The sequence below is a fragment of the Bombus bifarius genome, unplaced genomic scaffold (assembly GCF_011952205.1).
Source record: "Bombus bifarius isolate JDL3187 unplaced genomic scaffold, Bbif_JDL3187 scf7180000008058, whole genome shotgun sequence".
Taxonomy (NCBI): Eukaryota; Metazoa; Arthropoda; class Insecta; order Hymenoptera; family Apidae; genus Bombus; species Bombus bifarius.
In genome coordinates this window covers 2,613,640-2,685,728 of record NW_022884422.1, presented here as the reverse complement: position 1 = coordinate 2,685,728, position 72,089 = coordinate 2,613,640, and the positions used below count along the sequence as shown (strand labels likewise).

The following is a 72,089-nucleotide window of genomic DNA, read 5'->3' as shown; positions in this document are numbered from 1 at the left end:
GCCTCGCACACGGCCTGTGTAGCCTGGTGAACACGCGTCTTACCTGTGTGTCCATTTCGTGCTGTTGCACGTGTCCGTGTACGTCGTTCGCGACCAGCCACGCAAACAGAAACTACGGGAAAGAGTATGTGATGTATGCATGTGTACGAGCACGACCACCACCAAGCCACCGAACCCTGTCATCGAATTATTACCATGCGAATAGATATGTATGTATGTATGTATGTACGTACGTACATATGTATAGGGTATATAGTCTGTATCGCAGCTACAACGTGGACGGCATTTCAGTCGGTCGACTGGCTCGAAACCTCCCTCCGTGCTTTTCCTCCGGTTCCCCGGACTCTCAGTGGGGGCCGGAGTAGCCACGGGGACGAGGAAACCTGGACACCGGCAGGTTGCGTCACCGCTTGAGGAGGGGAAGGGTTACTATCCGGAAATTAGGTCGTTCAAGTTTGATAGACTTTTAATCGACCGACTATCTACTTCTTGCTTCTAAAGGTTCGACTTGTTGTCTAGGATCTTTAACCTGGCCTTGTAATGGGAAGCTGCCTGGTGCACGCACTGATGTTTGAATATTTCTGGATAGAATATTACGTTCCTGCTTAAAACTTGTAGGATGTTCTTCTATTTTTAATATAACTTTGATATTTTGTTGTGTATTGTAAATTTTAAATTACGCGTATATTTTAAGTTGTTATATTTAAAGTTATTTATGTAGGTATTAATATAGTTTCTTTATCATATTTACGCCACTCCTCGATGTCTTTACGATGCATGTGACTAGGCTGTTTTACATTATGTAATTTATATTATGTACGCGTTATTTTTTTTAATTTTGAAACTGGTTTTAACTGATATAATAAAAAACATTTGAGTAGGGCTACGTTGCCGGTTATAGCTACTAGGACATTGCGCTTATATAGCAGATTAATTAATTGCTTGAAACTAAAGATCACCCCAAAATATGCGTTCCATAATAAAATCAACTGGATAGAGCTAATCTTCGCGTGTTTGGAAGATGAACATACTTCAACGTTACTTTCAGTTTCCATAGCGGACCGATCAATTGCTCGAAACCGAGCTTCGTTTCAAAATACGTATTCAACGATCAAAGTAACCAGATAGATCACTCCTAAGTATTTGACGAAAGAATATCCACATGTCGATTAACTGATTATAAATAAAAATTGTTCAGAAAGATGATTCCATAAAGATCGTTATGTAATTCGACGCACCAGCGAGTAATAATCTTTGGGACGTTAGTACCTGTTGATTAATGACGATAGTAACAGAAAATCGGTATGAAATCGGCACGTGGGATCGAAAGTACTGGCCACACGCACGTCGTATGCTGATAGTCGACGCAATCGCGCCAATGCGGGGCATATGCACTCGGTGACCGAGGTGAAAAGTGAACAACCCGGAGGGAAATTCTGCGAGCGCACCGGTGAAATGGAAAACGCCAGACTCTCTCATCTGTAAGTCGTATCGTTTACGTCATTCGCCGTTAATTTCTCGTCGACTCCAGACGATGTCCAGTTACGTCCTACTAGTTCCCGATTCTTTCCGCGACACCCATCGATCGCGGTTATTCGCGCTATTTTTCTTCGTGCCTCTGATGCACGTACTGAGAACGATACGCATTCGCGAGAATTCAATTCGCGCGAATGTTTCTTTCGTTTCAACGAAGGGAGATGATTTCATTAGGTAAATATGTGAGCGAAAATTCTTGCACTTCAGATATGCTAATCGTTCGATACGAAGAATCTAGAATATTTAGATATAATAATATGATTCAGAATTGATGAAAGATGGAGGATGTGGTCCATATGTAAAAATTGTAGAACGATAACTAGTAAGTAGTCTGCGAATCAATTTGACTTATGCCTATTCGTTATGTTGTGAATATTTTTTATATTCTAAAAAATGTCAGTCCCTTACATTGCATTAAATTACTTGAATAATGCGAGAAAATAGAGAATCGTTAGGAGGCGAAAGAGCGTAACATGTTCGAGCATCAAAAATAAGGCGTTCAAGGTTACGTAATCGAAGCAAAGTTGTTCTGACTCGATTATATGTCGATCGTTTCTACAGTCCAAACATAGATTCTTGGCTTAGGAATTTCGAACTCACTAATCTCACGCATAAAAGCATAACTAATAACAGTATCAATAAAAGTAGAATACATAGAGCAAAATAATTGCATCGCAGTTTCTTAATAACGTTACCTGTTGCATAAAAAGGACAAAAAAAAGGGAATGGAAATATGGGTTTTCTAAACGAAAAGGTCTCAAAGATATAGCTTTTTTAATGAGGAGGATGCGAAATGAAAAGCAAGTCCGACAGGACATGGAGGAAGAGAGAAAAGATAAAACACAGTGGAGGTAGAATACAGTTATCTCAGTCTTGGTAAGTTCTTGATACAATCGCGTTGCTTGCTCTTCTTTTCATCTTTCCTGCTATTATCTCCATCCTTGCTTGCACATTAATTAGCTTCACTTCGAATGAGAATTCTCGGTGCCTATAAAAATCCTCTTTCATGCGAACAAACACGAGCTTAGTTCGTAACGGAATACATGGAAAAAAGTAACGAAGACGCTTTGGTCTACGTTTTACGATTCTTTGGTAGACGAGAAACAACTAAAACGTCCACACAAAGACAATACAAAGACAATAAAATGACAAAGATGATTCATATTCGAGTTGTTAACCTCGAAAACGTGCATCGTTGAATAAACGTATGTATAAAAGGAGATATAAAACGAGAGGATAAAAGAAGAAAATGACGAACCAAGCGAGGAAAGGTATAAATTGTGTAGTTTAAATTGTGAGTAACCCTGTTTCGATACCATATACTCGAGAAGGATGTGAACTTGGAGATAGGAGAGAAAAGACAAGGAAAACAAAGTCGCTAAAATGAATACGATGGACACGTAAGAATTGCGTCATCTAACAAGTGCACAGGTAAGGATAAAGAAGACGAACAAGGAAAAAACGATCATCAATGGTGGGGACAAAGCGAGACAGAAGATACGCAGAAAGAAGAAGAGAAAAAGGATGCGTATAGGTAACCATGTATGCACGTAGGAAGATCGATTCCCGAGCAATCGAGCGAGTGCGTGGGGACCAGTGTGCGCCCCCGTTGACTCGTTGACTCACTGACTCTTGACGGACTTACCGTTAACCAGCAAAAGTGAACCAAGTAAGTCGTGTCTCTGGAACTTGCGGTACCGATTGTACAGTATACTACGTGTGGGACGATTTAAAGCTCGCTATTGTCGCCGGCCGAATATACGAAAGGGCTCGCGAAAGAAAGTGCGAGCGAACATCTACCAGCCGTTCTTTAAACCAAGACTTTTACTACCAATAACACGATCCTTCGAGAAGCCTTGTTTCGATCTAACTGCACTGTAGACGCCACTCCCTGAAGCAGGTATATCGCATATGTGTAACCATACAAATGGGAAATTGAATATCGAAGGCGTCAGTTGCGCAATATCTCTGATCGTAGATTCCGATTTTTCGAGTGTTTCGTTCGATAAACATTTACGGTAGCCTTTTCAATTTAAAAAGGGTTCCACCATATGGAAGACGAGGGTGAAAGATTTTCAGAAGTTAATCGACCGTTTCATCTCGGACGGGGGTAATTAGAAGGGAAGCTAATCAAGTTGGCAATCTCCAAGAAAAAAAAAAGAAAAGAAAAGAGGAAGGTTCCCTCACGATGAATCTGCTTGTTAGATAAATTCCAAGGAGAAAAAAATATGTATTCTCATAGGTTTTGATTTCCGGGTTATAAATCGATTCTTTGCAGGTTCACGAAACATGGCGGTAACATATGTGCGGTGCAGATGCTCGATCAACTTCTTTCAAAACACTCCTCCTTACGTTCTAAATCGAGCCTGCTCTTCACGATGATCCTACCTTTTGATTCGAACAATTCTACTAATAGCAACAGTCTTTTGTGCTAACTATATTTCATACACTATAATAAAATTGTACAGATGCTTTAAATATGTGACTGTATAAAAACCGCGACTAACAGATAGAGGAATTAGCAATAACGTTGCATTTATTATACATAACTATTATATAACTGTTTTATAACTATATATTTATATATTTATACATTTATACGTAAATATTATATTATGTAATATACAGGGTGGTTGATAACTGGTGGTACAAGCGGAAAGAGGGTGATTCTACGCGAAAAAAGAAGTCGAAAATATAGAATAAAAATTTTTTTTTTTTTTTTAATTTTTTCATCAAGACAACGATCTACACTGAGATCCGTTATAACGAGACGTGATAAAGTACACGCGTACCGAGCGAAAGTTCAAAGTCGATTTTCTCGAAAACAAAGCCTCAAACGAAAAATGTTTATTCTATATTTTCGACTTCTTTTTTCGCATAGTATCACCTCCTTTCCGCTAGTACCACCAGTTACCAACCCTGTATATTATATATTACTTGTACGTATAATTTCATTACTTTCTTAAGATCCTATAAATATATTTGATGTTAAGTTTCATTGGTACGTCTTTTTTGCAAAAGAATTTCTCGTAGTGAAGTATCACGAATTAGACGCGAAATTGGAATACGTGGTCTTATTGTAAATTACACGTTTAAGAGAATGAAAAATGAAAGAATCGTGGAAACGACGCAGGGAAACTATGTCATAGGAAAGGACAGAAGGACAGAAGGACAGAAGGGGCGTCCTTCGCGGTAAGGCGTGTCGATTACCGTAGTTAAATTGCGTGACAGATCGACACCATTGAGAAGAACTGGCGGACCTTGACAGTGTCGGGCTCCTTGATGGTACAGCGGTGTCAGTGAACTGGCCTACAGGACGATGAACGAGTGGCAACTATCAAGGATACATTCTGTACCGTCTAGCATGATCACGCCGTTTGCGGTGTTTCTTTTGAAACCGTTCATTTTTAACTTTAATTCTACCGTCTGGTATTCTATTAAATTTTCTTGCGTAATCCTCGACATTCATATTTAAATAGAGAATTTTGAATTGGATTCGGATGTTGATGAATCTGTTGAATCTATCAATGATTGATTACTTGCTTTTCAAAAAATTAGTATTCAGTCCAAAATCCATTGATCATCGAGTTTATCGTAACGATACTTATATTTCTGATATACATTAATGATTTGGATTTAGTGTTTCTACAGCATTTTGATGTTTGAAGCGCGTATTTTCAATGCACACTCGCGGGTCGATTTGGCGGTTTTAAATTGCTCCCACTATTAGTGGAATCCTTTCACAATCGTACTGTCTCTTCCGGGATATCTTACAATTAGGTTTTCATAGCAAAATGTGACCGGTACAATTGACCGTCTAATGGGACAAATGACGCTACTTGCATATCGTCTATGCTGCATTAATGATCAATTATTATTCCAACAAAGACAGTATTATATCGACGACATCCTTTCATGCTTCATTGCACTTCGTCGAAGACAAGCTTATTATTTCTTCGCAATCGTTTAGGAATAAATTATTATTCAATGGCCTTAAGAAATGATAATTCAGTGCATATCGTTATGAAAATTCATTGAAGAACAAACAATCAAATTTGTAGCTGGACATTTATGTGTCGATTTAAAAAAAAGCCCACCTGTTAATCGTAGGTCAAATCAATGCGTAACAATTTTATTTGCTTTATTTGCTTTGTTATTTATTTCTGAAAATCGGAATGCTTCAACAAGGCCAAAATATCTTTGGAAAAAAGATCTTAGAGAAGAACTATATATAAACTATATATAAAAACTTTATATAACGATATATAAAGCAATTACGTATTACAATTACGTGTTACGTTACGTGTTTGTTCATTTTCACTTACGACTGTTTTATGATATTTGAAGAATTATTGGCCTTTAAAATATTTGCGAAATTTACTGAATGTTTCCGGGTTTTCTGTTAGTTCTCGAGTTTCACTCTAGCCAAAAAAAAAAAAAAAAAAAGAAAAAGGAAAGGGTGAAAGCCATGGGTCACAAATTCGACAGAGTAATTCACAGTTTTTTGCACTTAACCCTTCGAACACGTCGTAAACATCCCTCGACGAATTGTCGGCACAAGATAATCCTTTAGTTATACATAGTGTCAGCTTCTTCTGCCATTTCTTCAATCTATTCGTAAACATGACATAACCATCCATCATTACTAACTACGCTTTTTCGAAATCTTTTTCTGCCGTTTAGATCAAAGCTTATCATGAGGAATCCGTTTTTGCGCTACGAAGAAACCAAAAGTTAAACGCATCATAAGCGAAGTTACTTTTTTTGTTTAAATCTTCCAAATTCTGCTGGTTTCTTAATAAAATTTTAACCCTTTCCGTGAATTCCAGGTGGTGAATGGATTTTTTACATGCGTTGTAAAACAACGTCGAAACTAAGATTTTGGAGATTAAAACCTTGGAAGTTAAAATTGATTCAGTTAATCATCTATCTATCCCATTAAGGCATTTGAAAATGGACCAACACAATGGGTATGTAATGTAATAATTAACACAAATGGGTACCGTTTAACTCGTTACGTTATCATTATAGTGGATCTACTCTAGCGTGTCCTATTCGTGTATCGGAACGCCACTACGAATATTAATCGAGCTAACTAACCCCGTTGTTCATTAGTGGATTTTCGAGACTTCGATGACGCTATTGATAATACTGCTCCTAATAATATACTATAAAATATAGCAGGATTCAAGTATACAAGCACGAATCATGCAAAACAATGCAAAATAAACTGTTAATAAATTTCAGATTAACAAAACACGCCGATTTCCTGGATATTCAATAACTTAATTTTCTTAAAAAGGAGAGTTCCAGTGATTTTGTAGTTTTCCACCTGACTGCACATCGCATGCCTACGATAAGTATATTTAGATATCGAACACCTAAGTATATTTAGATAAATCACCTAATGCGTTTCTCTACGTAAAAATTCAGCTTCTGTCATTTACTTTCTTACAAAATTATCAACGACTAGTTAGTACACATACAGTTGTATGATGTATAAAATTAACTGCACCACTTCATATTTTAAGCTTCGTTGTTATGCAGATATATAGTAACTATTCGAATATTAAAATGCCCAAATGGTTTATACGACGCTTACAATGTATGCATAAAAGTTTTCTATGGATAGTACTCAAATATTTTCGTGACGCTCTATCAACAAGAAGCTCAATTTTTTTTTGCATTAGAGAGAACTTGAAGAAAACATCCCACCGACCTCACTAAAGAAGTAAAATAGACAAACTACAATCCCGCTGGGGGTAGCCATCCACATGTTACTTAGTAATGAAGTTAAAAAGATTTACCAAATGTCCAGTTGGACAAATTGTAAAACACAAATTAAAAATAAAAAAAAAAATTAGAGAGAACTCAGCTGGAAGAAGCAATGGTGATCGTCGAATTTCTCGGGCAAACGATGCGGATCAAGAATTTAGAAAACGCATTTTAGGTTTTTTCGTGTTGTAACTAAAGAGGTGGAGGATCTTCCGTAAATTCGACGACGCTTAAAAAGAAGGAAAGCAACGCGTTGTAACGTTGAACTTAAGCCTGTTACTGCAGATGTTTGACCGGTCCCTGGTACAACCAAGCACATGAATCGTGCAATAAAGTTCCGGAATTACGGCAATATTCTTTCAGCCAACTTTGGTTACTAGAAAATGTCGGCCCTCGTAAAAAGAGGACTTGCGATTAGCCAACTGAAGAATTTCCCGGCTATAGAAAAATATTGTAGAAAAAAACCACCAATTCCGTTAGGGATAGTAGGCAAGGATTAAAGCTGTTTGACCGCCAGATCTTTTTAAATTTTTTCTAGACCTCTTCGTATGGGGCTTTTTTAAAAAATACTTCGTTTATGACCCTCGTATATACTGGAAGGTTGCCGACTACGCTAACAAACTCAGCAGGTACGCATACCTGGGAAAACTAAGTGAAAATTAGAACAATTGTAGAAAATGAGGTATGATCTTATTATTTATTACCCGTGTCTTTGGAATTCTGTTTATGGTTTATTGGGAGTTGGAAATAGAATACAAATATAGGCATTTTGCACATATATTAATACATACTATATATATACTATATACGTTAATCTTTGCACGAAAATATAATGTTTTTACAAATGATAATCTGTAATTAATTCTAAATTTTAATTTTTATCTACCAAATGTGTCTATTAAAATTCAACTTGGTAATCCAATGAAGAATAATATCCATGATATTTTCAATATCTATTCCCGTTTTGGACGTTCTATATTTAAAAAAAAAATATTTGATCACTCAAGAGACGTTACTGGATATTTTATTTCATGGACAAGGTACAACAGTCTGCCACCCTTCGTTTTGTTCTGGTAAACAAAATTTCGTGTCAAAGTATAATCTTACACTCGACAGAGAACTATTCACTTTTCATTCTCCAAGTTATATTAGCAAATTCATAGAAGAAATAATATCGCTCATCGATATAATTCAAGTCAATAAAGTTCAAAATCCCGAAGCTAAATTTAAATAAGAAAAAAATGCGCGTATCCCTCGTATATGAAGGTAAGAAAAATTCTCATAAGAAGCTTCCCGATCGAAATTCAGTCGATTCCGCCTGAACAGGGGCAAAGAAGAAGCGACTTCCTTCCTTCTTTGTCCTAGAGTAATGGAAAAGAAAGGACGCAGGTGGGGAAGCGGTCTAGGAGATCTATTTTTCGCTTCCCCTGCTCAACATTTCGTATTAGAAACCATCCATCCATCCATCGGTCCATAGGATCGCATAGAAGCGTGGGAGACAGGGACAGGTGGTTCGAGCTATCTTTCTGTATCCTGCGCTCTTCAGTAGCACCTTACCGTATATTCGATATTTCTGTTCCATATCCCGTGGGCACACCTTGTGGGAAAGCTTCCTCGTCAATCGATCACCATACGTTGAAGAAGCATCGTGATCGATCTCGAACTCACCTACGAAAAACGGAAGGAAATTTGCATATGGATTCGAGGGTTGTTTTTCTAGTGGGTTGAATAAAGTAGATCGAATCGTAATGCGAAGCGAACAAATCTCTGATGTATATTATAAAAAAGAACCCGTTATAAGGTTGAACTTGTTTCTTCCAAACTTGTTTTTTTATTAATAGACGATGTTTGTACTGTATAGTCCACACTATAGTTCTAGTGTTTCTTTATATAGATTTTTCATTGAATTAGATAGCACATGGAAAAATTCCACTTTTGGATGTCTAAAGCAATTGCTTATTCAACTTTTGGTACTCGTCCTGCAGATGGAATATGCATCAATGGCACGCTTCGGTTACAGTAGCGTTTATTCCTGTCGAATGTGCAAATAAATCTTCCGTTTCTTCGAATAATATGCGATCTTGCCTTCGCAATTATCCTCGACCATTTACCGTCATCTTTATTCGTTCATTAAGCCGAACACTTCATCTCACTGAATGATTAACAGGCAATATTTAATGCTCATTGTCATCAACAATTCAGCGACGTTAGTAACAAATGCTTCGTTCTGATAAAGAGGTTATTCGCAATTATCCTTTGTTACTTCGTGAAACATCGATTCTCCTCGCTTGGTAGGCAATCATCTTTTCAAATGATTTTACAAGCCTCGCAAAAGCAGCAACTGCTATCACGGAGTTTACGACTTTAATTTACTACGTTTCGTGCACGATACGTTTAATTGTGCCCGTCTTTTGGCGAAACAGGGAATTATTCGATCAAATGGAGAAGCGTGAAGAGGATTCACCTGCGCTGGCAATGTCCACGGCAAGATAATCGTAGCCGCGTTTCTAAAAATAAACTCAACACATACAGCCGACCACGGGATCCTGAATGACGAAATCAAGTTCCGTTATAAATTCCTGGAACGTACCTTCTGGTACCTGGATGTGACGTAATTTTACTGAATTATCGTGCAACTTCCCGACATGATTTTATGATAAGCAACGAGATTCTGCATTATCCGACTGGAAAACCTGTCATTACCCTTATCGAAAGAAAACTGGCATAAATTTCTCATCTAAGCAACGAACATATATCGAGAGATCTTAGGTTATAACTTTACCGATGATTGACCTGCTTAAATTGCGCATCAGCTTACTGGGGCAATAAATCAGGATTTAAAGGGTTAAGTACTTAAGCAAAGACTCGGAGCAGAATGATTCTTAATTGACTTGCATTTTTGTATTGTATTTGGGTATTTATCAGGCTTCCTTGTGAATTTGAGTCGTAAACTATTCAGCCTCACTTGATGTCTGTCATCGTTATTAGGGGTTCATTCAGTAACTAGCTTGGACTAGCTTGGTTAACAACATCGTAATCTGGCCGTTTTGCTCCTGATCATATTTCTATTTTACCATGTTCGATGTCCAACTTTGGGTTGACAACCCAAGTCGCTATTATAAGTCTGACGATCCTGAAATTATGCACTGACTACTGCTATTTATTCAACATCTCCAAGATATACCTAACGTGGTCTAAGGAACTTTAGCTTTAAATGCAATCACTTATTGTAGCTTTTAAAAGGAAAACGCTGTCGTACAAATAAGGAAAGCAATTCGGCGACGATTCGAAGACTTGTAAAAAGATCCGGTGTTTTCATGCTGGCAAAGAATTTTCTTTCTCACGAAACTGATCTGGTCCTCGTATAACGTCACTCCAGTACGCCGGCCCCATTGAAAACTCGATGGAACGATTCATAGAAAACGAACCCATTCAATATTCACGATGCCCCTTTTTCAGCCCTAGAAATGAGCTTCTGAAAGAAACCCCTTTCGACCAATTCCTGGCGTGAACAGCGTTATTATGATGACCCAGATTTTCCTCTTCACGAAAGAACACCGCATATGGCGCGAAAAGTCTTGGAAACAGGAATCGATTAACCACAAACATTCAGCACGTTGAAAAAAGCAAGTCCAACGCTTGATTCGTGACTTGCAAGAAAATCTCTAATCTAAACTTTTCTCCATTCTTTTTTTTTTTTATTTGTATTTAAACTTACAAAAGTTGCACAAATACAGAGTCTCGAAGTTATTGGGATTGTTATTACCTAAGACAGGTACCATTCAATTTTCTTAGATTTCAATGGACTTCCTGGTCATTCGTCATGATATTATTCCACGTGGTGCGAATCGAGCTTCGTAATGAATGGCAAAAAACGTGGACGATATGAAAAACATGAAAACGGAAATGCGTGAGACACGAACGAATGGCGGCCACGAAATCCGCGTAACCCTCTGCATCGGTCTTCTTCCCATGACCCGAATGTATTGTGCAAACGCATTCGCGTTCACGTTTCGTCCATTCTTTCCGATATATACGACACGTAGAAGCACATGTTACTTTTGCAAATTACAGAGTACACATTCAGGGGCATGCCTCTGTTGACATTCCTCATTCTCCACTCGGAATTAGTCGTAGAACTTCGAGTCGATACGCAGGTACTATTTGTATTGCATAGAAGGATATTCCGCACATTTTGTATGCAGTATATTATTATTTTTATCATCGTTTATTTTTAGATTTAATGGAGGTCATTTGATAAATTTTTTTTCCTTTTAAATGTGTATAGGAGAATGAGCTTTCGATGGAAAAAATTCCAAGTTCACGTAGAACGGAAGAATGCTTCTCAATAAACAGTTAGTTTGCAGTTTGGTCAGCTGACGCTTGCTCGGTGTTGAACGGAAAACAGCATGTGCATCGTCAGGACGGGTTTTTTCTTCGTTCGAAATGATTTCGCGTTGAAGAAAGCTATGTACTCAAGAAGTCACTTACGAGGTCTAAACTTTTTACGCTTACAAAATGCAGTGGAACTAACTCTTCTCTTATGAACTGAATAAATAATTCTATCTATAATTACAAAGCGCCTACTGATAATTGATTGATCGCAACATGTAAAAGGCTATGGTTACAGGCTACAGTGTACGTGCGCAATCAAATATACAAAGATCGCAGGAGAAAAACATGACAAATACATTTTTATCGTTTTATTTCTTTAGGACTTTAATATGACATAATGAAAAATGAAAACAACCTTTCAGATCCAAAGATGTAAGAGTTTTAAAAATATCTAATAAATTAACGAAGTTTCATGAAAGTCAAAAACCAAAGGTATAATTATTAAGAGAAGTAATACTTTCGTGTCTTGTGCTATTGTAACGAGCAACATTTTGAACATTTTCAAAGGAACGATTAAACATATCTGTAGTTCCTGTACCAAGTATACAAATAATTTTGGTAATATGGGACTGCTTAACAATGTAATGAATCTTAAAGTTTCTATTACCAGAAATATGACTTATCACGTTCTTTCCCTATATTCTTCGTACAGTTTCCTGTAAATATTACATTTCGTTCTTCAAATCGTTCAAATATCGTTCGTTGGAATACGCATCCACTGTAACCATCTTACTAGTAACGAAACTCAAAAAATCCTTATTGCAACATACTCAAAGCACGAAAGATTTCACACCTACATCATGTCCGAAACGTTCAAATCCGAACAGTTGCCGCGTTATTCTTTTCGCCAGGGATCTTGAGTCGCATTCTCGAGCAATCTCTGAACTCGATTTCGCGCCAAGATACATACGTGATCTACGGTGTACCCGGTCTAAAATGATAAACTTCCAAAGCCGATTAATGAAGTCGTCCCTGAAATAGCTCTTGTCAGTAAGTTTTTTCGAAAGGGACAGAACAACGATAGGAATGAAGAGAAGGGAGAAAGAGAAAGAGAGAACGAAAAAGAAGGTAGAAGAGAAAAAGAGAAGGAGATCGCGAGGCGTCGGAGCGGCTGTCCTTGGATGCTCGCGGATCGGTGGCCACCGGCAGTCAATGACCTAACAACGCTCTTGTATCCACGTCGCTTCGCTCGGTTCGTTCGGTTCGCTTCGCCTCGTCTTAGCTCGGCTTGGTTGGCCCTGCGCTGCAAGCTCACCTTCGCTTGCCTCCAGAGACTCTGGTTTTCTACCGAGTCTGGAAGGGCTCCGCCGCGGCTCATTACCTTTCCTTACCGATATTTCTGGCCGATTGTCTTTCGATTCCATTTTCTTTACTTTTTCACCATCAAATACTCCCTCTCTTGCATTTCTTTATTCTTCACTCGATTCGAATTTATTTCCATTCCTTCTTGCTTTTACGCTTAAGTTTGTTCCCCGAGGTTTTGAGATGATTAACGTTACAGTTCAGATTTTAAACATTTAATTTCGAACGAACCGTTCTCCGCCCGTAGACTCAGCAAGTTATTCCCTAAGAATTTCTGCGCTCCACGTTTGCAGCTCTTCGCGCTCGAGCCACGCATCGTCGCGTTTATGTCCTCGATCCCTGCTCGCGGAATTCTTAGGTATAGCGATGTATTTCGAATGTAGATGGTGTTCTAGTTCGCAATTTTCGTTTCTAAAATTCATCAGATTTAGGATTCCAAAATTTCTTTATCCAGGTATTTGGGCAGAAATATTCCGATATCGAGAGATCGTGATATTAAAGAACCGAACGTGACTAACAGAGAAATCTTAAATCCCATTGTGGAATTAATTTGGCGTCATGGGTTGGATCCCGGAGATAATGATCGATGGAGTTTGAGTTTTAGTACGTCTAGCTTACGCACAGCCCCTAGTAGTAGTAGTAGTACAATAAGACAACAGCCCCTAGTAATCCATAAAATTGCAATATGAACTTAACCGAGACTTTTCAATTTCTTTGTCCTCGTCTCTTCTGTCTTTCTACTAATGAAACGGAATGAAATGGATTTATGGGTCTCTTTACTGTTCCCAGATGAATAGTAGTTTAGTTTCGCGAATGTTTCAAACAAAGAGGGAAGGTTGAGGCTTTGTGTCTTATTAATAAATACTTTTCCTCGAAGGATAAGCTCATTCGAAATATTTCTGCTAATACAATGTTACTTATGAACTGATTAAGTGTAATTTGTCGACAGGTAAATGTCAAAAGTAAATTACAGAAACTTTTACAAACATATCGTAAAACCGTATCGTTCCGAGCAATCGGCATGTAATAGTTTGGCTGAAAGAATGGTTTAGAAGACTGAAGTTGTGGTGTGCGAGACAAAAAGCCTTTCAGGAGTTCGGTATTACTTTCCTTCTCAAAATTCCTTTACCTTTTGTTTACAATTTATAATACATGACTTGGACATTCGTTTAATCCTGCAAAATATAATCGCACATATTTTTTGCACTGACCAGAATGGTAATATCTGCTCGAAAGCACATCAACAATGCGACATAAGATACATTCATAAATAGTATGCTTCCTGACGAAACATTAAGCCGTCTCATTAAAGGGAACCCCCATCGACGAATTTATTGCAGGCAAATTGTGCGTCCGAAACATAATAGTTGTTAGACATTGAACAGAAATCTTTGAAAAAGGTAGCTTTCTATCCAATGTTTAATGTTTGAACTTTTACACTTTCACATTCGTATTGCGTATACGTAACATTGTATTTTAATATTGTAAGTTACAAATGATTTAAAACGATAAATGTATTTGTATATTTTCTAAAGCTGACTTCGAACCTTAGTATATTAAAAATCTTTTCTACAAAATCAGCGTGTTTCTATGCCCGTCAGAAAATCTCTGTGTCTCGTAATTAAGAACAAAAAAGTTTAGTTGTAATACTAAAAGCTCCAAGTTTCAATTTACACCTAGAAACTAAAATGATTTTAGAATTCCTATTGTTGATGAGTCTCCGTGTGTTAAAGATTCTCACGACTGTCGATCGCAAATATACGATTAATTTTTTTGTAAAGAAAATCATCATTTTGACGATCGCTTGACCATGGTTATTCCAACAGTTAACAAACGCATAAGTGACAATTACACAAGTGACGATTATGAAACAGGGCTAGGAGCGATAAAGCGGTTCGCAAATCGAATTTGTCCGGCAAGTACGCGAATTTACCGTAATAACGCAACCTGGCCGTGCAGGGATGAGCGCGTGCTTTTTTGCAAGACCACCCCCGACGGTTGTTTCCATTAGCAGATACCGTGCTCGTTTCTTGAACTAAAGTCAACTCGCGAAGGTCGAGCCTAGCTATGGAGATTGGAAAACACACCGGTCACTACCTACTGCTGCTGCTGCTGCTGTTGCTGCTTTCTAGCGCTCTGTCCGCAGAGCATCTACACGTACGATGGCCTTGACCGTTTTCTCCGTGTGTGACACCAACAGTTACACGCGCTTATACATAAGGTGTTCGCGTTTCATCTGGTCAAACTTATCATTGAAACGATACGAACAATTTCTTAATGTGTTAGGTGATTCATATTACGTTTATAACGTCTTTCATTAAAATAACTGCGATTATTAATGTTCCTGTATTCCATGAAGAAATTAAATTTCCATCGACGTATGGTAATATAATATTTAACGTTCCAAACAACTACTACGGAAAAATGTATTTTTAACAAAACGTGACAAATTGTTTAAAACGATTAGTTTAAAGTTGGAACGAATTTCGCGAACACCGTGTATAGTTGGAAACGTACGACGAGTGAGCGTCCAACCGCACGTACTCGTGATCAAGATCACCGTTCTCTGTCGTTTTGATACCAAGTGCGAATCGGTTCGTGTAAATTCGCACCAGAACTTTGATCGTTCGGGAAAGAGGAAGGTAACGCGAGCAGAGTGACTCATTACAAGATAAATAAAAGGTTCAAGATCGGCGAGCCAGAAAAATTTGCCCAAATAAGATCCTCCTCCGTATTTAATTATTTCTTACAGACAATCTCTCGTTCGATAAAAGAAACAATGAATCGCGCTCATTTGTAGAGGCAGAGTACCGTGTTTCAGAGAGGAAGCTAATGTCGGCGTCACTATCAGACGGAAGTGTTTCACCTTGCACAGCGAAAGCCGGTGCAGGTCCTCGGGGAATGTGTGGTGTTCGCTATTGCGGCGCGGTACGGAATGCGAAATGCATTTCGGGGTGTGGCACGCGTAGCTAATGCCTTACTGACTCACATGCGTGGCTTGGATCGAGCCGCTCGATTTATCCAAATTGCTCTTCATACGTGCATCTACACGTGCTTCTATCTATAGTTCTATCAACTTCTCGCATGCACACATAAATAACAAATTGTCCTTAATTGTACAGGTTATTATGTAGATGATCATGTATGCATATGTATACAGCAATTATATAGGATTTATTAATGTCTTAATTCATTACAGTTCTAAGTGCCGCGATTTATTGCGTATTTGTTGTACTACAACCTTGTTGCATTAGAATATTCGAAAGATTCAGAAAGATAGATAACAATTGTGACTTTTCTTCGAGTTATCTCGTTCTGCAAATAGAAATAGTCGTGTTATGAAAGGAGTTAAATAAAACGTTCGTGATTCAATTAAAATATTATATGACCTATATGATGACAAAACGTTATTCTAGACACCGATTACTAATGATTCACCCTGTACACACGACATTAACAATTTCACGCGACCGTAGTTACACACATCTATGTATGCACCGTCGCTAACCTAGATTGTTTTCTTATGCAGCAATCATGCGAGGCCTTGATCCTGAAGGGGCGAAACAAGCAGGAAAGACGCTAGAAAGAGAGAGAAGGGGGAGGGAAGAGAGGGAAAGAGAGAGAAAGAGAGGAAAGCGACAGAGATCACCTTTACGTAAAGTAATCGGGAGTATTAGAGACGCGAAATTACACTCTCATGAACCGATCCACGTGTCTCTACAAGTCTGCGGCCGTCTTTTTATCAAAATCGCAATGAATATGCAAAAGAAAGGAGTCATAATTACTTATTCGCTACTGATGCAATCTCGGTTCTGATTTATCGGTCTTTTTTGGTCGATAACAGATTGTAATTAGGCTAATGCAATATTTCATGTAAACCTGACATAACTTTGAATAAACTTGTACACTGGTAAACATCTACTACTGGTGTATAAGATGTAATTTTTGACGTAAGATTAGCGAATACTGTTATCACGTAATGATCATACTTTCCACGAAAGCAAATTAACTTCTTAATTTAGAATATAATTATCTCTTTATCCTCAAGATTTCCTGCGTGTCTAATGTTTTATAAAAGTTACATACTTTCCGAGCATTTCACATGAGATAGATATTAACAATTGAGTTACATACGATGATATAACATATAAAGCTATATTTCACGACTTCGCCAAATCTGTATGGAACTTCGCTATTAAAAAGGGTCAGCAATTACTAATGTACAATATCGATAATAGTAATAATAATGAAAACTAAACGCTGTACATCTTTGCGAGCAGGCAGGCGCGTTCATTAAAATATCGATCTGTATAAATTGGCGCGTAAGTTTATAACACGAGTACCTTTGTACGAGCATCGCGACTCTACGTACGTTAAAGGCCATGGCGACAGAACGTCGGAACAAGATGAGAAAGGTGGAACTGGTCGAGCGGCCAAGGCACTTGTTTACTCGAACGATCGTGGCCTCCTTTTCGGTCGTACACCTTCGCTAATTCACTTCACTTCCTCTGTCCCCTTCGTTCTTCTCTTCGTTCTTTCCCTTGTCGTTCTTTCTTAGCTACTGCTCCTCTCTATCTCCTTCTATCTATCCACCCCACGATGTATCTCTACCTGTTTCTTCTGTCTTTTCTTCGACAGATTCTATTCGCGCAACGCTCTCATAGGACATCGTAATCATTGGGATCCGTCATTCGGTTCTCGATGATCCTCATTCGTTCCTCCTTCGCTTTATAAATCTCCTCTTACAATTATTACCTTTCGAAATGATACCGACGTATCAGCAGACACCGGTACAAAACATTGAAAATTAATCGTTGGTCGATTATTTTCATTTTCATTCTTTCTGTTCACTGCACGGTCGCAACGAAGCGACGCGACGATCCGCTCGTACACGAGGAAATTGAAATTTTTTGTCTACGTTAATTATAATCCCGAGGCATCACACTATCTATATACTGCCGTGTTAAGTCAAAAGGGCGTATCTGCAATTTTCGTAAAAGTCATTGCTGTCAGGTGGCACGAAAGTACTTTATCTATGTGTATATTAAATAAGAGAGCTATATCTGCAATAAAACTGAAGATATAACAGTTTTATATTATATTTCTAGTAATACAGACAGTAATTACATTATATCATTAACAGACGTATGCAAAATCGATATCTGGTTGTTAAATATTAAAAGTCATTTTTCTCAAAACCATCTTTTGACCGAATGTGCCTATTTGAATTAGCATGACAACATGCACAGAGAATGATCAATCGAAGCGTTATCTAATTAAATCGGTTTTACGGCCGAGCTTATACTTCGCTCGATTTTTATTTGCTATTATAGATATCGATATTTATGGAGGGATTAAAAGAGATATATAACTAACGTTCTGTCTGATTTTTTCATTTTTACGTAGTGTGCCATCGAGTCGTTTAATGGATCGAAAAGTTCGAGCTGACTCCGGCGAGCCAGTTGAGAATCTTGCAACGAGAACTGGACATTCCTGCTCGCTAACAGGATAAAGGATAAATGTGTCCTTGAGTATGACTGCCATCTTTGGCGGCGACTTTGCGGTATGAGCGGTAACGAAGCGTACCGTAGGGTTGTTTTCGCGCTCGAAATGCAATGAAATATCCAAGCGTAACATCCTACGTATAATGTCATGCATACTTTAAATAGACGAAGTGGATATCCCTAACCAAGAAACTATTCTACTTCGATCTTAATACGATCGTAATACAGAGATGGAATCTGACGCGACTTCTAACAAATATCTCGATCGAATCTCACATTTATATCTATGACTCGAGTAGAAACTTTATATCGACGGAAAATGGGCGAAGCCAGACACGAATGGCAGACCAAGCATGCTATCAAAGAATTTCAATGGCTACTCGTGTAGATACAAGCTGCAAGAAAGCACGAACGCAAATATGAAGTTGGTAGCAGGATGATAGTAGCGATGGGGTCGAGCCAGAGGTAGCTTGTAATTTCCGAGCGGTTCGATACAGCTCGATCGTTTATTTCATGAAATTGTAGAGAACTGAAACAATAAGATATTTTAGTTCGTGTACGATTAGCAACGGACAAGGATTGCCGGTAATTTCCGAACATTTTGGTGATTTCTAAGTGGTCGGTAACGTAGAATCGAACGGCTAACCAGAGACACGCCGCAATGAACGTAGCAATCTTTGTACGAATCAACAGGCTCGCGTTCTCGAGGGACAACACCAATATCAAGGAACAAGTATCTCCTCTGGTTGCACGCGAAACCGAGTCGGAACGGAGGAAGATGGAAATAATTCTGGTCGAGCAAGCGATAATTATTCGCTGGCTATATCGTGTGCAGTTGAAGACGGAGCTACATATATCCAAAAGGAAGCTACATCCTGTTCGTCTCGATCTCGTCTCAATTGCTTCATTAACAAAAGCGTCGATGCTTAATTCCGAGATAAAGATCGTGTCGTTGGAACAAAAACCTCGGCTCCCACAGTCCCAGCTCGAATCAATGGTATCGTGAGTAATTAATTACGGGACGCGTATTGCGACCGCGCACTGATTATGCATGCGGCGCGGAGTTCAAAGTCTCGCTTCCAATATTCCAGAAAACACGTGTACTCGACTAGCGTTGAGTTAAGCTAGACGTATATCGTCCCATTCGACTTTTCTTTACCACTGTCGTAACAACCGCCATCGTCATTGCCATTGCCATTGGCGCGGGATGGATGCATCACGTACACGCGCGCGCAATCGCGACAGTGTATTGGTTGCATCGCTAGACGGCGAACGCGAAACATGATTGTGTGAGCAAGCGGAACGTGTCCTTGACTGCACAAGTCCGCTATGTCCTACACACCCACCTACCGGACATCGTGAGTCGAAGCGGACCGAAGAAGAACGCACCGCGCACCGCTCCTGCCCGCGGGATCCGTATGCGTTCAGCGAGCTCGATCAAAAACGAGCAACAGAAAACGAGAAAAGGAGAAAAGAGAGGACAGAAAGAGAGAGAAAGGGACAGTCGAGGCGAGCCGAGTCAAGCCTGAGAAGGAACATAGCCACGATGGTAGTAGAATGATCTTAACGAGACGAGCGGCAAGAGAGAAGGAGCGAATCTGCTTCTTCGAGCTCCGACCTTCCGATCCCGTTTTCTTCCCTTCGAAAGTCCTTGTTGAATATCTGCTCTCTCGTACCAATCACCCCCGAAACCAATCCAACGACGCTACACAACCTTCTCGATTCAGCTGGATCGTTCGCCTAAAACATTGCTCGTTGTTTCCCCTAACCGATCGTGCAATTGTTTTTCAAAGAACAGAACTATATGCCACGCGTTCTTGTTGCTGGAGATGATAAAAGTCAGTGTTTCCGGTTCGTTGAACTGGAACTGAAACGAAGTATAAGATTCGGTCTACGGAGCTTGATCATAGACGACTGGCTCTTGGTCGAAGATATCCGGATTGCAGGAAGCTTCGGAAATACCGAGTACGCGATTATTTCTACGATTAATTAACGAGATCGTACTGATCAGCAGCTAATGGGAAATATAGTTTTTCAAATAATTAATACATTTCAAATAGCATATGACAGCGAACGAAAGTGCAAAGCTTTGAGTATTGAGTCTTTTTAATATGAGGTTTAGAAACATCGTTGCTGTATAACACTTTAAATCGTTATCGCCTTCCGACAATTGCGTTTGTCACACTACCATTCGCCGTGATAGTCATACTAAACATCGTTGTTCCTTTATTCGGCCACCGAGCGGAAATAAAACTTAAACGGAAATCAGACCGCCGTTTCGTCATCGAGGAAGACGTATGAATACATAATGATGTTCTTCGTAATCTTTAGACACAATTTAAGGGTTTGAACATAGTTTGCATCCGTTAAATCGCATATTAAAGTACAATTTTTGTAATGTTACAATTGTCACGTGCAATTTGCCCATGGTGAGAAGTACAATAACCTTATACTTATCAAAATTAAAAGAAATTTGAAAGAATTGATTATGATCGATAAACGAAATTCGTCAGAATTGTGTAACACGTGTCTTCGTCCGCGTAAACGACAGTGATTATGCACTTGGCGTGACGTGCACGACACAATTTTCGCAATAAAAATTACATTTAAATATGGATGAGGCGAGTATTTCATCAAGATTGCAGTTCACGCGCGACACACTTGTGATTCATCGGCTGAAACGTCGCACGTTCGAATTCTTTTGGTATCACGAGCGACAACAACGATAATCAATCATTCTCTGCTGCTTAATATAGACGTGTCACCCTTCAGATCTAGCCTGACCAATATCTGGTTCAACCCTATCGCGTGCAAAGTCAACATAAAAACACCAAAACGAAGAAAAAACTACAATCAAATGGGTGTGTTATCAAATGTTGAAAAACAAATATTGTAGCTACTACTTTACGTTGATCTGAAACAAATGCATAAATAAAGTTTGGCCAATTACTTCTAAATATATAAATATATTCATCAGAATATAAATAATAATAAGAAGGAGTTACCGCATCACAAGCAACGAAAAATACTTGGTGTTCGCGTGTAATTAGCAGCCGTAAAGTTTCCTAGTCGCGAGGTGATGGTAGAGGTAGTTCGCGAGGAGAGAAAGGAGGACTCCGCGGAGGAAAGACGGAGCAAGCAACGAGCCAGAGGGGGAGCAAGAAAAGAGAAGCAGGCACAGGAGAGAGGGCCACTGTCACTGCCAGGGCTACGGTGAGGTAATATCAGATTCCATGCCACGAGGCACTCGGCCGCCATCTTGGTGTACGCTGTTCTCCAACGCGACTCCGTCGTTCTTCCACCCAGATTCCTTTCGATTCGTTCACCGTGATTCGAATTACACAATTCCGCCTGAGAAACACCTCGTGCTCTTCAATCCCTTTGCAACAAACTTACCAGGGCGTTGCATTTAAAATATATAAATTCGATATGTTTCTTGTTTATCACGCGAGAAAAAATCTAAATTGCTATAAAAACTCGTTACCAACGACGAGGAAAATGAAGTTGACTATCAACTTTCTGTCAATGCGATTAGATTGATATGACCTATATCATAAGGAGAAATAAACAAATCAGCAACACTGACTATAGAACTCGTTATCACTGCAGCTTAAGTAAATTGAATATTTATGATTGGATTATGATTTGTCTAGCACATTTTTAGCTTAGCAACTAGACGTATAAAAAGCATATCATTTCAATTTCTATTCGCGATGAATATTTATAAACATCAAGCGTTAATGCCCTGAGGAAAAATATGTATGTATTTCAAACGAGAAATTAAACGACTTGTCAGTAGCATGGAATTTTTACAGTCGCCAATATTTTTCGATGACGAATTTAAATCGTACATTAGATGTACATTAGTGTAGGCCATCGACAATTCGTATTGATCTTAATGACAGGTAGCTGAAAATAATTAGATAACGGACTTTGAAACTTGTACGCATCACCGATGGAAATAAGGGCTACGGTAATTCTTTGAAGAGTGAAAAAGAAAATGATCGAAGTCTGAGGAGAAAATCGGTCAGTGCAAATAATACGGAACAAGAGAAATGCTTGGCAGATAAGAAGCAGTGGAGGAGACAAATGTTGGCAGCCGGCAGCACAGGAAAAGGTGGGACAGAAAGCAGTAAATGAGAATTAGGAACGAGGAAACGTAATGGTCGTTGTTTAGCCAAGAGAGGCCGATGACATTTGTCCGAAATGAGGTTCCACGTAGCAAGCTTGTTTGTCCCGGCAACGGATTTGTAGCCTTCGCTAGCTCACTTGGCTGGTATTCGTCTGGTTCAGGCAGAAAGACCGAGAGAAAGAAACAGAAAGACAGACAAAGAAGCACGTCTCAGGGACGAGGAAAGAATCTGATGGTGTGAGAGAGGGAATGAAGAGGAGACGATGCAGAAAGAGAGGAGAAGGGAGGAGGCGTCGCAGGACGTTCACCTTTCCTCTATGGGCTTGCAAGAGCCGACTTCAGCCGCCATTACACAATCGTTGAGTTCGCTTGTCCGCTCCTCGACCACGGCCGCCATGTTGGTACCGGTCGGTACGTCAACTACGGTTCAAGATCTTCACGGTGAAGGTTTCAAGAGTTCCACGGACGGGCACGCTATGCTGTACATATCGTAGAATGTCTCTTTCGTTCTAAGCATCTTCAGCAAACGATCGCATCGATATTACCCATAAATATGTATAACGACCGATCAACGGTTACGATACAGACTGTACTTGCTTCCTTGGATTTTCTCACAGTTGAAACAAATAGTTTTATTAATCGCGTTTCGAAGTAATGGAAACGCTAAAAAAGTATATAGAAAATTCTGCCACGGTTTCGATTCTAAGTAATTACGATCGAGATATCAAACGCGGGTAAGATAACAATACCTAAGTACATCGAAGCCTCGTGGAAAGAAAGAAAAATTAATTATACCGTTGCTATGAAAACAATTGCAGCCTTATAAAGCACGTTCGTAGTTAAGAATCGAGCAAATCGGTGCACGGTAGAATTACACGATTCTGCTTTTAAGCTACCGCGTACGGGATTTGCGAAAATCACTCTCTTGGGTGGTCTATAGTCCTACAGTGTCGTAAAATCGCGATACTTCGACGTGCGTAATTGGAAGAAATTATAAATGTACGTTTCCTGTGCGTTTCTTTTTTTTCAATGTTATCTTTTAGCAATTATCCCGATCCGAGTTTATACTATTTTCTTCAAATGATTGAGTTTTACGATACAAAGAGAAGGCCGCGTGTCTGTCCGACTGAAAATATCGTGGGAGATTCGAACGCGTGGATAGAACGGATAAGCCAGGAGCGCGTAATACGTATGGTCAGGCCACGTACTTACACGTCCACGTCTGCGGAGAACAGTACAAACGACGCGACCGTGTCACGTGGCGGGATTACGAAACGAAAACCTGCTACCGAAATTTAATGCCGACGACGTCGACGAATTTTTCTCTTGGATAAGAATCAGAATGAACTTCGAGCAACGGTCTTAAGCGTTACATCCAAAAAGATAAAAACCGGCAAACTAGACCCGTTTAGTTAAAAACTCTGAAACAAGGTTAAGCAAACGAGGTTCATATCAAAGCAGGAATTGTTGACATTTTCTAGAAAATATCTTAAACTACAATTGATATTATCTAGAAGAATTAATATTAATTTATTTTATAAAATCGATGTCCTATTATAGAGATACCGAAAGCAAAGATATTCGACGAATAAGGCAGGATATATTTTTCATAGAACAGCTTGTTAAAAACCATATAACTAGTTATACCGAAATTCGACTTCTTTGACCGAGTTATCGCGTGTTATAACATTCTTCGAGTATCGATCGCGGACAAGATCTGTTTTACTTAAATCGGTATAAAGAATTGAATTGGTATCCAACGAGCGAATGTAGTTACTTCGCTCTTGTTAGTCGCTACGTTGCCGGTTCTACAAATTGCGAAATTCCTCTGCGTACCTGTCGGCCTTTCTGGATATTCTCCCAAGTATCTCAAGCGAGTCTACGACCGTAAATTTCAACGACTAGGCCAGTGCACTGACCTTGCTATAAAGTTATTTCAAAAAACCAGATATAGCCGTCCTTTCTTTTAAAACCGCAATTCTATCTAGAATCTCATCACAATACGTGGGATTCCAATGTACAGGGTGTTTCGCTTTGTTTCAACACTTTCAATGCTTCTAACGAACTATTGAATTTCTTCGTGAGAAATCACCGTTTCCGAAATACTAAAACTATCGAGACATAAAAATTCAGCTATCGTTAATCTTTTTAGAATGAGATAATAACTATCAACTTTAATAAACCTTCAAACGCTATAAAAAGACATTGTATCTATTTTTGTACGATCTTTCCTTGCGTGTCTTCTGGTAGAAGAATATTACAGTCTGTTCAATTTTTTACATGTCGCCGTAGATCAAGTCGAGCTAGTCGCTACCATGAAAGGCATACGTATAACGTGGCTCAACAAAGAACAGATGTTCGAGTGGTCATAGACGTGTAACTTGTAATACTGTTGGTCGCACTCGACCATTCTAGAAGCTTCGATAAGTTTTGAAATAAAATTTTATAAAAACAAAAGAGAACATTATCTAACGATACGTTATTGAAATGCTATTCGAAGAAATATGAAGGAGTAAAAAGTGAAAATAATTGAAAAAATCGTAGACGATGGAGTCATTCATCCATGGGATATTGACGCTATGGTTGGTTAAAACAGCATGAGTAAATACCGGTAGATAAATGAAACATTCATTTTGCAGTAAGGCTAACGTTGCTTGTCTTGTTGTTCGATTTTGCACGCACAAAGGACCCGGTCCTCGTGCTTATTCCAACCGCGTCTCTTCCTCGTTGGCTTCGGGCCCGTAGCATTCATGCACGTCCGTGAATAAGGAAAATCTAAGGTTAACGTCGACAAACTCAAATATCTCCATAAAAGGTCGCGAAAACACGCGAAGCATGTCCAACGGATCGTCCGGCTTTTTATTTGTATTTCCCATTTGCATACGTTACGAGTTTCGTCTCATCTTAGCGTCGCACTGTGTCAAATTCAGGGACAAAAATCACCTCCATTCACTTCCCATCACGTCGATATTTCAATCTGAACGGTTGCTTCAAAGCTATCTACTATCTCCACTCTATAGCTGGTATAATCATCTACGAGAAGCTAATTATCGAATAATAACGATCATTGTAAATCATCGTTTTATAGACACACGATAAAACGACTGTGTATACGAGAATACTTCTGGGATTGATTCTTTCGTGTTCAATTTTGCGGTATTTAAATCACAGTGATGTCGGGATTGACCTCGAATCTTTGAAATTTGTTTTACCCTCCGTACGGTGGACGGAGTGCATGGCAAGTCCTAAGGCGTTTCTTTGGACAAGACTATGCGTGAACGTTCGTGAACGTGCGTGAACGTGCGTGTAAGTACGTGGACGTGCGTATAAGTACGTGGACGTCCGTGTATAAGTAGGTCGGTCGGTTTGGTTGCCTGTCCCGTTACCAAGGAGGGACACGTGTAATAACAAGACATTACGCACCTCTTCGTATTTTCTTGCTGGTCACACATTTTTTCGTTTGACCGGATACAAGAAACGTCGACGAAGAACCCTTAGCGTTAATGGACTATCAAATTCAATAAAAAAAAATAATTACCAATATTTCAGAAACAACGGAAAGATAATATACCCTCTAAGATAGATAATTAACAACAGACAGAAAATAGTTAAAAAGAAAGCGACATCCACGATTCAGTTATACAGAATATTCAACACCAATCGGCGAAGCAAAACTATTAATTTCAGAGACATATCAGAGAGTTGGATGACAAGTTAAAATGAATTATGTTAGCCATTAAGTTTACATGTTAACTACGTAATAAATGATTTATTTATAACATAACTGACGGTTGGATAATAAACGACAGTAACCGTGTATTCAAAAACCGGATTCGCTGATGAGGAATCGTAATCGCATATTACGATATATCGCGTAACTTTGGTCGGTACTCAAATAATAATATTCAATGCGCCATCGGAAAACCAGACATATTAATTAAAAATAAATCGCTTAATCATCCGTTGCTCGTTCGAAATTCATCTTTTTGATCATTTACGATGGACGGAGAAAATAGAATTTTGTTGTATAATTGCAAATATTCTTGAAAGTGAAAAGCTACTTTTCCACGTGGTTTGTCTCTTCGCCTCTATCAAAGAGGATATCTCTTTCTCTCCTTGGAAAGAGGGACGATTCTTCGACGACCGCATTAATTTCTCGCTTCCGTGGACAGACGACGCGACGGTTCGAAAAGAGAAAGAAGAGTCCCGTCAGCGTGTTACACTGTTCAGCTGTAATAGTCGGTTGAGTAAGAAGAAAGCGGCCTTGCGCTACTTTCCATCGTTAGATAATATCGGTAATACAATTTTCTCTGGCTTTATAACTCTTGATCGTGGAAGAGAAAAGATGATTTTACAGGGTAGATACAGCAGGGTTGGAAATACTGAAAAATTTCTGCTGAATTTACCGATGATGTAAACACAGTAATATACCGTTGGTTATGCAGATGATCAATAAGAACTTCGTTTTTACTTTTAGACACAATTTGTCTTGTTCGAGTCTCGAATAGCAAATAAATTTGTCTTTCTTCTTATGAAAATGAGTAGAATAGTGATAATTTTCTTGGTACGTAATAACAAGTAGCTAATTCCACTATAATGGAATTCTGCAATTTATATATTTGATTTTATCATCGTCGCCTGAATAATTCCAGAAATAGAGAAATCTCCGAATATCGAACGTTTCCTAACGTTGGACGAGAAAAAATGAGATGCCTTTAAATTAGTGAGAACAGATGACAGCTCGATCAGCCAAGAAGCAGGAACAGTTGAGTGACTTCTGACGATGTTCTTCAGTTTCGATCAGGATGACCCAAGGGTCAGCTGTGTCTTTTGAGAAACAGTCGAGAGACTCAGGAAGATTAAGAATCGAGATACCGTGAGTTCAGTAGGTCAAGGTTGTGGTGAGAGTTTGAGAGTAATCTGTCCTGCTCTGTTATGCTCTGGCAACGGTTGACGAAAGAGGAAGAACACGGAGAAAGACGGGCAAAGGAATCATGGCTATGGAGGTATGTGGTGGCCGTGGTAGGGGAACACAGGATGAAGAGGTATTCATTCTACGACCGTAACACTTTTACGGATTACATTTTCGTGTTGCACAACCGCGATTACACAACCGGCATTAGATAATCGCCGAATCGTTTTAGACAAACTCGGGGACCGTTAGACGTTTATAAACGCTAATAAGTTACCTGCAGTAGGTTCCTCGCACGGAAGAGCTCGGTAAACTCTCTCAGCGATCCTTGTCATCTAGGAAGTGAGCTTCCCCGTAAATATTTGCTTGAACGTAGACCGCGTTTTAGTTTTACCCGGAAATTCTTGGAAATATATAACCTCTCAATTTCGAACGAACATGCACAATTTAAGCGTTGTTATGAGAGAAATTAAAGATATACATTGAATTGAATTCTTAAGTATTCGTTCCATAATTAAATCTACAAAATTTCTAATTGTTAAGAAACTCAAACTTCTTCCAATATTGCAATAATTGATGCAATTCATGGAATATTTTCGTCTTATTACTAAATACCTAATCCCATTTTTTAATGTTTTCTGAATATCAGATTTAAGCAAATTACAATTATTGATATCTAAAGCGAATTGGCGACTTTAATGTTAAATATCTAGATCGAGATAGCTTTCGACCTTGTCGTGGCTATTGCAAAAACTATCGCTACTACTATATATTCTCGAATGCATACATGGTATCGTCAAAGTCTCATATACAGAGATTCATTTCTCTTCGAGCCAAACCAGGCACAATCGTTCGCTCTATAATGGCAAATCGAGTCAGTAGGGTCACTCTAACGGGCTAACGGGTCATGTAATGGTGCAGCGTGCATTACGCATTCAGTGACGCAATCCTTTGATCAAGAACCAGCTACTGTCATTCATGATGCGCGAAAGTTCAAACATCTTATTGAATAATTGGAACAGCAGGTTACTGTCATACTGTCTTTCGGCTAAAACCTAATAATTACCCTTTTACCCATGAAAATCACTAAGATACGTTTACTCGCATAAAAGATGAGTCAAACGTAGAAAGAGGAACAGAATGATCATCGACAAGGAAACGAAACGAGATTGATCATTCTTCATGAATGTCGATACACGTGTAACGTCTTTCGATGGTACCATGCATACAATGATGTATTACAGCAAGTAGGCAAACGTAACTGTTTTATTAAACCGTAAGCTGCGTCTTCGTTCGGTCGGTACTTACGTAATCGAAAACACAGAGAGTGAAAATCAAGCGTAATACTACTTTCGTTGACGAGAAGAAGCGCCTCCCGGCACTTTTGCCGTGGCCGTGGATCACCGACTAACGGCCGACCTTCTACCGTTGTGTAAGTCTTCTCGAATATGAGGTCACCGAGATCTACGCACATATATCTAACATAATAACGTAACGAAACCAGACAGCACACGATTCCAAGTAAATGCAAACCAGATATCTAATTGTAAATGCATACATGGATAGATAAACTACAGTCCATAAGTCATAGGACATTTGGTACACTTAGGAATGAATAGATATTATAATTACAAAATGAACTTAATACTTATTAAAATTGTATAGATAGTATAAGGAAAAATAAATTATAGTATTTTTACTATTTTATTAAGCTACTATCTTAAATCAACATGTGTTCTGGTCTCTATGAACTTATGATGACTTGCGGTGACTTATGGTCAAGAATACATAATATATCTGTATTATCTATGAGTATACTGTCGATTGTCAGTGCCAGAACATCTACTGATACTTAATGCGGATTGAATGCTGTCCGCTGCGTTTATTTTATATTTTTTTTATTGTAAACCTATTATTTATTACAGACATGTGTCTTGTATAATGTAATAATACTTATTTATTAATGTGAATAATATTTATTAGATTTTTCCAATAAGTATGAAGAGCTGATGTCTCGATATTTATGGTCAACGGTATAAGTATGAGCCTATCGATTCTCATCAAAAATAAATATAAAATGTTTCTCAACAAATCACTCAATAATAGCTTCTCCAATCGCTCCCTTTATAAACTTATCCTCATCCTGTTACGTGTAGTGGCTTTAAAAACCGAAAACATACGACCTCTTCCTATTTTAGAAGATTATTTCGACGAACATTATAAACGTCAATAGTAGGACGGATACGTTCTTACGTATTGGTTCGTGATACTGGCCTTGATTAAAACTCATTCACCATGAGCTAACGTATAATTTTGAACCGTACCAACTAGAAAAGAATCGGTGAGTTCAACCGAATAAAAAATGGACGTTTTTCTTCCAAGAACGAATCGTGCGTTTCAGACAATCACATTACGTATCGTAATCGTCCATCGATTTCTATCCCCATCAGCTACTTCGATGTACCAAGTGGAGCAGAGTTCGTTCCACGTGGTTATTGTAACGCAATAGTGCTTCGTAAATGATTCGAGAGTACATCGTTTAAAATTCTATTTTCGTCTTTTTGCTCATGTTCTTTTTCTCGTGTAATAGTCAGATCAATTTAATTTATTGCATGCACGTGACATATTGCACATACGTCGATAGAAGCAAGAAACTAAATTTATTCACGAGATTACAACAAAAAGGAGTGAGCAGAAATATTTATTATGATACTGCTTGATTCTCTCTCCCCCCCATCTCTCTCTCTCTCTCTCTCTCTCTCTCTCTCCCTCCCTCAATCATCGTAGAATAGTTTGGATGTAAAACAACATAAACTGTATCTGTATGCAACGTGATTTACACCGTGCTCTTCTTTCAATACTTTCATCGACCGACCACTCACTTTCTCACTTTCGATGATTGCGGTGATGTCTGAGATGCAAAGTTAAAACGGCAAGGATAACGTTAGCGTAAACGGTACACCCGTGAACTGTTATCCTTGCCGAGGTACTGATGAGGGGACCTACTGGCCCAGCGATCAAGCCGACACTCGGTTCGCTTAACAATGTCGCTTCATCGACACTTTCGAAGTTTCTTTCGCATTTGATCATTTTTATACTTTCAAATACTTTTCTCTTCGTTTTGAAAAGCTCGAGTGTCATGATCTTGAACGATCAATTAAAACAAACTAAATTGAAAGAGTCAGTTATTTCGTAAGATCCTCTGTCTATAAGTGTGTGATCGAAATAAAATTTTTAATTTCTCCATCGAGGTCTCGAATTTTCGTGATGGTCAAGTTATGTTCGATAGAATATCCGATCCCTTCGATGGGTACGCTTGATTTAAAATTCTAAAATATCATTCAGACGTTTCGTCAGCGCGTTTCTTGACACGTGTAATTGGTTAGATTTTTGACACGGTTTACAAGGGTAAGCAATATCTAACAGCAGTTTGTGAAACGCTATTAGACTTTCATAACTCATTCGTTGCCTTTGTTCGTGTTTCACTTGTAGAATGAAGCAATTCATGATATTCGAGCGACTCGAACGAGAGAACAAATTAATTTCATCTTACGTTATTAATCCGTTATCGTTGAACTAAAGCTCGAAATTGATATATTTATTTCTAAAGTAAACTGGACACCGAGCATCGTTAAATATTCTACGCGCTTACGTTACGTGTCGTTCTCGACGTGAATTTCCACTTTGAAAAAATGAATTAACGATCGTGTGCAAGATACAAATGAATCGAACCGATCCAGCCTGAATGTACGATAGAATAAAAGGTTTAAACAATGTTGAAGAAAAACAACAACGGCAAAACAAACTCGTTAGAATGTCGTGGATTGTTTTCGGTTGACATTAAGCCAACATGAGGATGCAATGAGACAAGGTGTCCGATACAAGATCCGGTGACGTTGGTAGGCAGTGGAAGATGATGGGACAGAGAGAATGCCGGTGTAACGAACGGCAGAACGAAGCGGGTGAGAGTGGGACAAAGGTAAAAAAGAAGGAACGAGAAGAGAGAGGGAAGGGAAGGAAAAGAGGAAGACGGAGAATAGTAACGCGGAATGCCCGGACAACGCTCCCGCGGAGCTGGGGCCAACTAACGGTCCACGCCACCACCATCACCACCATCGACTTCGATGGTCCTCATCATCCTTCTCCTCCTTCTCTGCCACTTCTTCCGTCTTTGTTTTTCTTTTCTTTTCTGCTTGTATGACGTTTTCGCAACACGCGTTGCGCGCCGCGACAGTGTTCAGTTCAGTTTGAACTTGGAATTTTCTTCTGAAAACGTTGATCGATCGCTCAAACGGGAAAACACGTACAGCGCGCATCGGTCTGATTATAATCAACGATCTCATGACTACCGTTTCGGGAGAATTTCTTCCTTTGTATACGTTTCTTTAATCTCTTATTTCGCTTTTACCATTCGGTCCCTGTTTCTTCTCGCTTGTAAATTCTTCTGCGATCGTTTCATATGTGGTTAAAGTTTCTATTGAAAAGGCAGACAGGCAAATGGATCATGACACCATCTGGTATCAGGCTAATAGCTAAATTGAGTTATTAATGTAATACATCGTTGCAGCCACTTCGCTCCTCATGATCCATCCTCTTTGCTTTGATCCTTCACCTACACCACATTCCTATTTAGTTCTTCGTCCGAGCTCACTCTTCGCAGAGGTTACCCGGATGCGTTCAAATGCATCTTACATTATGTTAAGCTTCAATGTACACGATTGCCATTCAAAAGAAATAGATACCGTTATTAATTTCTGTTTTACCTTTCCTTTTCCGTACCTCGCGATCAATCCTGTATATAACAATCCTTTCGCCAAAATTTCCGACCAGATTGTATAGCGTTCAATGCATAAACTTCTGCCGTAACTACGATCATTTCTTGTAGAATAAATGTTTGTTTAGAATAAGCAACTATGTACTCTCAGGTTTACGTAATCGAACATGAAGAGCGAATTTTATATATATATATAATCTGAACGCGGATACTCGTGTGTTAACAGACGTCGAGTATCCCTAAGAAAGAACAACGATATATACCTACATCCTGCGGTCCATAGCATCCGGGGGATGAATTCAAATAAAGGAGTTCCCCTACACGATCAAAGATTCGAAAAAATCTCAAATTACGAAAGCCTTGGTCCGATCCTCCTACTGTACGTTCTAGCTAATATCAATGTTCATTCTGCGATCTTATTCTTTCCTCCTCCATATCTAAACTAGGTGCAAAAAAATGGTTTTTGTTGAGCCGCAAAAGCACCACAAGACAGTCTCTGAGAGGCTCGGTGAGAATCCTTAGGTCTTCCTGAGGCATTCCACCGGACTTCTTTTCCTATCTCTTTTCCGCCTCGCCTTTCTATCTCATCTCCTTTCGCTTCTTCCTCTTTCTTTCTCTTTCCCCCTTTCGTCCTCTCTCCCTTGTTTTCTCGCCGTTTCTGACAAGTGCGTACAAAGTGTAGCTTATGACTTGTTGCTAGGAGCTGGTTACATAGATGCGGCTCCACGCACGAATCCATGTTTGTCGGAAGTATTGGCGAAGTCTTCATTTTAACTGTTTTTATTCGTGCATAAGCTATGTTAATTCTCCTGAAGAGACAGTTGCTTTTTCACCTCGATAATTTTCTTATGAGAGTGATTCGAAGAAATGATCATATATAATAATAATAATAATAATAATAATGATGATGATGATGATGATGATGATAATAATAATAATAATAATAATAATAGTGAATTAGATCTACATAATTGCGATTTATACGATTCGCGTGTACGACTAAATACTGCGGAACTAAAAGAATATTTTGAGCATTCTTCATACAATTATCGCGCATGTACAATCTGTTAAATGATTTAATAACACGTTTCATCGAAGAATCTGTGCACTTTATCGTGATTGTTACCACGGATAGTTTGATTATTTGCCCATCTCGTAACTGCGCCTGTCTCTGGAAATAAAAACTTGACGATCGGCAGTCTAAAACAAAAGTATTCATTTGTGGCCAGATAATCTCCTGTTTCCGCGTAGTATTGCATGAATAAAGAAATGACCGAGCTGGAAAGAAAGATATTATTTCGTGCGAGAACACGTTTGTTACACTTTTCCATCACGGTCCAGTTTGCTGCTCGCACACAAAGAACCTATCTCAGGGGTGGTGTACAATGAAACGTAAAGAAGAAACAGCGAGGCCGGTTGCCCAGTTGTAAATTACAGGCATCCTTGAAAACTTCCACAGAGATTATCTATGCGAGAGTTCAGCGTTGCTCGCGCTGTAGGTGGTGCACCAATTTGTTCTACCTTCACAATGAAACCGAGACGAGCTATTGATTATGTGGGTCTCACGGTAAGCAGCAAGTATTTGTGCATGCCAAATTATAACGAAAGTATCAGATTACGTTTCCCCAACCACTGATATCTTCCAGAAAAATCGATGAAATTTCCTTCATAAAAATTCTAAATAGATACGAGTGGCGACAAACATAATTTTGATATAAATAAATACTTATAATTAACTTGAGAATATCCTACGTTATCTATACTAAACAAAGATGGATGAGAATCTTAAAGAAATGTTATATTCGAAGGAGAAGCTCTTAAGAAATTATTACGTTTCTTTTTTTAACATTTTTTATCGTGATAAGGCTAGAAGCAATTTAAATGGATCATAAACTTATTCAAGTTTGATCTACCTATCTCTCATTAATCATATACCGTCTTCTATTCATTCACGAATGCTTGATGCTGCAGTGATTCCTTTTTTTACTATAATTTATAATCATGATTTATAAGATTTAGAATAGGAATCGTAAATAATTGCCTATTAGATTACTCTGTATTTTCGATGAAGAAAGACTTTATGCGTAATTACTCACGAATCGAGTCTTTAGTGAATTCTGTTAGCTGCTGTTAATTCAGTAAGGAACTTTCTATACATATATGAAAATTGTATACACTCGACAAGAATTGAAAAATATGAATTCCATGAAATTCGATATCGACAACATTGTACCACGCTGTGCGTGGCATACATTATCTAATGTTTCATATATTCAAGACGAAGAAAAGAGAACAAACTGAAAACGCTCGATCCGTAAAGAACGCCCAGCTGGACTTCGAACAAAGATCGAATCGACAAAGAAATTGAAGGACGGGAAAAGATACGATGGATTTTCAAGGTAATTCACCTTGCGAGTCCCGTGCATGCACATTCACGAAGATACATTCGTACAGCATTATGCATTCAGTGGACGTTTCTTCCGGGAAAAGGCAGAAAAAAATTTTCAGAAGCGGTTTTATTCGTGGCTGACCCGTCCTCGTGGCCCGTTTCACGAGTCTATAGTAGCTACACATACGTGCAGATACTTTGAATTTTCGTATTACGCTCGGTGTCGGATATCCAATTTGAATATACGAAACCTTCGAGGATCGAATGCAGCCGCAGTTCTCCCGCTTGTAAACAAACTTATCCACGCCAGCCAACCAGTAAGATACACCCGTCTGCTCATATCGAATAATTTCAAATTCAAACGCGTATACCGTGTCCTGGCAACCAAGTAATGCTTAATATTATACAATTTTCTTGTTATGATAATCACTTCCGACACGTTAGTTACACGTCAGTACTTAAATCAGCCAGTGGTAACTATACGTTCGAGCTATTTTGCTCGAAACGCTAAATTAATCGAGATTAATTTTATTCAGATAGAGGTTATATTTCGAAAGATTTCATGATGAATCGCGATTATACATTTTTCTGACGCAAAAATTAGACTGACTATAATCTGTCCTATAGAATCAATCTTTAGATATATGAATTAGCTATACGAATACATGAAAAATATAGAGAAACAAAATATAGACATTCCCTTACAATATAGATCGAGATATACTTATTTTAGAAGAATCATAAAAGACGAATATTTAAATAAACTAATTGATATCTTTCAGTGATAGATGTAAAATACGTAATCGATACATAATAGTAAATACTTCTGTATCCGGCTTTAAGCAGTGGATGTATCATATTATAGCTACTCTTCATCAACAATCTTTACAAATATGTTTATTTAAATTAAAAGTAATTCTCGAAATGAATGAGATATATCATGTAGTGATTTGTTTTAGTATGCTTCGTGTTTTCGATTGTTAAGAAGCTATAAATGAATTGTATCAACACAACTAGCATAACAAGATTCGAATCTTGTCAGCCTTTTGGAGATAGAATCAAACGGAAATATCGTACAAACAATTGTTACGCGTACGTACCTCTTTGCTCTCTACTGAACTTCCGCGCGGTTCTTTTGACACAAATAGAATTTGCAATCCAAATTAACAGAGTATGTTAATGATAATGTACATGCGTCAACAATCAAACTTTGAACAAATCAAAAAACGTCACAAGACACTCGTAAACAAAACGTCATCACAGATGGAGGTACAGGATAGATCTATCACTCGATATATTTTTTGTCCAATGCTTGAGAACTCACAGAACTACTTTACCGATTCAGCATAGCATAAGATTATAACCACAGACTACTGTCTGCTGTTATTAATGAAATGTGATCATGGACTTAAATCAGTCTGTGCTCGAATGTAAATAACATTTTTGATAACGCCGAGTTTAATTGTGATGTTTTAATTTTATAGTTTCTAATTGTAATGAATTATAACAATGTCGAAAATAGAATATGAATTTGGTAATTCTCAAGAGACTTATGATTAAGCTGCCCGGGGAAGATATATTATTATAATTTAAGAACACGATTTGGTTTATACCAGAGCAGATAGCAAACATGTACAGTTTCAACGCTATAGGAGATATTCGGTAAAAGAATTTTATTTTTAAGAAAAGTATTAAAGATTTGTTAATCTCAAAGAGCATTCGATTTTACACGCAATACACTTATCATTCATCGATATATGATCTTAATCATTTCAACAGATTAAATTAATAAATACATAAAAATGTATAATAAAAATACATAAATAACATATTAGAGAATATTGGAACTTTATTTCTTTAAATAATTATTATGAACAGAATAAAAAAAAATATATTTCTACAGAAAAATTACAATAATAATAAATTCTCACCTGACATAGATCTATCATTAGTAGAATTATCATCAGAAAATGAAGAAATAGGCGAGAATTATAATGAAAGTAAACAAAGATTTATTAATAAAAAACGCGTTAAGAAAATAATTTATAAGAAAAGAACCTACAAAGATTCCAATAATAACGACAATAAATATTTCGATGATAACAAGAACTATATTCCGATGATAATATCAAAAAAGGACAAGCAATCTCCAACCAAAGATGATAAACCCATTTTTCCTGTGCTAAATATGCAAAATGCTATTCCTGGTTGCCTGCAAGAAGAAAACGTACAAGAAGAAAGAAAGCAGCAAAATCCAGCGCAACAAATGCAACTGAAAGAATCAAAATTGAATGAATCAAAAATTGCTTATGAGATGTACAGTACAAGAACAGTTAATTACGATTTCAAACCAATATTTCTGCCTGAAGCAAAAATTACGAGATTTAGCGATACTAGTACAATTTCATCATCAGGGCAGAATGAAGATGTCAACCTTGTTATTCCGAGTAATTTTCGAAATCCTAATGCAATTTTGCGCGTTAATCTAAGTGAATCAAGTTCGAGTTCTTCTTGTAATTATAGTAGTTGTTTGACGTCGTCTGATACAGATAGCACGTCTACTTCATGTTACTAATATTTCTAAGAAGAAATAAACACAAAATACATATAAAAATATGTATATTTTATATTTTAAGACACAAATAAAAAATTATTTAACACTAATTATATATCTAATACGAAACTTGTTCGTACGTAATAATGTTATTTATTTTTTGTATGTTTTTTCTTAACATTTATAAATATTTTTAACTAAATATTGACGTGATAATAAATATGTATAGTGAATTTTGGAAATTAAATACGTAATTAAATATAGAAGAGAGTGCATCTCACCGATTTCAATCATTTTCAAACATGTTACCAGGAGCATGATTTTGAACAACTTTTTCCTAAACATCTAACTGCCTTTCGGTTTAGTTTCATAAGAGATATTCATAAAACACTTTTGCTACTTTTTATCTTAGCTTGAATTAGATTTGACTTAACTTGAGGTATGGACATGTATTATATACACATGTACGTTCGCAGCTCTCGCGTAGCTGAAGCAAGTAAACTAGTAATAAGTTGAGTTCCTTTCTTATCTTTCTGTGTTTACAAATTGGAACGTGAGACGACTGAAGTTCATATGTACGTATAAAGTATGAATGCATCGCGGCACAAACACATCTATAATATCATCATGTCCGTATACAAAGCTAACTCAAACTTAACCCACACCAAGATAAAAAGTAGTAAAAGTATTTTTATGAATATCTCGGAAACTAAAGTCGTGCAGCAGCTTATATGTATAGAAAACAGTTTTGAAAAAGTTGTTCAGAATGTTAACTTTAACGACATATCTTAAAATTATTAAAGTCGGTGGGGCGTACCATCTTCTATATAATTAGCTGATTTTTAATGTTCGGATTATAAAAAGATTATAAAATATGTATGATATGTAATAAAACTTCTATAATACCATTTTGCATTTTAGTCCCATGACGGTAAAATCGCATGTTAATAAAATGGTGAACTAGCTATGTTTTTTTTTATTAAACTATTGCCATAAAATAAATGCGTTTACGAGTTAACCCTTTGTATGTAACAAACAAAATCACCATATGCATATTTATGAAAATATAATAATATTTTAAAAACAAGCTCACCAAAGTGGAAGTACCAACCGAGGGTATTCTAGAGTACAGATGTAAGATGCAACGGTGTACTTTAAGCCGAATTGGATTATTTCATTTAAAATATGAAATCTACATTCTTATTCAGTTTACTATACTTCTCACAATTCTATCCCATTTGCAGATCTAAAATCGAACGATACATAATAAGCAACAACCCATGGAACTATAAGACGAGTGTGAGCAGAAATGCTTATTAAAATATCTTCGTGGAAATATATATATGATACGATATTTGTCAAACAAAAAAATCTCTCTAATGGAACAAAATGTATGAAAAAATTAGTCAAGAAATAAATTCATATTTGGAAATTTCAATTATTGTTCAAAGAACTAAATATACGTATAACAGATTTAAATAAATATTGTTGCAAACGTAAGTATGACGTCTATTAGATAGCAGAAGAACGAGCTTATATTCTGTTTTTCGATTTCCTTACGGCAGTGATGCCAGCAAAAATCACGGCCGGTTTTCAGCTTGGCATATGGCAGACGTTACCTCGACGCAGCCGGTGTAACGTACTGCGACTATTATCCGTGTTGCCGTTGACGAATTACTACGATCAAAGCAAGTACTACCAAAGGATCAAGCCGGAACTACGATAAAGAACCTTTGCCTCTTTTTCTAGAGGCTTTGATTCCCGAAGAGTAAAAAGTAAAGATTTCTACCACGGTTTGATATATAGTAGTTTTCATACCTGTAACATTATTGATTCTAATTGTACATAAAGTTATTGTTTTAACGTGTCATAGAATTCCTACTTAATATTAAATATAGAATCAACAATGGATACGGAATGAACAAATAGAGAATACTTGTAAATGTTATGCATACAGTATATCAGGACACAGAAAATTGTAAAATATATCTGATCATATAAAATTTAGACGTGAACAATAGAAATATAAATGAGATCCTTACGGTAGTTTGTTTTCCAATATAGTGGATATGGTTAGTGTTATATTACATTATAAATAAAAGATACGAGATCGATAACGAATATGTTAACGTTGAGAAAATAGCAAGGTGAAGAAATACATACAAGGACGTGGTAGCGAAATTATTCGAAGACTTTACGTCCTCATTATTGGCGACGTAATTTTAGTGTGTAACGACTCGAGGGATCCCCGGACATGGCTAGGTAGATAAAGATCGACGCGCTGGCCGTGAACTTTGCACCGTGAGAAGAGTTTTCTTCGCTTAACAAGTCGCACCGAAGTTCCCGCGCTTCCAAACAATGAATCCTTCCACGCGGTGAACAACCGTAGTCGTTTCCAGGATTCATAATAGAATGAGAAGGGAAGTTGGATGGTTTCGCGATCTCTTATTGTACTCTCTACGTGACTTTAGATTTTAACAGCTTGAAAACAATAAAATATAAAACAGATAAAGTGAAGAGAAAAGAGAAAGATAAGTAACTTCTCTAAATCGAATAAATATTTAATATGCATTACTTAAAAATAACATAATGATTAAAGACACTGAATAATTTTTAAACTTTTATTAATAAGCTTCAAAAATATGTTATGAATTGGTAGTTTAGACAGAAACAATTTAAAGAATGTACACTAAATTAGATTTTTATATTACTTGTATCAGTCTCTTAGATTACTTGCATCTCTATTACTTGTATAGACGTACAAATTTTACATGCCTAAGAACATTAATTGATATTACTAAACATAAAATGAAAATTGTTGTACTTGTGATAGAAACAAAAATTTATTAGAAATATTCTAAAAAAAACACTAAAATCTCAATTTAATGATTAATTATTTTTGATATTCGATTAATGAGTTAAAATAGTTGTTAATGAAGTGTACTTAAGTAAAAAAAAATGGTAAAAAAATAGTAGTGACTTTCATTCATTATAACGTGGTTATGACACCTCGAATCCTCGTGATGTGCTTAACCTGTTTTGCTTATAGCGCCAACTTCACAACGATTCATTGTATACACTCATATTTATATATACATACACGTGATAAAGATTCTAACCTTAATATAAAAAAGTAATCATGGGACGCCGTAAAAAGGTAATTTTTTATTTCAATTGGCCCTTGATGAACAGCTTTTTTAATATATGTACAAATAACACAACATATATGTAAATTATAAATTAAATATTAATAAGATACCCATGTAAACATAAATATTCTTTTTAATAAGACGAATTTAGAGTATAGAACCGATAAAAATGATGCAGTTCCTTACTTAACTTTACATAAACATTATGCAGGGTCGTTGTGTAAAGAAAAATAAACAAATTAATACAGAAGAAAATCCAAATGTAACAAAAGCACCTCATTCTTTTGTCATTCATCGTGGTCTACCTGGAGAACACATTGTTGAACTTACTAAAGACTTCCGCAAAATCATGGAACCTTTTACAGCAATGTCTTTAAAAGAAAGAAAAAGAAATACAATCAAAGATTTTGTATCAATAGCTGGTATATTTCATGTTACACACATGTGTATGTTTACAAGAACGGAGCAAGGAATGTATTTCAAACTTTGCAGGTACAGAATTCAATTATAATGTTAAATGTTTATATATTATCATAAATATTATTGAACAATTAAAAAATAAATTTGTAATAGATTACCAAGAGGACCAACGCTCACTTTTAAAATACACAGTTTTTCCTTATCACGTGATGTAATATCTTTATTAAAAAAGCAAATGGTATATGAAGAATTATTTAAAAATTCGCCATTAGTAATTTTAAATAATTTTAGTGGAGAAGGTATGCAACTGAAGCTTATTGCTTCTATGTTTCAAAATATGTTTCCAACAATCAATCTGACTACAGTAAGTTTCCCCTTAGACAGTAATCCTAGTTTATATATGTTAATTGTAGTTTTTCATTAGAATGAATGTTTTTTAATATCTCTATAGGTTAATTTAAGTACAATCCGTAGATGTCTGAGCTTAAACTATAATTCCACATCAAAAACCATTGATCTCAGGCATTATGCTATTAAAGTAGTACCTGTTGATGTATCAAAAGGTATCAAAAAGTTAATTCAAGCTAAGATTCCAAATTTGTCTAAATGTGAAGATTTTTCCGACTTCTTAACAAAAGGAACGGTTTCTGAAAGTGAAGCCGAAGATGATCCTTCAAATCATGTTACATTACCACAAACATTATCCTCGCGTGGTAATCATGCAAATAATAAAAGTGCAATTAGACTCTTTGAATTGGGTCCTAGATTAACACTAGAAGTAAGAAATAATTCTCTTCCTTTAAATAAATTTCGAAGATAATCACTAATTAACATTGTTGTTTAAAATCCTTTTAGCTGATAAAAGTCGAAGATGGACTTTTAGATGGTGAAGTACTTTTCCATGAGTATATTCATAAATCTGAGGAAGAAAAATTATTAATAAAGAAAAAACGAGAAGAAAAAAAGAAATTAAAGGAAAAAAGAAAGAAAGTGCAAGAAGAAAACAAAAAGAAGAAGGAATTGCAAAAACAAGAACATAAAGAAAAATCTTTGAAAGGAATGCAGAAGAAGAAAGAAAATGAAGTGTTACTACAAAAAATAGCAAAAGAATCAATTGAGGAGAACAATGTAGAAGATGATGATGCACAATATTATCGCGATGAAATTGGAGAAGAGCCCGATAAAGGTAACTTTAGTCTCATACGTTTAAAACGATTTAATATATTAACATCCTTAATCTACATCTTGGTCTATCTTCATTCGTAGATTTATTTGAAAGAAAAGTTGGTGCAAAAAGGCCTAGGAGTATGCCTAAATATAAAGTAAAGAAACAAAAACTTGGCAAATTATGAAGCATTGAACATTATGACGAATGTATGATGTAATATAATTTTATATGTATAGAATAAAATATTATTTAATAAACATGAATTTATACAACAATGAAGTTATAAAAATATTTAATTTATTTCTTATAAACTATGTGAATAAAAAATCATTTTGATAAAATCATTAGCTTAAATCACAAATTTAACAATGTAATACATATCATTGTTAATTCGATCGCGATTATTTACAGTCTCATATAAATATATGAACATATAGTACAGGAATTATGAAGTAATAATTTTACTGATATGGAATAAGATACACGGTTATTACATAGTGTCATATATGCATAAAAATGTATGATTAAGGAAGAAATCTAACATTATTTACGGCTTTAAATTTTTTCCAATATCTAAATGCCTGTTGTGTCTTATAATGCTGCTATCCTGTTGATTAGATCTATCTTGCAATGCTTCGTTCGGTCTCAAAGCAAACGAACTTTGTGCTTCTAGTTCTTGTATTCGATCCTGTAATTCCTTTATTTGCCGAGATCGGGACCGACACAAATCTTTCATTAACATTTTCTCTTTTTCTAATTTTTGGATTTTCACATGATCCTGTATAAATATTACAACTTCGTATGTAAATAACAGCATTTACAGAAATTCATTAAAAATTAATATGTATTGATATTTCTGCTTACCTCGACAATTCCACTATTAGTACTACAGAAGCGCACTGTATTATTGGGTATTGTTTGGCAAGCTTGATCCTTTCTGTTTACGCGCCATCGCCTACAGACATCACATTCCCATGCGTTAACGTCATTTAGAGTTCTGCGTAGTTTTCTTACTTCATTGTTCAATTCTGCATTCTGTATATAAAACATTTGAACATTTATAGTAATTATTACGATTTGAGCCTTTTGATTCGATGAGCTATACACTCAGAACCAATTTTTTATCATTTTTATAATTTATAACATACCTTATTACGAAACGCGAGGACAAGTTCTTCCAGTTCTTTACATTTCTTCTGATATGGGAAACTCTCACTTTGAATTTGTATTTCTAAAGTTGCAATTTTTCCATTTTTCGATACTAACTGCAATTCTAATTCATGAATCTTTTTTTTCAATTGTTCATATTTATCCTCGTATTCATCTCTATCAGATGTCACAGTTCTATTTTGTTTTCTTGTACTACTTTTAAGTATACTTTCATCATGTGCTTCTATTCTTAATCTCATATGAAACTCTTTAATTTCATTTTTGAGCTTTTTATTTTCTATTATGAAAAAGTCTAACTTTTGTCTTATATTACTATCTGATTCATTTTGTGTTGACTGTGAACCCAAATTAACTTTTAAGTTTGAAATTTCAGCATCACGATTGCGAATAGTTCTTACATATTCTTCTAATTCATTATTGAGTTCCCTATTTTTCATTGTTAAATCTCGTAGTTTATTTATACACTCCTTAAGTTCTTTATCCTTCTGATTTAACAATAATTTATGAGCTTCTAATTCCTTTATTATTTTATTCTTTTCTTCAAGTTCTTTAACAGAATTACTTGACTCTTCTAAGTTATTCTCTAATCTCTTATCCAAATTTTTTAATTGATTCGTGCGTATTTCTTTAGATTCAATACCATCTATCTGTATTTTATAAGAATTTATTTTCGCTTGTAATTCCAAATTTTCCTTTTTCAAGACGCGAATAATGCTTTCATTTTGGAGTTCAATGTCTTTCTCTACATCCATTTGCAATCTCATTTTAAGTGCTTCTACCTGATCGCGAAGTTTCTCATTTTCTTCATTGAGGTTCTTTAACTTTTCTTCTGCTTCATTAACAAGTACATTTTCTGACAAACGGGAATATATCTTGTCTTCTAATTTTGAAATTTCAATGTCCCGTTCTCGAATTATTGCCGCATACTCCTCTAATTCATCATCCAGTTCCTTGTTTCTATCAGTTAATTCTTGTACTTGACTGATGTATTCTTTAACTTCTTTATCTTTTTGACTCAGTGTTATCTTTTTATCTTCTACCTCTAATGCAATTTTATTCTTTTCTAGAAGAAGTGCATCGTATTTGCCTTCGTCTATTAATGAACTTGAATTCGAGTGTTTCGACTTATATAATGAAAGTGTTCTTTTCAGTTCGTCATTTTCTTGCACTAGAAATTCGTATTTACCTTTTACATCAACTAAGTCTTTTAAAGTCTGGTTTCTAATTTCTTGAAATTCTACCACACGATTACTTGCACCCTCCAGATTATTTTGTAGCCTTTTATTCAATTCCTTCAGCTCCTCTATTTCCGCTTCTGCTTTAATTTTGCTTGTACTATTTCTAATTTTTCTTTCTAGTTTTGCATTTTCTCCTTGAAGTTCTTCATATTTTTCTTTCAAACTATTCAATTCATCTATTAGAGTAACGTTTTTGTTGTTCAATTCATTTAATTGTTTACTTAATCCAAAATTTTTTATTTCTTCCGAGTTTAACTTATCTTTAATAATTTCCAATTGTTCTTCCCTTTCTCTTCTCAGCATGTCTATTTCTTCTTTACATTGTGCTATAGTCAATTTTTGATCTTTGACATGCTCCTTTAGCATTTCACATTCAGGCACAATTGTCTCAAATTTTATTTTATATTCAGACAATATATCACATTTACTTTTTAGAACTGTAGTGATTTCTTCGATATGTAAATTCTTTTGCTCCACCTCTTGATTTACTTCATTATAAGCCTGTGTAAGTTGTTCAAGTTCTGTATTTATTTTTTTTACATTTTGACTGTATTTTTTTATTTCAGTCAAATTCACTTCTATGGTATTTTTCAATTGTCTTTCATTTGCTTCAAGGCCTTCAATCGTATTATTTAATTCCAAATTTCTGGTTTTGTGAAACTCTAGGGTTTGAATTAGATTATCTATTTTCTTTTCATACATTTCTTTCTCCAATTTATGTTTTGACTGTAATTCTGTTTCTTTGGTTTTAAACATTTCATGTACTTCTTTTTCTTTCTTCTGAGCAACAAGAATTGCTTCTTCTTGCTGATTATCAACCTTGCATTGTTTATCAAATTCAACTTGTAAATTATTAAAATCTGTTTCTAGCGCTTCCATTTTTTCTTTAAATATTTCTTTTTCGTAAGTGCTTTCTTTTAAAAGATGCTCTAATTGAGATATTGTATTTTGATATTCTTTATGAGCATGTTCTTTTTCCATTAAATCTGCTTGGAGTTTTTCAATTTCTCCTTCCAATTCCTTAGCCCATGTTATAGTACGTTTCTCTGTATTTATGCATTGTTGTTTCTCCTCTTCTACTTTTTGTCTTTCCTTTTCACATGTTTCTCTCATAGTTTTAATTACTTCGCTTTCCTTAGATACAAGCGTTTGAAGTAAAACTACAAAAATTTCAGTTACAGATTTACTTGGAAACTCTTGTAAATTTACATTATACTTAAGCGATCTAAGTTCTTTAATCATACATTTTCTAATTTCGTTTAATTCGTCATGAAGTTTTTCATTATCATGGACCAACATTTTTTGGTGGTCAAATAAACATTCTTTTTCTGCTACTATTTCGTTCAATTTTTCTTTGACATTTCGAAGACTAGTAAGTTCTTGTGATAAATTCAAATTTTCGTCAATATATTTATTTAATGTATCATTTAATTTTTGCATATTGTTTTCATATTCTTTGATATGGTGTTGGACCACCGAATCAAATTCATTCTTGTATTTCATTTCTAAATTATTCTTAATATTAATTACTTCAGTTTCTGCTGCTTGTAATTTCTGTGTTAGAATATATATTTCTTGCTCTTTTTCTTGTAGAAGTTTTTCCACATAAATAGCTTTCTCTTGAAGTTCTCTAAAGAAACATTCTTGATTTGTTAAGGTTTTTTGGAGATCATTTATACATACTTCCAATTCTTTGATCTTTAGCATATTATGTTGCTCCAATTCCTTACTGAGTACTTTATCTTTTTCTAATTTCTCGCATTGTTCCTTTAGATACTGTAACTCTTCTTTGTTCTCTAATTCTTTTTTCAGAGAGAAGATATCTTCATTTAATTGATTAATCAAGGCATTTTTATCCTGTTCTTTGCGTTTCAAGCCTTCTAATTCTACTTCTAAAATTAGTTTCTGTGATTCTAACTCTTTCTCTTGTATGGAAAACTGTTCAATTTCTCTATTTGTATTGGTCAATTCATTTTCAAGAATTTGCAGTTTCTTTATTGCAGTGCTTTCATTATTTAATATTGTTTTTCGTAATTCTTCATTAGCATCTTTTAAGTTGTTAATTTGATCTAATAAATTTGCTTTTTCAGTTTTAAATTCATTAAGCATAACAGTAAAATTCATGCTATTTTCCTTTATTTCATCCATATCACTTTTTATGTGGTCAATATGATTTTGAATTTGTTCTATTCTATTCCCTGCTCTGTTCTGGATTTTTTTAGATGTAGAATCATCCGTGTTGGATTCATTTGCAATCATGCCACTGTGAAGTTGTTTTACTTCATCACACTTATCCTCATATAAAACCAAGAATTTATTATGCTCAGTTTTTAAAATTTGTAGTTCATTATTTAAACTCTGAATTCTTTCTTCAACGAAACTTACATTCATTTCATCAACAAAGACAACATTCGAAGATACATCGTGTATGCTTAAATTTAATTCTTGATGTATTTTGTTTTTCAGAATCTCGGTATCTGCACACTTGCGATCGAACTTTCTTTGTAAATCTTCTAACTTTTGATTCAAACCTTTCGCTTCAAGCTTAAGGATCCTGTGACTTTCATTCAAATTCCTTAAATGTACGCACTGGCTGCAAGACGTTAATTTTAAATCACTAAGTTTTTTATTCAAGCGCGTCAGGTAATCGATTTTGTTCTGCAATGCTATCACTTCATTTTCCAGAGTTTCCCGTGTTTCTTCTGATTCCAGTGATACTTCGTATTCCATTTCATTGATGTCTCTACTATTATTGAATATTTTTGATAAATGCAAAGTACTGTTATATGATTTTTCATTTTGAGAAGAATCAATATTATCTAAAGTTTCTAATAGATTAGTAGAAAGTTTTGTATTTTCTTCTGATAATATTGTTACTTTTGTTTTTAATTCTGCAATTTCTGTTTTTAAGATATTATTTTCCATCTTTACATGTTCTACATCATTGTCAGCAACATGTTTATTTATTGATAGTGATTGCTCTATCTTATTTTTTAATATATCACATTGCTCCTTCAACATATCATTTTCTTCTATTTTGTCTATCAAGTCCGTAGAAAGTTCATTATTTTCAGCTAGCAAATACTCATTCTTTTCTTGAAGGGTAGCTATCTTCTTTGTGTAAATACAATCGTGATCATATAAAAGTGATTTACTTTCTTTGATGTTCTCAAGCTCTTTATTTTTTTCTGTGATAGAGGTTGACAATTCAATGTTTTCTGTAGTTAGTTTATCGATTTTTTTTCGATATGATTCTAACAACTGTTCTTCATTATATACTACTGACATCTTAGAATGCATAGATTCCAACTGATCATTCAAAGCTGTCAAATCACTTTCTAAAGTAATCTTTTCATTCGTAACTTCAGAAATACGCGCATAAAGTTCATCAATTGTTTTCTGGAGATTAATTTCACTTTGTTTTGCATTCTCTTGCTCTATAGTTAATTTTGTAGCCATTTCCATATTTTCAGTTGTTAACAGATAAATAGTTTCCTGCAATTTGTTTATGTCCGTTTTAAGGCTTTGAACATCTCTTTTTATATCTTCCAACTCCTGACTTTTTAGTTGGAGAGTTCCTTCTAATTGACTTTTCTCTGCTTCCATATTTAGAATTACATATGAAGTATCAGCATTGCTTCCATTTATTTTTGAAGGAGATAGAACAGATTCACTTCCTAAAAATGATTGATATTGATCTTCTAGATCTTGATTCGCAGTTTGAAGATTTGTTATTACATCTTGTAAATCATTTATCGTGTTTCTTCTTAACTTCAATTCTATATTCTTCTCATTTGATCCATCACGCATTTCGTCGATATCTTTAAGTTCATTATTTTCTGAGGTAATGTTTTCCATTTGCTCCTTTAATTCAGAAGTTTTAGTTTGCTCTAATACAATTGTTGATTCCAATCCAGGAGCTTTTTTCTTGAGTTCAGCATTTAATTGGTTATACAGATTTTCAAATTCATTTCGTTCTGATAGAACACATTCTATTTTTTTATTTAATTCGGAGATCATTTTTATTCCTTTCTGATTCTCAATTTGTTCTAACTTTAATGCAGAAGTTTTTTGATCCAACTCAGTACGTAATTCATTAATAATATGGTTAAATTCATCTTTTGTAGAGTTGTCATCTGTTATATTGTCAATTTTTAGTTGGTCAGGCATTCCAATTATTTTCTGTTTTTCAATTTCTTCTGATGTTACTTTAGCCTTTAATATACAAGTGTTTTTAGTGCATAATTGTTGATGATCAATACAGTATAATTCATTCTTTTCAGATATCGTATCCGCAACTTGTTTTTCAAATTCCAAAATTTTTCTCGTTGCATCTTGATATTCAGTTTGTTCTACCGTCTTGGGATTCAACTCAAAAGTAGTTCGACTCAATTCGGCACGTAATTCATTATTGATATGTTGAAGCTCATTGTTTTCAGAACTCACGCTTGTAATCTGATTTTCAAGTTTGGAGACTTTTTCCGTTACATCTTGATTTTCAGCTTTACTTTGTCTTATATACGAATTGAATTCAGAAATTTTTGCATCTAATTGAGCACGTAATTCGATATTAACACGCTCATATTCATCTTTTTGAGATGTTATATTTTCAATTTGTTTTTCTAATTCGGAAATTTTTTCCACTGTTTTTTGATTTTGAATTTGCTCTGCTACCATCTTATTGTTTAGTTCAGAATCTTTTTGCTCTAATTCGATATGTAATTCATTATTAACGCGTTCAAGTTCGTTTTTCTCAGATGTTATACTCGTAATTTGTTTTTCCAGTTCAGACATTTTTTCAATTGCCTTCAAATTGTCAGCTTCCTTATGCATTGTTCGTGCCTCAAGTTCAGAACACTTTTTATTGAATTCGGTATTTATGCGTTGGAATTCATTTTTCTCCAATATTGTACTTTTCAATTTTTCTTCTAATTCAGAAATCTTATCATTTGCTTCTTGATATGCAGTTTGTTGCGACATAATTGTGGATTTTAGTTCTGAAATATTCATATTGCATTCATTGTTTATACGTAGAAATTCATTTTTTTCACAAGTAATATTTTCAATTCGTTTTTCTAATGTTAAAATTTTGTCCATTGCTTCTTGTTTTAAAGTATGTTCTGATTTAATTTTGAATTCCAAGTCTGTAATTTTGTTATGTAATTCATTTCTCAATTCAACATTGGTACAGTCATATTCTTTTTTATTTGAATTAAGTTGTTCGATATGTTTTTCTAATTCAGATACTTTTTCAATTGCTTTTTGTTTCTCAGTCTGTTCTGAAGCAATTTCTGATTCGAATTCTAACGATATCTGATTTAATTTGGCGCGTAGGTCATCGTTCATATGTTTAAACGTATTATTCTGGGATGTAATATTTTCAATTTCTGCCTCTAATTCTGTTATTTTGTTATTTATTATTTCAGTATTTGCACTTTTTTCTGAGTTATTCTTTAACTTTTCCAATTCTATAGACTTGTTATTTAATTCTATATGTAATTCTCGACGCATGTGCTCAAACTCATTTCTTTCGGAAGTAACATTTTCAATTTGTTTTTGCAATTCCGTAATTTTTTTTGTTGATTCATTACTTAAAACAGCATTGATGCGTTCAAATTTATTTTTTTCTGATATAATACTTTCCATTTGCTTTTCTAATTCTGAAATTTTTGTCATTTCTTCTTTTTTCATATTTTCCTCGGACATAATTTTTAATTCCAGTTCTGTTGTTTTTTTCTTTAATTCTGCACGTAATTCACGGCTAATATATTCAAATTCATTTCTTTCAGAAGTAATATTTTCAATTCTTTTTTCTAGTTCTGAAAATTGTTTCATTGTTTTAAAATTGGATTCTTTTTCTGAAATATTTTGTTTCTGAATTTCATTCAATTTAGTACATAATTTAGTAATTATAGATTCTAAATTTGTTTCTTCTGTAAGATTAAGAGCTGCAAGCTGTTCTTTCACTTCTGTAACATATCCCAGTTTATAACATTCCAAAGATGACTTTATTTGTTCAGTTTGTTGTTCTTTCTCTTCCTTAAAACGTAAACGATTACATATATATAATGACTATATCATTATATGCATAACTAATCATACTTACTCGTGCACAGCAATGATTTCCTTGACATGTTAGCTGTTTTTCTAAAGTTGTAAATTCACGAAGTTCTACAAATTCTCTTGTTAATTGACTAATGCATCGTCGTAAAACATGTTTTGGTGTGGAAGGAGACATTAGATAACTGTTACAATTTTTAAAAATAAATTAAAATTATATTACACAATTTTATAATTCATTCTCATATTAATCTTTATTACTTACCTTACAGTTTGGGTCGATATGTTACTTTTTTCTGGTGTTATATCAATACCATTATTTTTAGATTTAGTGTTGTATACATCATCCACAAATGTAACTCTATTTCTACGTTTTGTTACAAAATAATCCTCGTCACTGTCGCTTTCTCTGGATTCACGATTTCTTTCACTCTCAAATAGTTCTAACTCAAAATCGGTAAAAGCTGTTTGAAATGCTGAAAAAGTGGGAAACAATATAAAATTTATTGAAATAAATATGGGATACATATGAATAAAATTAATATGGCAAATTTACTTTGATTCATTATGTCTATAGATTGTATGGTGCTTTTTCTTTGTGGCATTTCGAATGATACTTCTTTTATCGTTGGCAAGCCAGTTTTAGTTTGAAATATCGGTAAATGTTGATTAAACACTCCAGGACCACCCCATGTTTGTCTTCTTTTCAATTTGCATTTAAATGATTCTTCTTGAGCTATATTATCTCCGGAAACGATACGAGTTTTTAGTAATTCTATGCGTTCTTCTAATAATTGATTAATACGATCTTTTTCTTGCAATCTGGTTTCCATTTCTTCAACTTCTGCAGATCGATTTTCAATCTTTATTCTCTAAAATAACAAGTTCATGCAATTACAACTCTAGATGAAATGAGAAATATAAAAAATTTATCATCATAATAATTCAAATTAAAAACCTGCAATTCTTCTTGAAGTTTAGCTAGTTGCCTTGCATAGCGTTTCAAAAGTGCCGCATCGGACATGACTTCATTAATTTGTGGTTTGTTTTTCACACTTTTCGCCCGAGAGGCAAAACTGAAATTATAATTATACAAATTTTATAGTAATAGAAATAATAGATGATACAAATGTATACAATATGTGATTTAAAAATAGTAATTAACTCACGACAAAGTACACTGAGTCTCTTCTAAAGCAGCAGGAGTCACAGCACATATTATTGCTGTCATGGCATTACCACCTAGTGAATTTTGAAGTAATCTTGTTAATTTACTGTCACGAAAATTAACATGCTTTTGACCATCCTGGGATTCACTTAATTGCATGATTACTAAACCTAGGGTAGACAAAGACATATTAATGTGTCTCCCTTCTTTAAATCTCTCTCCAGTAGCTCCTGTTTGTCTTGCTCTTTCAGAACCAGCAAGATCTACTAAATTTAATTGTGATACTTGTATAGCACTATTTGAATCTCCAGCTTCTCTACTTTCAATTGTCTAAATACAAAATTTATATTAAGATATTGCATTTAAACAAAATATGTAGTGTATGATAATATGAACTTACAATTCTAAATATAGTATGACTTCTACTACTACGCTCATTCATATTAGTTTCCCCTATTCTTCTATTTTTATCTCCTTTTTTCATGATAGATAACACATTTTCAGGGCTATTTGTAATTTCCTCTTTACATTGTAAGATTACTTGTCCACTACTGTCTTCTTTCAATTTTAAATCAGTCCCACTTTTATTCAAAAGATCATTTACTCTTTCATTGTAAATTTCTAAATAGGATACTCTACAAAATAAATTATTTTTTATATATATAATTATGATGAATATATTATCATTACATCTTATTATTAAGAAAAATGTACCTCAGTAAAAATTCACGCCCACTGGTATTAGCAATAGCATCAAACATGTGTTGCACAGCAAGTGGCACAATCCCCAGTTCTTCTGCACTACCCATCATAGTGTATGTTTTCCCAGAACTTGTTTGACCATAGGCAAAAACCGTACCATTAAAGCCATTTACAGCAGCATTAACAATTGGTTTTACAACAGTATCAAATACATCCCAATTAGATGCATTCATATCAAAGATGTGATCTGTAAACATAAAGATATTAATACTGATTTAATAAAAATATAAAAAATTTCGAATTAATGTTGTTGTCATAATGAATATAGGAAATAATACCAAAATAAAAACCGCCATCTCCACGCTTCTTCACTTCTTGATCTGTAGAAACAATGGAATTGCCTTGAATTGTCCACTGTATCCCTAAATTATCATCCTTTTCACGCTTAATTAAGGGTCTCACTTTAATAGCTACTTTTATACTGTCTGACATTTTTACTAATTGTTTGTTTCAAATCACCGAATAATCATTAGTTACTTTTTCAATTAATATTTACTCATTTCATTCATATTATATGTTGTCTGACACTTGTAAACTGTAACCGCCATTTGAAAAACTGACCCTTTCAGTTTTCATTTGAATTTAAATCTTCTATAATCTGATTGGTTTATTCCGACATATAGTTACTAACAGTAAGATAGGTGACAAATGTGAATAAATACAAAGTAAGTCCCATTTATATGTAATACGATTTTTCTAGTTTTTAAATGGCGCGAAAATGTAGACCAATAGTATTTGAGTAAAAACTATACATCTACAAAAGTTCAAAATTATATATTTTTAAATTACATTACATTCTAATTATTTTACCTAATTTATGAAATTATAATAAATTTTGGATTATCAGGATAATTTGAATTTATAATACGTAGTATAAACATATGAATTGCAAGTGTGTTGTAAACGTGAGCAAAGATTTTAGTAGATTTTTTAATTATAGCCAATGACGTCGCAGTTATGCATTTTAAAATGAAAAGTGTTTGGCGCGTTGCGAAATTCAAATTATAGTCAAAAGTAATTTTCATAATACTGTAATCTTAGATTTAAAAATTTAGAAGTAATAAGGTTGGTGATTCAGTAGATAAAATTGATATTTAAATTTTTGTACTTTCTTGCAATCACGTAAATAAAATTTATCAATAATTTAACATGCACTTACATTTTTCGACATTTTATAGTTACATTATACTTGTACTTATCTTTTTAATACTTATATCAGTGTTTTTTAATAATATTTGTGATACTAAAAAATTAATATTTATTAATAATTAATACTTCACTTATTTAGTCTTCCAAGTTCTTTAAGGGATACTATGTGAAAAACTACAATTATTAAGTTTACAATAATTTATTATATATCCATATATATGTATATACGTATATGTATTTCTACAAAACTAAACATTAATTAACGCATCATATATAGTTACATATATATATATAAAAAGAATAATATTATTTTTCATGACTAGCATTATATAAGCTCTTTTTTTCGATTTGTCAGTCCAGAAATACAAATGTTTTTATTTCAATGTCCTGTTTAAAATTATATTAGATTAGAATAGTAACTTATACTTGTAAAAATGTGTTTCAAAAAAATCATTAAGCATTATAAATTAATAACAGAATGATCTATAATATTCTTTACAATTTAATTATTGAGAATCCTTTGTTATTTAAATGTAAATGCTAGAAGAATAAAATATTCAATTCGTTTCTACATTTTTGTAAAGATGCGATAAGTAATGATTTACGAATACTTCAACTTTCTCTGATCTGTAAGGAGAACAGTTCAATTGAATCAACTGGTTGTATTTCGGCTGGATTAGTTGTCTATATTCTTATAAATAAAGAATAGACACAATCCATTGTTTGCCAACTATGCATGTTATTTTTGGTACTCTTTTTATAACAATATACCGTTCTCTACATTCTATGCTGTGTTAAATTTCAATAACTCATCTATCAAACGATCAGAAGCATATCTCTACAATGCTTTAGTTTGGTGATTCTCTTTGGTCTCAAGACGAGACTAAAGATAGCATTATTCTTGCCATTATAACTTACTTTGAAAGTGCTTTCCATTATACGGATCATAAGCATACACTTACTAATCCGAATATATCTTAAAATAACAATATAATATTGTAATAAATTAAGAAATAACTTATATGTAAATATTACAATGAAAAGCTAAAGTTGCTGTTATCTATGGACGGATTGGGAATAGGTTACTTGCCGCGAATCTTCATTCTTATAAAATTTTATAATGCATAATAAATATAGCATAGTATAGGAATGATTAAAGAAAAGGGAAAGAACACGTCCAATAATGTTAGTCTATGATATCAGAATAATTTGAAGGCACCTAGAATATTGTACTGCGGTAAATATATGTTAGAATTTAAAATATGTAATAAGTTTGTACATAATCAGTTCCAAATTCGTATAAAAAATGTATGTAAAAATTTGCGAAATACTAAAGTATCAAAATGTTATATTAATTACTAGTTCTCAAATAACCTATGATAATGAAGTTTAAGTATTTATGACTAGCATAAGACATGTTAAATTATGTTCCCATATACGGAAGAATTATTAAACATACTACTTGTCTTGTAAATATCATTGAACATACATTGGCAGTTTCAACATCTGATTCAGTCTGAAACAATATTACACCTTATTTCAGCTGTGCTGGTGTGGAAGATCTATCGTAAGACGGTGGTGGAGGTAAAGCTAATGATGGCGGTAAACTGGTAGTACTTGTCAGAGTAGAATCTAATTTCCGAGCTTCATGTTCTAATAACACTGCGTCTAATGATGGATCTTGCGCTACGGTTCTCAAAGAATCGCCTAAGGCCTGCCTTAATTGTTGCATTTCTCGGCCAGCTCTTGAACTTCGTAAGACGTATAATTGTCGACGTTTTATTTCTTGATTAAGTTGTTCCCGCAGTAGTTGTATCTGTTATTTATACATTTATTCATAAATGTAATGTATGTAACTATTCATAAACACTGCAAATATGTAAATATAAACAAAAACGGATACCTGATTTTCTAAACGTAAAACTTGTTGACGGTGACTTTGTTCTCTTGCTTCTAATAATTTCTCAGCCTGTAATTGAGCTGCTCGAAGTCTTTCAACTTCTCCGGTCCTATCTCGACTAAAATCAAATATTGAGTGCGTGTGACTGTAACTTGATTTCATTCTTATAAGCTCTGCTTCCTTCTCTGCAAGTTGTGTTTCTAATCTACGGACTTTCAATCTTAATTCTCTGTTTTCTTGCTCGTAATGATCTATATCGAAACTCGTGCCAAGTAATTCCATGTGTGCTTTTTCAGAACGTTCATAGCTTTTGCTACGGCTAGTTGATTTAAATAATGATAATTGCCGCTCCAAATTACGTTTATCAGCTTCCAATAATTTCATCTAAAACATATAAAGTTAATATTTCTTCATTCTAGTTTCTATTACAAATACTTACTTTATCATTAAGAGCTTCCATTTTTCCTCTCATTTCACTTCTCTCTCTTTGCGCTATTTGTAACTGTCGTAGCAATTCTTCGTCTTTGTTTGTACTTTCTTCCTGCGGATAAGCAATTATTCTCAATTGAGATTCTAAGGCACAACGTTGTACTTCATTATTCGCTAATTCATTTTGTAGACAAGTAATTTGATCCGTTAATGTTTGATTTGTATGCTTCAAATCATTCAAAGATTGTTGCAAAAATTCTATGCGTTCAGATAAAATTCTGCGTTCATTCTCAGTATTTGAAAGTTGTTTTTGTAACTAAAATATAATAAATAATAATATTTATATATAATAATAATTTCTTGTAGATGATTTTATTATACTGATACCTGTTTATTCTTCTCATTAGAAGCCTGTAGGGTAGTTGTTAATTCCATAATGTTGTGATGCAATGAATTAATTTCATTCTTTAATTCGCTTTCTGCATTGGATGCTTTTTCTAATGTAAGATTTAATTGTTCTATGGTAGATTTCAATGAAGTACAACGTTCTTCTAAACTCGTTATTGTTCGGTTTTGCGTATCATTTCGTTCTTGTAATTTCTAAAAAATCAATACGGAATAGTATTTCTTGTATCTTAATGTAAGATTAAGAATTGTATAATTAACATACATGAATGTTTGCATCTTTTTCCTGAAACATCATTTGTAATCTTTGAAGATCACCTTCCAATGACATTCTTTGCAATTCTAATTTTGTAGCACGGGACTCGCTTCTGTTAAGTTCCTCTTGTAGATTACGTTTTTCATTTTCTACTTTGCTCAAAGTTTGTTTCAGTTTGTCTACTTTTTCCTGCACATTCATTCATTCATTATACAACATTAAACTAGAAATATTTATTTTATACAAAACAGTGTCGAATATTCTTACCTCGGACTGTGTTTTTTCTTCAGAATTATTACTAACCATCATTTCAAGATTGACTATCTTTTCACGCAATTGCTCGCATTCTTCTGTTTTTAGTTGCAAAGCGTTTAACTAAAACATATTTATAAGTAAAAGAACGAAGCTATCAAAATAATATATCTAAAATGTACCTGCATTTCATAGCCACTCTGTTTTTGAGAAAATTTTACTTCTAATGAATTCTTTTCGTCCTGGAGTATTCTTATATTCGTTAATAAAGTGTTTATTTGCATATCTGATCTATTCTGAATCTCTTGAGTTTCTACCAATTGTTTTTTCAAGTTACACAATTCCGTTTTATAATCATCCTAAAATTTAAGTGAATATGTTTTGGAAGTTACAAATTATTCTGATAAACATGTAATCTTTTATTAATTACCCTTTCACGTTCGATTTGAGCTACTTGTTGCATGAGAGATCGTACACCTTTTCTAATAGTTTCAGGATCAACATCAAGTATGACATCTCTAGTAGAATCAATGTGATCTTGAGCTGGATAAGAAAGAAAATACATCAATTGTACTTGACATTATTACTTAATATACTACTAATATATGTATTAATATAAATACATATGTACCTCTTGCTGGGCTCCACCTTCTTGATGGACTCATTAATTTGAAGGGTATGTTAACACTTCCATCCAATTGAATACCTGCAATCCGACGTAATGTCGAAGCCACGCTACTTAATTTTTGTTCAACATCTTTCTTTGCCATTTCCAGTTGTGATAATTGGGTATCTAGTGCTCGAACTCGTCCTTCAGAGCCCCCAAGACGTGCCTAGTTAATGCAACGAATTAAATCTTTTATTTCGCTTTTGCGAACAAACTTTTTATTGCTATTTTACTTTGAGTTCTTGAATCTGTTGGGAAGCATCAGCTAGACAAACTTCCAAGTTATGCTTTTGGTCCTCGAGTTTTCTTTCACGACATCGACTATCCTCGAGACGAACTACTAGTTCTTGTTCTCTAACTCTCCACCGTTCATTTTCTTCATCTGCACGTGAACGCAACCTTCCGAGCTCTTGTCTTGTTACTTTCAAGCTATTATCAACATCCATTAGCTGTCCAAAAAATAATGATAAGAACAAATATTTTCTATTTTAAAGTACTTCATATCTTACCTGTTTCTTGACTTGATGTAATTGCAGCTGCAAACGTTCTCTTTCTTCTGTTTCGTTAGTTAATCGTGCTTGCAATTCTTTTTCATCATTTTGTGCTTGCGTGTTATTCTGATGAGATTTCTGTAACTCATCTTGAGTAAAATGAAGCTGTTTTTGTAATTGTAATATTTCTTTCTCCATATCACGAAGTTGCGCTTGAAGACGAGATCTCTCTGCATCTATATTCAATTTCATATCCTCCAATGCTTTAAAACGCAAATACACAAAATATAAATGAACATGATATAATAAAGAATGATTAGCATCATAATATAAATACCTGAAATTTTTTGGTACGATTCTTCTAACGTTCTACTTTGTTCTCTTTTTTCGCTTTCGATACGTTTCACATGTTCGCGTAATTCTTTATTGCTACTGTTATATTTTTCTTTCTCATACGTACAGTCGGCTAATTGCCTCCTAATATCCACTAACTCTTTACGCAATGTTTCGTTAAGATTTTCGGCTATAAATGTATATTCATTACCATAGGAATATTAAACATATCAATCTTAGAAGAAAATATAAAATCTACCATCTTTGAGCTTTCTAATAGTTTCGTGCAATTGATTTTGCAAACTATCAACTTTATCTTCCGTCATGTGTAATTGAACTTGCAACTCTTCAGATTCTCTTTGCGCTGATTCTCGTTCTTTCCAGAGTTCTTCAATTTTTAATTCAAGTTTTATCTTTTCTTCATCAGCTTTTAGTTTAGTCTCGTCTAATTTTGTTTTAAAACGGCTCAATTCATCGCGCAATTGATTTGTATTATTACGTTCCTGTTCGGCACGCGCTGCTGCTTCCCGTTTCATTCGTTCCACATTGTTCTTCTCTTCTTCCATTTCACGTAGAACAGTCTCCAATTTCTCCATTAATGCTTGCTGATCATGATGAGCTGTAAACGCAAAACATTTTTTAGCCTTTATTTTTTATGCTTTACATACATATTTACTACCTATAAGAAGAGCTTGTTGTTTATCATTTTCTGCTCTCAGAAGAACTTCCTCATGTTGTTGACACAAATTTTCTATGTGCTGTTGCATTTCATCTATCCTTTGCTGCAATTGATTTATCTCATTATCTTTCTCTCCAGTAAGTTGCAACAGGGATTGTTGAAGTCGTTTCTCTAAGTTTATTTTTATTTGTTCCTGGAAATTAATTCAATTAATTTATTTGTATATGGACAGTCGCAATTTAAATGTCAATAAATATTATACTTTTTCTTCATTTAGTTTTTTTATATTATCTTCACTATGTTTTTTCACGTTGGAGATAATTTGTTGAAATTCAGCTTCTTGGTCGCCGCTTTGTTGCGTTAGAGTTTGCTTTATTTCATGTGTTCGTTTCTCACTACTCTCGAGTTCCTTCATTAATCGTTCTACTTGTCCTTTTAAGCTTTCCTGTTTTATTAACAACTCTTTCTGTTCCTTTTCTAATTGTGTCTTCTTTACATGCATATTTTCTAAATTAGTTTGTGTATCAAATAAGACGCCTTCTAACGTTTCCTTTTCACTACGCATTGATGCAAGTTGCTCCTGTAGTCGTTGTACTTCTTTTTCATTGGTTTCTAAGAGTACCTATATAACCAAAAATAATTGTAGTGTAAAGAAGTAAACGAATTTTAAATAATTGTTTATAATATTCACCTGTTTCTCTTCATTGTCTTTTACGAGATCTTCTAAATTTCGATTTATTCTTCCATTCATTTCGTTTGCTTGTTCTAATCTTTGTCTGACTCTCATTAATTCCTCATTTAATGTTTCTTTCTTTCGTGCCAAAACTGACAACTGATTACTTAAATCTCCACGCTCACGGGTAACATGTGCTACTTCTATTTCAATCTTCTCCTTCTCGATCTCCAAAAATTTTACTTTTTCATTCGAAGTTGCTTTCTCTGACTCCAAATCGAGTCTGGTTTGTTCTGCTTGAAGTAATTCTTTTCTTAAGGAACCCAGATCACTTTGCTGATCAGTGCATTGACTTGCTAATTTGTTTTTTTCTTCTGTTATCTAAATTTAATATATAATTCTTAATAATAAACATTGACAATATTTTGTAAAATATTACCTTTTTTAATTCTTCTTGTAATTGTTGTTTCTCTTGTTCATTATTGCTGCAGACTGTTTCTAATTTCATTAAAACTTCTTGTAAGTCTGATTTTTCTAATAGTACACGTTCCAATTCTAGTTCCAAATCACCTAAATGAAAATAGATACAGATAAATCTGTATTAAATAAATATATTATGAAACAAAAGCATTGTTTATAAAACATTACCTTTGCTTTTTTCAATTTGTGAAATTAATCCATCTGTTTCTAATTTTTGTTGTTCTAACATATCTTTTGCCAGATATGCTTTACTCAATTCTTCCCGTAAAGTTAGCAGTTCCTCTCTCATTTTACTGCATCTGTCTTCTTCTGAACGTAGATTTAGTTCTCTAGCAATTTAATTTTTAAATAAATCAGTTGGTAGCAAATAAAGACAAAAGAATGCTTATTTAACATACCTTAATTCTACATCTTTAGATAGTCTACTGAGCTCACTTTGAAGATACAATTTTTCATCTTCCAAGTTATCACAAAGCTTTTGTAATTTGTTATTAGCTTTCTGTAATTTTTCGCAATCGCTATTTAAATTTTCCATCTAAAAATAAATGTTTTGCATTAACGTGAACAATAAAACGTATGTATTTATAGAAAAAAATATACCATACCATGCTGTTAATTTCTACTCTGCTTTTGTCAAGTGCATTTTTTTCTATCCTTACAGTATCAAGCCCTTTTTGTAACATGTCTTTTTCTTGATTAAGTTGTGAGCAGTGTGACCGAATTGTATCCAATTCAATAATTAATTCCTCTGTTCTCTTCTCTAAAGTTTTAACATTCTCTTCTGCGTTTTCGAATTGTTTTCGAGAAGATTGTAACTGTTCTTTATTGGTTTGCAATTTTACCTAATGTAATAGATTATTGAAATATATTGTTATATAAATAAGAGAGTATTTTATAAGCTGTGAATTCTGTATTTTTACAATTTACTAAAACATAGAATATAAAATCTTCACACCTGAAGCTCGTGTATAGTCAACTGATATTTATGTAGAGCTGCTTGTACAGCACTGATAGTACTTTCAGCAAAGGCTGGAATGGTGTTGCTTCTTGTACCTCTTTTTGGTGATTTTTGGGGGATTGGTCCAGTAGGTGACAAATGAAGATGAGGAGGTGCCTGGGTAGATTCAATTTCGCGAGTTTCTGCATCTTGGATTACAGCATGTGCTATATCCCTCAATGCAGATTGTAAAATTTCTATATCATCTTGTAAGCGTGAATTACGATGTACTTCTGCTTCGGCCTCCCCACATCTTTCTTCCTAAAAATAAAATATAATTATTATAACTATTTTATGTAACAACTATATTGTTTTAATTTCGATAATTACCAAACTATGAACATCACGAATAAGTTGATTGATCTTTTCCTCTTTTATATGAATTTCATTCTGAGCTACGTCATATTGTTGTTTAAGTGTTGTTAATTCTGTTTTTAAGTCAGTTGTTACCTGTTCCTGTGCTTGTTGAACTTGTTGAGATATCTAAAATATGATGAAATTAAAACACATATTAAAACTTATTCACATATATGTACCATTGGTTGCATAGCTGCTTGCATTCTTATAGCGAATCCTGTATTATTACAAGCCGACGAGACATCGTTAAACGTAGAAATAACGCTATTCTTCATTTTTAATAAGTCTCTTTCCGTACTAGACTTTATCTCTGCAAATAATCGTTTTACAGAAACAACATCACGCCAAAGATTTAATAATCTATTATGTTCCGAAGTATAATATTCATTAAAAGCTTGTTCTTCTTCTCTCCATTCCTCTTCCTTGATAGCCAATTCTTCTCTTAAAATATCCCAATCATTACTTAATTTCTGTAAATCATTTGTGAGTGCTTCATTTGTTTGATGAGATTCTTCTAACTGATCTTTCAAAGTTGTATTTAATTGCAACAGTTTTTCACATCTAAGCAAGGGACTAGTATTTTAATATTTACTTTGATAAGTTTATTCTATCTGTAAAGAAAGAGGATGATACCTTTTACGTTCTTCTGCCAGTTTTTTTAAAGCAGTGTCTAAATCATGAACCTGTTCCTCACGTATTTCCCTTAACGTTTGATAAGCTGCATCTAAAACAGAAGTTGTTGGAGATGTAGAACTCGCAGCCTTATTAGAATCATATACAGCAGATTCTGCCATTTGACTTTCCAATTCAGAACATTTTTGTTTGTATTGCAACACCTAAAAATATGAAATATTAATATTTGCAAAATTCATTGTAAATTCAAAAAGACCTACTTTGGCTTGTAAGCGGGAAACAAGAGCAGCCTGATGTTGTTGTGCTTGTCTGTATGTATCCAGACGTCTTTTGTAATGAGCTGCTTCTTCTTCAAGACGATGTCGTAATTCATAATTCTGTCTAACTAATGCATCTGGTGAAAGATCTTCTTCACTTAAACGATCTCCAGCACCACTTATTGTGCTACCTGCAGAATCCATTTTACCACCTGTACTTTTTTCTACCTATGAAAATATTGATCCTTTATAAATGGACATAATATCTTATACTTGATAGCTTAGGGAACAAAAATTTAATAAAACTTTTCTTACATCAATACCTTAATAAATTCTTAAAAATTCTCGTGTTATATTATTTGATTTACAAATTATAATTACATCATAAATTTGTTGTCTCATTCTTATATAATTACAGATACTATGTACAATATTTGAGAACTACTTTTTATTTATTAATGTAAATGCTATTTATTTTTACCATACATATTATATATTCAGTTTTGTTTTCCTATTTTTATCATTAAAATGTTGCATGAATTTTTAGTAAACTATAAAATGCATTCATCATCATTTAGTTAAGGTTAGGTTTCTGTTTACTGTTTACTGTTGCTTAGTAAGTGAAGTATGTACATACATTTGTAAAAGGACCTAGGTATAGAATTATAGAATACTGGGTGTATGCAATGTTTGTCTCTCCGCTTATTTACGATTACCGCGTATAATAAAATTAAAAATTACTGTATAATTAAATTAGATATAAAATAGTTAACAAGAATGAATAAATGTTAAGTAGTCAATAGAAAACTTTTGAAACAAATCTAATGTCCTTTGTATTTAATTATCAACTATAGAATACTTCTTCAATATTCGTTTAAGAAATAAAAGCTACATAAATATGTTTTGTCGTAATATATTTATTTTTAAATCCAGAGATTTCTCCAGTTAACTATGTTTCATTTTCGTTGCGCTAGCGCATATTAAATAATAGCAGAAATAATTTAATAAGATAACCAAACTTATACCTCTTTTGTTTTATTAGGGCCTCTGAGAAACGGTGGTCGCCGCCTCTCCATCTGTCCCCTCGTTGATAATTGTGAAATTCCTTTAGACAATGGCTAGAACAATATTTTTACATTTGCAATAATCTTATCATTAATCCCCTTATTAATTCCTAATTCTACTCCTAGACTTACTCTTAGTTCCTATTCCTAATTTTCCACGATAAATGTTTGCAAAACTTATATATTCATCATACTGCACAACGCATTAGTGCATATTAATAAAGTAAAGCAAAGCAATTTTTATGCATTATCTTCGATATAATATTCTTTCAAAATATTATTGCTTACGTTAATACGATAGGAAGAAAGGAAGGAAAAATAAAAGAATAAACGATAAGAAGATGATCTTTATAATATCTGATTATATAGTACCTATGTCAATGTAATTACTGTTATACTAGATCAGTTTAATCTTCTTATAGAAGCAATAAACAAGGCTATTTAAAAAATATTGTTATCGAAATGAGGACAAACATATTTACTATGGAATTTTCGTCCTCCTTTTTTATGATTTCATTAAAATTGGTTCAATTTGCACGAAAGACAGGAATTATAATCTGGGAAAGGTTTAAAAATTCCAAAGAATTGCGAGCCTCTTAATTGCTCCAGGAATCGGTAGAGAAATCGCTCATAGTCATACTTCTCGATTTTCTTCTTTTGTTAGAGCTTTGTCGTATCCGGTATCTGCGAGAATGGAAGTAGAAGAAGCACGACCCTCTGCCAGGCACCGAATGGCACCAATCGATATGTATATGGCCAAACTGGCTCCTCGCGAGGATATCACCCTCCGAATACGCTATTCCAACTTTTCTACGACTTCGTATACACGACTTTCTATCGATGGAGCATTTTGGCCGATCAAGATATAAAATCAGAAATTCGGCGATTGATCGAAATTGATCGAAAGCTAAAACATATCTTCAAGGATAGAAGAATCACTTTGAGTTAAACCAGTATTTTTTATCGTAACTGGCAAAATACTTTTGCAACTTAGTGCGTTTTGGTTTGACGCAACATACAATTAAACGAGCTAGTGTTCATTTTCCAAAAATAGCATCTAATAACTAGGCAAAAGACAAGAAACCAGCGGTGATTTAGCATGATCAATTTTGTGCGCAAATCAGCCGGAGAAGTTCAACGTACGAGTTGAATGCAGCATGGGAAGCCATGGTTTGAGCAACCCCTCCTGAGAATCTCGCAGCTGTACTAATAATCACGACAAGATAAACCACGTCGGTACATTCGATGTTCCGCGTCAATAGTAATAACAATTAGCTCGTGTTCGCGCGGTGAACAATGAGCTTAAAAGTTTTTGAAACCCGATAATTTACAACTCTCGTTTGATCACGTGTCCTGACTCGAAGCGGTATCCAGTTTGAAACTCGGGACAATTACTCGTGGTAATTGCACGATATCAGGAAACATAGGGCGACGAGATTTACCGAAGTTTATTTAACCGACTTATTTTAAATAAATTCTAGTTTTTCTGTTGGTTCGCCGCGATACCGAAGTTTTCAGTTATCAAACTTAAATATGTCTACATAGTGGTTTATTTAATTTAGTTTAATTTTATTTATTTATTTAAGATTAACGTGAAGAGTCCACTGGTATAGTCGTTATAATGAGATTAATAAAAAGCAGGAGAAATACACGAAAATAACTAATAGCAGAATAAAGTACAAGAACAAAATAGTAATAATAATGATGATCATATAAAAGTAAGAAAAGAATAATGAATTTATAATAATACAAACTAGTCAATAGCAAAGATAACAATTACAGTATACAATTAAAGTATAAATTACAAGAAAGCAGAAAAATACATAAATAGGCTAATGGTAGAACAAAGTACAACAAGCGAAATAACAGTAATAGCGTTTATAAATGATATAATCAAATAATTTGATTCATAGAAAGAGATCGTCCAATTGGATTTAAAAAGTTCTTACGATTTAATTACTTTAATTCTTATTGCGTATCTAGAATCTATTAAAAGTTTTATCGAAGAAGGGCTGCTTAGAAAAATGATAACAATAAATGATAATGAAGAATAGTTTAGCTTCGGTGCTAAGCAGATACGAGTCAGAGGTATAGCCCTTATCACCATTCCACACATTTGTACCTGTCTATACAATGAAATTGTATCATTGTTGTTAAAATAATCCTCCAAAGGAATTACGCGGTGGCGCATAAATTCAAGCGATCGCGATAAATTGTCAAATCAGTAATCTGTATGTGATCGTGGAGTTTGAACCGTGTCAAAGAAACGAAGGAAGCGAGTAAACCGGATTAAACTGCACATTTGCATATCTGAACAAGTTTTTACAGACGGCGGTTCCGTGGGTCATCGAGATTTCACCTCTTCCATCGTATTTCTCCTTTTTCTCACATTATCCCGCCGGTGATAACCGCGCTCAGATATTATGTGCATAGCCTTCCGCTGCTCTTCTATGATGGGATAGTTCTACCGCTTTCCTTCTTCGTCTTTCTCTCTTCCCTCTTCATCGACTTTTTTTTCGATGTTGCATATACTAAACGAAGTCGAGAAGTTTCTACGATTTTGAATTATCTTCGACATTGTTTTCACTCGTGCTTGGCATCCATAATGAGATAATGGCGAATGTCAAACAGCGAAAGAAAAAGTGAATTGTCGGAAAGGCATTTCAGTCGGGAAGGTAATTGAAGAGATAGGAAAGCTTTTTTCAACTTTATCGCCTGATTGCTGGTACACGCTTCGAACCATTCGATTCATTCTTTTCCAGAAATTTCTACCCCGTTGTCTTTTCTTCTCTGTCAAACAATGAGTTATTAACTGGTTGTGTGGTTTTCACAAGAAACATTGATCGGCAACTGTATTTTCGTTTATGATGCAACTTCGAAGAAGAAAGAAGGGGAATATGCATCTTGAATTCGTGGCTAATACTATACGTGAGTAATTTTGACACTTGATCATACTTTAAGAAATAAATTTGATCGATTAAAATATGATTAGATATATATTATCAAAAAATCACTAACTACATGTAAAAAATATTACGGAGTATTAGCGCAGCTAAAAATTTCTTCGAATGATATCAAAGCATATCGTTACCGATAAGTGCATCGAATGGGCATAGCGTGAGAGAATCCGGGCTCATTACACGAGAATTCACGGTCACATAGTTTCACAAAGGGACGCCTATGTTCGCCCTTGACCATGCGAAAATTAACTTCGATTACATTCTTTGAATACCAAATCCATTTATAGCTCATTACACCGATGCTGTCGAAACTTCATAGGTAGATGGAGCGCGAAACTTTTTTTAATTGACTTGATTAGCTAGAATCAAAACAGTGAGTTAGTTGATTATAATTTTGGTAATCCAATACCCGGGGATTAATCTAGACGTCTTGATAGAAATTTGCCAACACATTTTGTTTAATGCAAAGTCTTATTATGGAAACGCTATAAATATGTAAAAATAAATAAATGAACCAATTGATAACTTAATTAAATAATTCCATATAACCGCAATCTAGAACTTGTATGACCTTAATAGTTCTGATTATCCAATTACACTTACGCATCACGTGCGTAGATGATGCCTTGATGATTATCCAAGAGTAATGCAATTATATATTACTTAATCGCTGTATCCATAGAGTGGAATTTAACAAAATCATGTAAAAGCCAACATGGTTACGTTATAAATGCAAACGCTAAGTTAAAAAAAACGGTGATCTACGGCTACAGCTTAAAAAGAGAAATAAAAATAATATTAAATCTTAGCAACGGCCAATGTACAGTTAGATATTAGATTTCATACGCAAATTCATATTTGAAGTCGGCTATCAAAGGCGCCTGAATATCTCCAATATTTTTATTGATTTTATTGTTCGGACGGTTTCATCATTCCAAAGATCGAAGATAGCGCTTTCTTTTATTGGCCTATCACGGCTTCGTTACAGATCATTGAAGAAACAAGCACGTTATATTTATAATACGACGTCGCGTAAAATTAATAACTGCTGTATCGAGAACTCGTTAACTAATAAGGACAGTGAGACGTGACGAAGCGAACGTCTTACGGAGCCCGGGGAAATTACCACGGTCAATGTTCATCGTTCGTCCGGTTCACGTGTTAAGTGATACGATTCACGCAATATGGAGAAGCGATTGCGAGACTTAAACAAAAAATATGACTTCACTATACGTGATTAATAGTGTGCAAATTAATTAGATATCTTCTTTCGACCTTTTTTTCTCCCTTTGCTACTTTTTTTACTTGTCTTATTTCTTGCTCGCATTTGAAATAGAGTAGTAGCGGGGAAACACGAAAACGCATAAAATTGTCGAGTTAAGAATGGCGGTAAGTTATTGATACAAATATCTATACGCGATATGTAACAAGTTTTATTTGATAATTTGCTTTCGCGTTCATTTTAATAATTTTAATTTTAAAAGTAGGAACACTTTATGACAAAGAAAGCGTGTATAATGATTACTTTAAGCAACTTATCGACCAGTTTTAAAGGCGACATACATACATGCAGTTAAATGCGTGGAGAATGTGTACTTTTCGCGTACTATATTTGATTGATGGAAGATAGATTTATAACACGCGATACATTTTATTGTGCATCTATATCATGACCTTATGCAATTTTGTGTGTGTTGTTTTTCTACTTATTTATACTGATATTCACGCAAAATAATTGACGCAAACTAAAAGGCTATCTGTGAATTGCAAATCTATCTGTAAAGGGAGCAGGAGTGCGGCTTTAAGAAACGCGCGACAGATCCCGATAAGCCAGTAAACACGTGGTAAACCGGCTTGAGTGGGGTTCTATGACACGTGACAGAATCAACCCCAACCATGAAGTTCGGCCAAATTACCTACTACATCTGAACGCGTGTCACCCCATCACCAATGCGTCACACATCTATGAAACTGGCCACTGGTCACCCTATTGCCACCATCATTAATTATTATTTATTTATATCCGTATGCAAACCGGAAATAAGATTTTTAACCGCATCATGCTAAAATCAATAAGACTTAAGAAGCTCAACAAACATGTATAAGTATATTCATGTTTTAATGAAAACCGAAAGTCAATAGACAAAAAACATTCCATTTTTTGCAATGAAACGTACAAATTAAGAAAATTAGAGTATTTGTAAATTTTAGTACATTCGGCGTAGTAATTGCTGCGTACTAACTAGATTAGTAATCTCAGGTAGTTAATGATAGACAATTATAGGTCGGAGATCATTATTCGCGAAACGATGGAAACCCAAGAATAGCGGTGTTGAGTTCGTTTACTCGATTCTCCATAGTATTGCCCGGTACACCGGGTTTTAGTTAATGGAAGGAGTCAATCAATCCTAACTATTACGAAACTAGTGAACCAGTAGTGCTAATTATCTCATTTCTCCGCGTCGAGTTTATTGCACCTGGAGATCGCGTACGATCGAAGAATTTGTTGATTAATCGCGTGGCAAACGCCATCAACTCTGCTCTTCAGAATTAATTTCAGTTTGTGCAACGTGACAAGACTTTAATATTATACTAACGAGCCGAAAAGAAGGATTTATCTCTCCGTCCGTGATAATATAAATTACAAACGTTTAGTTTCATTTTTTCAAAGTAATAAATTTGACCGTACATACGTTTTATCGACAATTAGAAACTAAATATTGTACATTTCGTAAGGAAATTAGCTAACCAATTACAAAAAACTAAAAGACTTCGTAAACAACTATCTCCTTTGATTTTAAATATCAATTATAAGCAAGCGAATCAAATAAATATCGGTACTCGATTAATCACAGTGGAAACTGCAGGTCTGTTATCACTCGACAAATAATTGTACTAATCAGATAATTCGCTAATAAATCACCAAATGTCGGCGAACAAAACAACGTATAAAGATCTGCGTGGACAAGTGGCATATACATATAGTGAAATGAAATTACAATCGCGATTATTTTCTTCGCCACAACTCACCCGTGACATCTCGAGCGGTTTGTCGTGGCAAAAAGATGTCTGGTATCAGCGATAACTAGAATGAGAGTGTGAAGGTTGATGTCGGAGGATGGCTGGCGGCGATACAGTTTCTTCAGGGCCTTTTAACGCTCGAGGAAGTACGATTACGCGTTCGACGCGGGCAAACGGCTGGCCATTACTGAAGCGCCCCCGAAGTCGACCTCGACGCCGACCTCGACGCCGACATCGGTAACAGCGCGACGTCGGCGTCGGCGTCGGCGTCGTGATGCTCCACCACCCGATCTCGATCGCGTGTTTAACCGTGCCCACGCGAGCTCTCTGATTCTAGCTCGATCCACCAGAGATCAGGGATAGTTATTCGCATCGTATACCGTTATTTCGCTAGCACCGTAAACCTAGTTTCACCGATTAACCACGCCAGTTAACGGCTCTCGTGATAACATTTGCCATGTACCTATATCACGTAATTTACGAGAGTCGAACTTTCAAGCTATCGAGAAATGTCTCATCGTATCGCGGTTTATCGCGTATATATTTATGGCAATACAAATCTCCTGATCACTTTCTATAGATTTTGTTTATAATTTGTGGATAGCGTGATTAAAATATTTATGAAAATGAAGAAGTCAACAGAAGGAGACTCGTACATGTATATTATTTCCCTTTATGTAGGTTTATGTAGGTATATTGTAGTCATCGAAAGTAAAATTGAGTTAGATTCCAAAATCCTCGGCTAATGTCAGATGTCTTGTTTCACCTGTAGAGTATAATGTAATAGAATTCTCAAACAAATATCTTTCTTGCAATTACTCGGTAAAGCAGGGAGTTCCGCATTATTTCGTGCACGCAGGGAAAAAATATTTCTGCCGATTCATTAATCGTTCAACTTGTCGTTGGAGGAAATCTGTGGCTGGTACCCTTAACATAATGGTTTCTCGATCTTCGTATACCTTCGTGGAAAACTTTTATCTGAGCCAATCATTTCAGTCACGACATTTAAGCTTCACGAAACAAACCGCGGTAACTCGGAGATTTACGATCAACCAGTGTCATCGAACCGGAAGCAACTATTCGAGACAGTTATTGTTTTCTCAACACAAATTATTTATAATCTTACGGCAATAATAGTGCGACAGAAAACTTTAAAAAATAATAATAAATTTAACGGGAACAAAATTTTATTAAATTTCTACAGTCACAAATGCCATCAACAATACAATCATAGAAGATTATTGTTAAAAAGATTATAATAAATTAATGTTATTTGTTCGATGTGGTTTTCCATAAACGTAGACTCGGTAATGAAATCCTCGGGAGTGTTTCGACCTGAACTTAATTTTAATGAAATTATATCCTATCCCACCGGATGTCACCCACATAGCTCCGTTGTTCTCGTCAGATAGGGAATCTACTCCTATACATGTGATCGTCACATCGGCTGGTCCATAGTCTGCTTCCACTTCCTGTAGGCGAATAATGCAAATCACTATTAAAAGTCTCCTTTTATATCTTCAAAACTGTTTATATCTTTTTGTTTACATCCATTTTAATTTCTTAAATCTGTTTAAACTTATCGGGGAGAAGATAATGATAAAATAATGAAGTAATAAAATAGCGCGAAAGGGCACGCGAAATCTCACTGGTAATAATCACGAAACGTAAATTAAAAATAATATCATTTGATACAATTTCAGTAAAGGATCAGTTTCTCTCAATTTGAACTTTGACAAGCGTCAATGATGCTCGTGTGTCATAGATGTCTGGTCATCGACATCACCTTGAATTATATGTAGTACGTACTTGATATGCACCGATTCTGTACGATCTTCTGACGTCGTAGTCCCAGATAAGTTGCTCATCTGTCCCTCGTTGACACTGCTCGTTTCTGTAGGCGACAACGACCAGTAGGTTGAACAAGAGAAAAAACACGACAGATCTCATCCTCTTGTTACCAGATTTAGTCAATTACAACTGGATAGATAGTGATCAATGGAAAAAACACCGCTTGACTAATGAAACACGGCAATTGTGTTGTCAATTGTTCGATTTAAACATCAACAACAGATGGAAAATACAATTTATTATCGAACAGACCAATGCTGCGTATAGAACTAACAACCAGACTGTATTAATAGCCGACCATCGATACACCGAAAGTTCCCCCTTCTGGTTACGATATGTATTTACTCTCGTTGCACTCTGCCGGACGCTTCTTCGCAGAGATTAGATTACAACCGTGGTATCTTACATCGTATTCCTCGCTTCTGTTATTTCGACTAACTCCATCGACCGGTTTCTACCACCGTGATTCAATTACGATTCAATGTACCTTCGATGATATCAGTAATTATACCAACTTTTTATTTGCTTTCTCAAAGTAATTTAGTCTTTTTCTAACAGGCTTTGCAAGAAAAAATTGAAAAAAAGACTAAAGTGCATCTGTTGGAAGATATACCCATGTTTACATTAACATGAAAATCGAACCACCGCGAGTTCGTGCGCTTTAAGTAGTATAATCTTGTAATAGCCAGACGTTACAGTGAGTTTCACGTTGCTTTAAGAATAAAGCGGAAACTTTGGCACTTATTTAAAACATGTTGAATATGTAAACTTCTTTAGATAATTTTTAACCTTCGTTGAGGACCAATACACTTAGACTGCTTATTGTT

At 34.8% G+C, this 72,089-nt stretch overlaps 4 protein-coding genes and 1 long non-coding RNA gene across 7 annotated transcripts; 2 read left to right on the top strand and 3 right to left on the bottom strand.

The window, feature by feature from the left end:
* The first annotated feature begins 40,274 nt into the window (after nt 1-40,274).
* LOC117208249 (protein Peter pan) lies at nt 40,275-42,289 on the top strand. The gene is made up of 6 exons (XM_033449252.1): nt 40,275-40,430; nt 40,634-40,914; nt 40,996-41,206; nt 41,294-41,620; nt 41,698-42,028; nt 42,109-42,289. Exons 1-6 carry the CDS (start codon nt 40,413-40,415, stop codon nt 42,192-42,194), a joined length of 1,254 nt encoding a protein of 417 aa, XP_033305143.1. The 5' UTR covers nt 40,275-40,412; the 3' UTR covers nt 42,195-42,289.
* Nucleotides 42,290-42,340: 51 nt separating this feature from the next.
* Nucleotides 42,341-53,015, bottom strand: LOC117208244 (centromere-associated protein E-like). The gene is made up of 11 exons (XM_033449236.1): nt 52,687-53,015; nt 52,361-52,595; nt 52,047-52,281; nt 51,648-51,976; nt 51,437-51,554; nt 51,035-51,350; nt 50,744-50,954; nt 50,525-50,663; nt 43,159-50,457; nt 42,875-43,045; nt 42,341-42,788 (listed from the first exon to the last, which is right to left on the bottom strand). The coding sequence occupies exons 1-11, from the start codon at nt 52,838-52,840 to the stop codon at nt 42,558-42,560; spliced, it is 9,438 nt and encodes a 3,145-aa protein (XP_033305127.1). The 5' UTR covers nt 52,841-53,015; the 3' UTR covers nt 42,341-42,557.
* A 2,008-nt stretch (nt 53,016-55,023) lies between these two features.
* On the bottom strand, nt 55,024-69,610 carry LOC117208245 (rootletin). Of its 3 annotated transcripts, none has more exons than XM_033449238.1 (27): nt 69,421-69,610; nt 63,392-63,484; nt 62,370-62,594; nt 62,110-62,312; nt 61,656-62,037; nt 61,450-61,602; nt 61,078-61,380; nt 60,728-60,964; nt 60,521-60,657; nt 60,291-60,451; nt 60,082-60,212; nt 59,661-60,023; nt 59,232-59,591; nt 58,970-59,162; nt 58,550-58,909; nt 58,295-58,480; nt 57,976-58,193; nt 57,700-57,915; nt 57,431-57,632; nt 57,230-57,342; nt 56,982-57,158; nt 56,815-56,922; nt 56,557-56,736; nt 56,274-56,486; nt 55,897-56,202; nt 55,461-55,841; nt 55,024-55,373 (listed from the first exon to the last, which is right to left on the bottom strand). In XM_033449238.1, the coding sequence occupies exons 1-27, from the start codon at nt 69,427-69,429 to the stop codon at nt 55,092-55,094; spliced, it is 5,892 nt and encodes a 1,963-aa protein (XP_033305129.1). In that variant the 5' UTR covers nt 69,430-69,610; the 3' UTR covers nt 55,024-55,091. The 3 variants fall into 3 exon arrangements, with proteins under 3 accessions (XP_033305129.1, XP_033305128.1, XP_033305131.1); XM_033449237.1 differs by having other exon boundaries at nt 55,092-55,373; nt 57,976-58,220; nt 69,421-69,429; XM_033449240.1 differs by lacking the exons at nt 63,392-63,484; nt 69,421-69,610 and adding an exon at nt 62,690-63,000 and having other exon boundaries at nt 55,092-55,373; nt 57,976-58,220.
* Nucleotides 65,927-66,358, top strand: LOC117208251. The gene is made up of 2 exons (XR_004487653.1): nt 65,927-66,105; nt 66,193-66,358. It is a non-coding gene; the product is annotated as an uncharacterized LOC117208251 (long non-coding RNA).
* A 970-nt stretch (nt 69,611-70,580) lies between the features above and the next one.
* Nucleotides 70,581-71,611, bottom strand: LOC117208250. Its single transcript, XM_033449253.1, has 2 exons — nt 71,221-71,611; nt 70,581-70,883 (listed from the first exon to the last, which is right to left on the bottom strand). Exons 1-2 carry the CDS (start codon nt 71,359-71,361, stop codon nt 70,665-70,667), a joined length of 360 nt encoding a protein of 119 aa, XP_033305144.1. The 5' UTR covers nt 71,362-71,611; the 3' UTR covers nt 70,581-70,664.
* Nucleotides 71,612-72,089: the final 478 nt, after the last annotated feature.

What these genes read in the sequence shown, in the direction of transcription:
- LOC117208245 (XM_033449237.1), bottom strand. An exon ending in TGACTATACACGAGCTTCAG is followed by an intron (nt 60,965 to 61,077) that starts GTGTGAAGATTT and finishes CTATTACATTAG; the next exon opens with GTAAAATTGCAAACCAATAA. An exon ending in AGAGTGGCTATGAAATGCAG is followed by an intron (nt 56,923 to 56,981) that starts GTACATTTTAGA and finishes AATATGTTTTAG; the next exon opens with TTAAACGCTTTGCAACTAAA.
- LOC117208250 (XM_033449253.1), bottom strand. Translation starts at nt 71,361, where the DNA reads ATGAGATCTGTCGTGTTTTTTCTCTTGTTCAACCTACTGGTCGTTGTC. An exon ending in ACAGAATCGGTGCATATCAA is followed by an intron (nt 70,884 to 71,220) that starts GTACGTACTACA and finishes ATTCGCCTACAG; the next exon opens with GAAGTGGAAGCAGACTATGG.
- LOC117208249 (XM_033449252.1), top strand. An exon ending in ATGTATTTCAAACTTTGCAG is followed by an intron (nt 40,915 to 40,995) that starts GTACAGAATTCA and finishes AATTTGTAATAG; the next exon opens with ATTACCAAGAGGACCAACGC. An exon ending in GTCCTAGATTAACACTAGAA is followed by an intron (nt 41,621 to 41,697) that starts GTAAGAAATAAT and finishes AAATCCTTTTAG; the next exon opens with CTGATAAAAGTCGAAGATGG.
- LOC117208244 (XM_033449236.1), bottom strand. Translation starts at nt 52,840, where the DNA reads ATGTCAGACAGTATAAAAGTAGCTATTAAAGTGAGACCCTTAATTAAG. An exon ending in ATATCGACCCAAACTGTAAG is followed by an intron (nt 50,664 to 50,743) that starts GTAAGTAATAAA and finishes AAATTGTAACAG; the next exon opens with TTATCTAATGTCTCCTTCCA. An exon ending in CTAATAGTGGAATTGTCGAG is followed by an intron (nt 42,789 to 42,874) that starts GTAAGCAGAAAT and finishes ATATTTATACAG; the next exon opens with GATCATGTGAAAATCCAAAA.